The sequence below is a fragment of the Humulus lupulus genome, chromosome 4 (genome assembly GCF_963169125.1).
Source record: "Humulus lupulus chromosome 4, drHumLupu1.1, whole genome shotgun sequence".
Lineage (NCBI taxonomy): Eukaryota > Viridiplantae > Streptophyta > Magnoliopsida > Rosales > Cannabaceae > Humulus > Humulus lupulus.
Genome location: NC_084796.1, coordinates 42898247 through 42970335, shown reverse-complemented (window position 1 = coordinate 42970335; position 72089 = coordinate 42898247). Strand labels below are relative to the sequence as shown.

Below are 72089 nucleotides of genomic sequence, written 5' to 3'. Positions count from 1 at the left end.
TCCCCATAAGCGCAGGGCAAGGATGCGTACAGGGTAACCAAATGGATGCACGAGAATACTATAATGCCTCAGTGGTCAAGGCAAAGAAAGGACCATGCGTAAACAACATGGTAGTAACCTGCTGCGAAGAGAAGGAAGGAACTGATGATGTTGTCAACATGGAAGTTGACGTTGAAAGAAACACTCTACTGGAGTCAATGGCTCCTTTTGAAAAAGATTTGTTATTTTAGCAAGTTTCCAAAAGCAAGGGAAACGACATCGTTCCTCGCTTTGGGGATGACGTCATGGGGGTAGGACCAGTCGAAGATCTTAACGAAGTCCTACTAGATGAGGAGGACCCAACTAGAGTAACTAAAGTTGGGAAGGAGCTAAAGGTTGAAATTAAGGCATGATTGGTAGAATTTTTGAAGAACAACCAGGGCCTCTTTTGCTGGTCACATAAGGACATGGTTGGAATTTCTCCATCCGGGATAAGCCATGTCCTCAATGTGGACAAGAACTACCCATCAGTGCAATAAAAGAGGAGACTGCTTGACAAAGAGCAATCTCAAGACCTGAAGGAAGAGATTGAGCGGCTCAAGAAAAATGGTTTTATAAGGAGGCCTACAACCCAGATTGGGTGTCAAACCCCGTGCTGGTTCCAAAGCCAAACGGGTACCCAAAATAGACCAACTGGTCGATTCAACTGCAGGACATGAAATACTCTCATTCATGGATGCATATTCTTGGTATAATCAAATAAGTATGCACCCTCCTGACGAGGAACATACCAGCTTCCAGACAGACAATGGATTGTACTCTTATAAGGTGATGCCATTCAGCTTGAAGAACGCAGGAGCCACCTACCAGTGTTTAGTGAATGGCATGTTCCGAGACTTGATCAGCAAAAATATGGAGGTATACGTCGATGACATGTTGGTCAAGTCCAAAGAAGCTGGAGGGCATGTTCGAGACTTGGAGGAATGCTTTGCAATACTTTGAAAGTATAGCATGAAGTTAAACCCTCTTGAGTGCACGTTTGGAGTTGGTACTGGTAAGTTAAACCCTCGGATACATATTCAATTCACGTGGAATCGAGGCTAACCCCGAGAAGATCAAAGCATTGATCAACATGAAGTCACCTACCACAATCAAAGAAGTGCAAAGCTTCACCGGGAGAGTAGATGCCCTCAGTAGGTTCATATCAAAGTTTATGGATAAGTGTGTCCCTTTCTTTAACTTATTGAGGGGCAGCAAGAAGATCCAATGAACCGAGGAATGAGAAGAAGCTTTCCAGGCCTTGAAGGAGCATCTCGCTCAACCTCTCGTCCTAGGGAAGCCAATATATGGTGAAGTACTATTCATCTATTTGGCAATCACCGAGCATGCAATTAGCATTGCTTTGGCAAAAGAAGAGAACAGGGTACAACACCTTGTGTACTATATCAGTAAAAGGCTAGTAGGTGCGGAGTCTAGGTATCTCCCTCTTGAAAAGCTAGCCTACTATTTAGTAATCGCCTCTCGAAAGTTCCATCCATATTTCCAAGCTCACTCGATCCGAGTCCTGACTGATCAACCGTTGAGACAAGTTCTTCGGAAACCGGAGGACTTGGGACGATTACTCAAATGGGCATTGGAACTAGGACAGTTTGATATCACTTATCATTCAAGGACGGCAATAAAAGAACAAGCATTGTATGGAAGCTATATGTAGATGGAGCATCCAATGAACACAACTCAGTCATAGGAATCATACTGATCACTCTGGAGAATCACCAAATCCATTGTACTCTCAAATTTGGATTCAACGCTTCAAACAACGAGGCTGAGTACGAGGAATTATTAGCAGGTTTACACTAGTCTCAAGATGTACATGCACAGTCCCTGGAGATATTTAGCGATTCCTAACTAGTGGTGTACCAAGTACTGGGGGAGTACCATGCCAAGGGACTTAGGATGGTGCAGTACCTCAACAAGGTGAAGGACTTGTTGGCACAGTTCAAGAAATACTCAATTATACAAGTCTTGAGAGACCAGAATGCCAATGCCAATGCCTTAGCCAAGCTTGCCAGTGGCAAAGATGCAGACACCCTAAATGTCATTCCCGTCAAAAACTTGGTGGAAAGAAGCATAACCTACCAGGAGGCACTACCAATTGAGTTAGGAGATACATGGATGACCCCTATTATTAACTATCTAAACCAAGGAGTAGTACCCAGCGATGAGAACAAAGCAAGGAAGTTTGTGAGACAAGTTGCATGATATATGATAGTTGAAGGGGTATTGTACCTACGAGGGTACTCCCTACCACTGCTAAGGTGTGTTACACTCGACCAGTTAAAGTTGTTAATGATCGAGGTACACGAAGGATTTTGTAACGCCCTGGATAACCAAGACCGTTACACTGTGTGTTTAAAATAGTGCAAGACTTGCTAATCAAGTCATTCAGACAAAGTGTAGACTCTATACCATTATCAGAGTAGGAATAAAAAGATTTTGGTCACAAACAGGCTATTTTCATTAAAAATGACGGTTTAATACTTGGAGACTCAAAATAGGGTTTAGATGTCTTAGTTACAATAAATTCTCGAAATTACAAATAGTTCAAGCCACTATAATGGCAAAATGTACATTTTAGGTTTCCGTTCCTGTACAATTTCTCGACCGTGGCGGCCGAGCAGCTGACGATGTACACCTCGCCCCCAGAGATCTCCAACTCATGGTCGATTCAGCCTACCCTTGCCTTTACATGCACCACGTAGCACCCGTGAGCCAAGGCCCAGCAAGAAAGCATAATAACATAGCAAGATCAGCAACACTTATCAAATATTTCACAAAGCTCAACCAAGAATTCAATATTTCATAACATTCATCCAAATAGTGATAACAGTTGTCATCCAGACAGTCAACCAACTATATCCATAACACAATATTCACATGTATAATCAGTAAGTTATCATATCCATCAAATAACATTCAGGGTTGGCGCCCTTAGTCGCACCCTCTATTTAACACATTGTCTTCGGCTCATTAGGGCCGCCCCCAGTGTAATACTCACTGACTCTGGCCAGCTTAACCGAGCTCAGTGACAAATAAGCTGCCTCAGCTCCCAGTGGCCGAGCCGCGCCCCAGTGCGCAAATATTGATTCCGACACCCTTAGGCCGGTAATCGCATGTCCCATGGCATAATAACACCATCTCACGACATGATATACAAATGTTGGGAGCTCTTAGTCCCATCGTGTCCACATGGTTAATCACATTCACATAACAATGCATACAAATATAGGGAACACCTAGTCCCAACCCAACCACATACTCGGGTGCAGCTTTCTTACCTTTGGCTTTCAAACGAGCTAGTTATAAGCGATGCTCCTTGAGCGCGATCCAATCCCCGAGCCCTAGCTTACCACCTAGTCACAACCAAGATAAAGGATACCATTAACAATCTTAAATGAGCTTCTAAACCAAGTTCTAGTCCTCGGAACATTGAACTTCACCAAATATGGTAAAAGACTCAACCCCGAGCACCCTAGGTTAAATTCCCATGCCTAAATTCTCAAAATCCCAAAATCCCTTAAGTGCCGCGGCATGGGCCATCCATGCCGCGGCATGGCCCCTGACAGAACCCTCCATGGGCACAAAAACAGGTAAGGGCCGCGGCATTGCTTGGACCATGCCGCGGCCCGCCCTCCTTCCTCAGCATGTCACAACCTCGAAGGGCCGCGGCTCACCAAGAACCATGCCGCGGCCCGACCCTTCGAACCAAGAAAAAACCACCATTTTCAATCTCTAAACCTCACCTTAAACCATCCCAAAGCCCCCAACTCAAAACCAATTAATAATAACAACATTAGAATGATTTAGACAACACAACCCAACCAAAAATCCAGCCTAAGACTTACCAAAATCCCAATTCCAACTTCTGAATTTTCAAACCCACAAACTCAAAACCAGCCATGGAATTTCCAGAATTCGACCATTAAACTTTAAATTGAAACTTACCTTAGCTTCAGTACCACCTCTCCTCAAGTTTCCCTGACCTAGCTTCAAAGTTCCAGCCTCAAATTCCACCCTAAATGCCAAAACCACAAATATTCAAAACTCAGCCATTTTTCTTAAAGTTCCCAACCATAGAGCAAAAATCAATGCTTACCTTGGCTCTACTCCAGTCCTTGATTAGTTCCTGAGCTAATCCTCTGGCTTATCCCCTACAATTCCCAGAAATTGGTTGGTTTCCTTTTACAAAATCAGAGTTTTTCCTTCCCTAAGAGGGAGAGGAAAGAGAGAGAAGGAAGAGAAGACTGAAAGGTCGGTTTACATTTCTTTCTAGTATTTTCTAAGTCTTTCCAAGTATATCCTTAAGTTGTTAGACTAATCCCAAAGCTTGGGGTACCGGAAACGTCCCCGAGGCAAAATAGTAAAATTCCCCAGTACTCCCGCCTAAACATTCTAACCTTAAATATATCTCCATATATTTATTTTCATCACCCGATAATCCAAATCACCACACGATACTTAAAGTACCCCTGACTTGCCCAAAGTCCAGCATTAAGCCCCGTTGTGACTTTCCTGCTATCTAGCTCCCTAGGATCGCCCCAAGTCACCAGCTGCATATTTATCCACATAATAATGTGGTCCTCACATATTTCACATACATATATATATATATATATCTACCTATCCACATAATAATGTGGTCTCAACAATTTATCACACACAATTACGTTTATGCCCTAACGGGCCAAAATTACAATTAAGCCCTTACCAGTCGAACAGGGCCCGCATGCTCACCCAATACTCATAAACATGCATTCTCACACTATTGATTCACATAACCTCCAATTATGCCCTCCCGGCACACTAATCAAGGTCCTTAAGCCTTATTAGTAATTTTGGGTCGTTACAGATTTTGTGGAGATCAAACTAGGGGGCAGAGCCTATCAAAGAAAATCATAAGACAAGGATACTTCTGGCCGATGATGAATGAAGACTCGATTGAGTATGGTAGAAGATGCCACAAGTGCCAGATGTTCTCCAAGATACCCCGGGCGGCACCTAACGAATTAACACAAATGCAAAGCCCTTGGCCCTTCTCTATATGGGGGATCGACCTGATTGGAAAGCTACCTACGAGAAGGGGAGGAGTTCAATTTGTTGTTGTAGTCATGGACTACTTCACCAAATGGACTGAAGCAGAATCGCTCGCCACCATAACCTCAAAGAAAGTCTTAGACTTTGTGGTGACGAATATCATATGTTGATTTGGCCTACCAAGTAAGATAGTCTTAGACAATGGGACTCAATTCGACTGTGATATGTTCACTTACTTTTACACGAGGCATGGAATCATAAAGACCTTTTCCTTGGTAGCACACCCCCAAGCCAATTTCCAAGAAGAACCAGTGAACAAGACTATAAAGACACTCTGAAGAAACGCCTTGAACAAGCCAAAGGAGCCTAGCCACAATTACTTCCAGAGGTCCTATGGTCACATCGAACAACGGCATGAATGGGGACATGGCATACACCATTCTCTTTGGCATTTGGGTATGAATCTATGTTTCTAGTTGAACTCACTCCCCCATCACATAGATGGGAGACATACGATTAAGGGAGGAACCATCAACTAATGGAAGAGTCGCTTGATTTAATTGAAGAAAGACGAGAAAAGGCAAGTCTCAGAGTAGCAGCACATCAACAAAAAGTGGCCAGATACTTCAACTCCAAAGTGAAAGATCAAAAATTCCAAGTTGGGGACTTAGTACTAAGGAGGGTGTTCCTAAACACTAAGGACACTACAACAGGGGTACTAGGACCTAACTGGGAAGGGCCATACCTTGTGGAGGAGGTAATCCCACCAGGGACGTACAAGATAGCTCGACTGAATGGAGAACTAATAAAAAACTACTGGAATGGCGAACACCTCCGTCGATACTATCAATGAAGTTGTTCAGCAGCAACACAAGTTTTAATTTGCAAATGTATTATTTTTTAATTATCTATGTAACAACCATTGTGCTTCAATAAATGAATTTAATTTATTAAGTTTCTCTTAGTTCTTTAAATTTCTATCAATGAAGGACTTGTCCTTTAGACCTGTCATCCCCATCGGATCATGTTCGATCTTGGTTTTTGAGGAGCCTATCGACCCATACAATCCAAAAGAGAGACAGGTCCTAGGACCTTGTCGCCAAATTAATGGATCATGTTCGATCTTGGGTCTTAAGGAAACTATCGATCCATAAGATCCAAATGAGAGACTGGTCCAAGGACCTTACCACCAAACTATCTGATCATGTTCAATCTTGGTTCTTAAGGAACCTATCAAGCCACACGATCAACAAGAGAGACATTTCCTAGGACCTTGTCGCCAAATTTATGGATCATGTTCGTTCTTAGTTCTTGAAGAGCCTATCGACCATAAGATCCAAATGAGAGACTGGTCTGAGGACCTTGTTGCCAAATTAATGGATCATGTTCAATCTTGGTTCATGAGGAGCCTATCGACCCATAAGATCCAAATAAGAGACTCTTCTAAGGACCTTGTCACCAAACTATTTGATCATGTTCGATCCTGGTTCTTAAGGAACGTATCAACCCACATGATCAACAAGAAAGACGGGTCCTAGGACCTTATCGCCATATTATGGATCATGTTCGAGCTTAGTTCTTGAGGAACCTATCGACCCATACGATCAACAAAAGAGACTGGTCCGAGGACCAGTCGCCATTATTTGATCACGTTCGATCCTGGTTCTTGAGGAACCTATCTACCCATACTATCAACTTAGACACTTCTGTCTACAATCATTATAACAAGTACACCAGAGATTACATAGATCGTGATTAACACTTGCTACACAATCAGCATCTATGTATAGGTATCATTACTACTGAGTATGAAACCATCACCCGACTACCAATGAGGGACAAGCATTTGCTGCTTGCATCATTGGGTGAAAAGGATAGCAATATGTGTCTAAATGCTCAAAGCAAGGCATGGTCAAGTAGCAAGTGACCAAGGCTTTTAAACCCATGATCACTTGGGGGGCATATAGTACATACCGATCGGGGTATACACAAGCAATGAGGGTGTGGCCTTAAGTACTAAGCAAGCTCAAGTTTTTCTAGGACATTTTTTCAACATATGTTCCAAAAATGCAAAAATCAAAAACAAAAAAGGCATTGGTAGGGAGACTCCTAGCCAAGTCCCTTATAGGGTGGTTGGCCAGATCATCAACCCTATAAGGTAGTCGACCTATCACCCATAAGGTGGTCGACCTATTTTGTTCATGGTACTTGGTGAAGTGTCATACTACTCACATTACCATGGTTGTTAGCATGAAAAACGTACAGGAGTAGTGTTAGTATGTCACGTAAAATACATGTGTTCAGAGTATATTGATACCTGAACCAATGAGGGTTGTGAGTTGATATAATTAGTAAGCATTGGAAATAAAAAATTTCAATCAATACACTGGGTACTCAAAACAAAAAACCATAAAGGCATAAAATGTCATATGAAAAATTGTCAAGTACAAGGTGTCCCACCAATGGCATGGAAGGAAAGACAGAGTAAAAGACCAAAAGAAGACTAACTTGGGTGAGGAGTACCATTTGAAAGACCACCCTGAGCCTCGGAAACCTCACGAGCCAGACATTTCCTAAGCTCCTTCGCTCGCATCTTCTCAGGAAGAAAATCCAAGTTCAGATCTTTGTTGGACTTCCAAATCAAGTAGAAGCAAGAGAAAGCTGTCTCTGAATACTCCTCTCGAGCCTTGTCCCGAGTAGCTTTGACCTCTTGCTCCTTCTCCATAAGAGAATCCTTTCGCAATTGGTCAATGTCAGTAATCAGCTTCTCTTTCTCAGCTTCATTCTGTTGGAGCTGATCGGCAAGTTTCCCCTCCATCTGGGTTATCCTGAGAGTCAACTCGATCACGTCCTGTTGTTTGAGCTCCACGGTACTACGGAGGGTGTTGATCTCTTCATCCTTCAAAGTAATGTCAGCATCCCTAGAGCCAAGAACGCGCCTAAGGTCCAACACCTCTTGGCGGACAGCTTCAAGCTCAGAACAAAGGTTGGAGAGTGTAGAGGTATACTCCACAGACCTATCACAGACATGAGAGACCAGCATCAGTGCCTGCAAGAAAAACATACAAGTGTTAGATAAACGTCAGAACACCAGCTAACTAGACAAGAAGAGAACTATAAAGGACTCACACTCTGAATGTCTAGGAATGACTTCATTAGAATGGTGCTCAAGTCCTCATTCTTAATCCCATTAAAAGTTGTTGTTGTTTGCTCTAGATGAAATGCTTGGTCCATGCAAGCACCTAAGTTCTGTATAGCAGACTGATGTGGCTCAGATAAGGGAGCAGGCGCAAAACGGGAAGCCCCTACATCAGTGAAAATGGGAGGAAATGGTGTAGATAAAGATGGGCCTACCTTTGCGATAGGACTAGATTCCAAAAGAATTGGACTAGACGCCAAAGGATTCGAAGGACAAACCTCAGGAGGAACCTCCATTACCGACTAAACCTCAACCCTGGCCTTTTTTGCCACTCGAATAGAAGGACTGGCCTCGGTGGGAGTCGACCTCTACTGGGTATGAACAAAACCAAACCTGTCTGAGCCTACAAAAGAAGATCGAATGTTGGAGGGGTACCTCCTCGCATGAATGGGTCCCAGGGAGTCTATGGCAATCATGGGCTCGGGACCATCATCATTCGGAACATCAGTTATAGTAGGAGGAAACAACCCCACTTTTCTAAGGTTCTCTGGAGTAACAGGAGTCTTGACATTCTTCTCCTCAGGGGTCATGGCAATCAATGCCTTGGCCCTATTTGTTATTGCCTGGGTCGGGAGCAGTGTATAAAAACGCCCAACATGCTTAAACTTGGAGTAGTTAGCCTCTGCGTCCTTAGTGAAGAAATAGTTGTCGACATATCTAAATGCCTTACTATTTCCATAAATATCTTCCAAGAAGGTGTTGGTACCCTCGCTCATATAATGGTGGAAGTGGAAATACCCCAAGTTGCGGCGAGAAGGGTTCGTCTTCAGGTCAAACAAGTAGTGGATCTCATCAGGCACTGGAGCATCCCATTTTCAGCGATGATAGATAATGTACCATGCAGATAGGACCAAGATCGCATTTGAAGCCAGTTGAGAAGGACTAATACCAAAATAGTCTACAACACTACGGAAGTATGGATGAAGAGGAAGTAGGGCACCAGACTTAATGGCAGAACGTGTCCAAGCACTCATACCCAAAGGGGGGTCCTCATCTCTGTCATCTGGACCAGGGATAGTAATAGACACTCCGGAGAGGTCAAAAGTCTTCCTTAAGTTCTTTACCTTCTCTTCAGTCATGTCAGAGGCCGCCCCCTTGAACCAAACAACCTCATAATCAACAGGGCGAGGCTTCTCAACCGGTTTCCATATGATTTCACTGGCGAAGGTGGCCCCAAAATCTGATGAATTGAACTCCTTTTGTCGTCTCTTCTTCTGCTGCGCAGCTGGCGAGACTGTCTTGCTCTTGGAAGAGGGGCGAACCACCTTAGGTCGAAACCTATGAATAGAACGCTCCTGAGGATGAGTAGCATGGCGATGAGAGCCCTCAGTATGTTCTTGCTGAGAAGAAAATGGATGAGGAGCCCGACTAGTATCTCGATGCAAAGGACGTTGCAATGAGTCTCGCTGGCCTGACCAATCCCGCTGAGAAGAATGATTTTGTTGAGATGTGTCTTGAGAGTCGTGGGGCGTACTGTGTTGAGAGGAGTTCTGAGAAGAGCTAGGCGATGAGCCCTAAGTGATATGCCTGACAATATGAGGGTCATCTTCAGAAGGTTGCCGAGTTTTCTGTTTTACTTTTGTCATTGGGCAATACCTTTTCAAGAAATCTTCCTCACCAGACAAATATAAAGCGAAGCGAGGGAGAATCCTTTTCACCCTCTCCAAGAACTCCTGGGGAGTATGCTCACTTACTGACTTATCTAATGAAGAGGTGCTGAAAATATGCAACAGAAGAAAAATAAAGAGTAAAGTTAGTAAGTGAGCATAATGAAGCCAATAGCTGAGGGCATATCAATGAACTAAGGAGCAAAAATGAAGAAATAATGAGAAAAATTCTTTATAGGGGGTCGGCCCAATGAGCCTAAACTTGGGCCAACCGCCTTGAATCCATCAAATTACAAAGCATGAAAGATGGGGCATAAGTGGTCAGCCTACACCTTAGGTCGACCACCCCAATGATGCAAACCTCAGAAAAATGCCAGAGGACTGTTCAAGTCTCCAGAAAAAATATTTTTACAGTACAAGTAAGACCCCCAAAAAGATTAGTTGAGAGGAGAAAAAAATTATTTTTAGGGTCTTAGGTGGCCGGCTTACACTTTGGTCGACCACCCTGGATCCCTGAAAAATCGCCTGAGGGTATGGTGGTCAGCCCATGAGGTACACACTACTTGGGCCATGATGAGCCCTAGGGGTGGTCGGCCCTAACCCTAATCCTAGACCTGGAAATCGCATAAGGAAAAGGGAAGGAAATCCCTGGAGGTACTCGACCCATGATTGGAAACTCTAGGTGGTGGGCCCTTACCCTAATCCTAGACTTGGAAATCGCACATGGTAAGAAACCCTGGAGGTGCTCGGCCCATAATGAAGCCCTAGGAGTGCTCAATCCATGAGGGAATATGCATCCATGGAAATCGCCTATGGTAGGTTTGGAATCCTAGAAATTGCCAGGCTAATGAGGTGGTCAGCCTAGGGTTACATCCCTGGAAATCGCCCATCCTAGGGTTTCACAAACCTAAACTTGCATGTGCTAGGTTTTGTAACCCTGGAAATCGTCCAGGCTAAGAAATTTTACATAGAAATCTTAACTTGATTCAAGTAAGTCAATTATTTTGGATCAAAATAAAACAAACACAAGAAGATTCAAACAAAATTCCTCAAAGATTCAAAGTGTTTCTTCTAAATCTAAGCACATTTAAATTAAATGGTGTAAGCATTAGAAGAAAGTACCTACCAAAGATCTGAGTTTGATGAGGAACTTGAGAAATCAGGCTTGGAACTCATTTAGGAGAGGCGCATAGAGCAAGAATGAGAAGAGAAGCCCTACTTATAACCTCTCAGGCAGACAAGGTATTTTTAGGAATTCAAATTTCCTTGAAAAATTACTACTACAAAAAAGGACAATTGTGTCAGTCAACGCAGTTGACACATTTGACAGACGTTGTGACCAAGAATTAGCATTTGTGGCAGTTGGGCATTGCCACAAATGAGGGGGCAATTACATCATAATGTAAACTGACGGTGTTGAACGGGACACTTTGAGTCAGTGGGCCACTGACGCTTTTAACAGGCCCGTTTGCGTCAGTGGCCCACTGACGGTAACGACCCGTTAAGTAAATAATCCCCTTCGTCCGCAACAGAGCCCCCATTATACCTAAAATTTCAAAAATGAAAAACTGAAGAAACCAACGGCGCCCCGTTCGGTTTTAGCTTATTTTGGTACATTTTTATCAATTTTTTTTTCAATTTTAATGTAAAAATAATGATGTATATATTTTTATAAAACTTATACATAGTTTTTTTTTTTTTTTGTATAGATTTTGTATTTTTGAAGATTATTGTTTGCAAGCCCATAAACTTTCTTAGTTTTTTGGGGTTTTCTACTTCAAGAACCCACATTGCTCAATTACCACAAGTAAGTGCAATTTTATTAATTTTTATGATTTAAATTTAATTTTTTTAATTATTTTTTTATAAATTGACTATATTTTGGGATTTTTTAATTTTTGGATAGTTTTATATTAATGATTATGTAATTGTTTTAGGTTTAAACTTTACATTTTAATATTTTATTTTTTTATAATTTTTTTTATTATAATTTCTTTATTTTTTATTAACTTTTTCAATTTTTTTTAAAAAATTAATTTAATTTCAAATTTACTTATGTAAATGAGTATATATATATTAATGTATATATTTTGTATAAGTTTCACTTTATTAATTGTTTAGTTTGAATATTATTAGTAAATTTTTGTTTATATTTTGTTACCTTTTTAAATTTATTTTTAAATTTTGGGTTTAATTGGTTAAATATGTATATATTAAAATTGTATGTTTTCTTTAAGTTATATTTTATTATTGATTTAGTTAGGATATTTATAGTCGATTTTTCTTTATGTGATTTGTTAACTTTTTAAAAAATATATATTTTATTTCGAGTTCAAGTATTTAAATGAGTACATATAACAAATTATTTATTTTATTTAAGTACTTTATTGTTTATTTAGTTACAATATAGCTTTAATATATTTTTCTTTATATTTTGTTAACTTTTTTATTATTTTTTGTTTATTGTTATATTTGAGTAGGTATTTTGTTGACAACTTTGTGGGTGAGATCAAGCTTTGAAGGATTTTATATTAGAGGTAATATTTTAAACCTTAATGTATAATTATGATATTGAATTTAGTGGAATGTATGAATTATAAAATAGTAGAGATAGGTTCTGGGACTCTGTGCTGCAGTGATATAAGGCTGTAATTATGCATGTTTGATTGATTAATTGGTTTGTTGTCTTTATGTGATGAATATAAGTTTATTTAAATTTTGGGAAATATGATAGAAATAGGGGAAATGTTGCCCAATTTTTTTTAAGAATTAGTAATATGAGAATAATGCATGTTTGATTGATTTGTTGAATATTTTAGTCTATATCATGTGTTGTATACATGCATGTTTTAAATTTGGGAAATGTGATAGAAATAGCTGCCCAATTTTTTTTGGACATGTTGTTTCATTTGTTTACTTGTCAATTAGGTAATCCACGAACCTAATTGTTGATGTTTGTTGCTTTGTTTTTTTTTTTTTTTTTGTGAAGTTTGACAATGGATAGAGATTGGATGTCAGCAGATAGGTTATCATTGAAATATAGGAATGGAGTTGAGTTTTTCTTGCAATTTTGTGCAAGAAATACTCAATCTCCTAATAGTATTCCTTATCCTTGTGTTAAGTGTGGTAACGTTGTCAGGATGCCAATTTTTAAAATAAAAGATCACTTATTTTGGAATGGAATAGACAAAAGTTATAAAGTATAGTTTTTGCACGAAGAAAGAATGAAAGTCACTGATGAGGGACCATATAAGAATAATAAGTATTTTGATGTGGATTACGAAGTTGATGATTTTGCAGAAATGATTGATGATGCACAATATGAATCGCATGTGGATCCAATTAAATTTCAGTCAATCTTAGAAGACGCTGAGAAACCTATTTTCCCTAATTGTAAAAGGTTCACTAAATTATCAGCACTGCTTAGGTTGTATAACTTAAAAGCCAAACATGGGTGGAGTGATAAGGGAATGACAGAGTTGTTAACATTTTTAGGAGAATTATTTCCTGAAGGTAATGAAATGTCGTCTTCATTTTATGAAGCAAAGAAGACATTGTATTCGTTAGGCATGCAATATGAAAAAATACATGCTTGTCCTAACGATTGCATCTTATATCGAAAGAGGTTTGTTGATGCAATTGCATGTCCGACATGTGGCGAGTCTAGATGGCAAAAGAAAAAAAAATTAGTTGCAGTTGAAAAAGGTGTCCCTGCAAAGGTTTTATGGTATCCACCACTGATACCTCGTTTGGTTCAATTCTACCGAAATGATGATCATGCTAAACATTTAATTTGGCATGCCAAAGATAGAGTAAAGGATGGTAAGCTAAGACATCCAGCTAACTCGCCAGCTTGGAAAACAGTAGATGTTAAATGGCCTGAATTTGGCAATGAACCGAGGAATATTCGTTTGGGTCATTCTGCTGACGGAATTAATCCACACACTTCCCTTAGTAGTAAATATAGTTGTTGGCCTATAATGCTAGTCATCTATAATCTACCCCCATGGTTGTGTATGAAGAGGAATTTTACCATGTTGACATTGTTGATATATGGTCCTAAACAACCTAAAAATGATATTGATGTATACCTAGCTCCTTTAATTGATGATTTGAGCACATTGTGGTATGAGGGGTTAATGCTTACAATGTTTATAAGAAAGAAAATTTTAATCTTAAAGCAGTGTTGTTGTTGACTATTAATGACTTTCCAGCCTTAGGTAATCTTTCTGGATTTAGTGTGAAAGGGTACAAGGCATGTCCCATTTGTGAAGAAGGGACTCATTCTGGATATTTTAAACATTCTAGAAAGATTTGTTATATGGGACACCGAAAGTTCTTATCCGAAGAACATAAATTTCGAAGTTGGACAGATGCCTTCAATGGTAAATCTGAATTTGGGAAGGCTCCACTACCTTTACTTGGAGGACAATTGTTAACAAAGTTGAACAAAGTCCAATGTAAGTTCGATAAGTCTAGAAATTATACAAATAAGAGAAAAAATGTTAGACATTAAAAAACAAAGGAGGTTGTAGATGGTGCGACAGGTTGTTGGAAGAAGAAATCTATTTTTTTGAGCTTGAATACTGGGAGCATTTGGTTTTGCAGCATAACTTGGATGTGATGCACATTGAGAAAAATGTGTCGGATAGCTTAATTAGTACATTGCTGAATATTCCTAGTCGGAGTAAGGATGGAATTAAGGCCCAGATGGATTTAAAAGTAATGGATATACGCAGTAAGCTACAACCAGCGGTTGGTGAGAGATAAACCTATTTACCACCTGCGTGTTATACCCTGTCTAAAGAAGAAAAACAGATTCTAAAATTGAGTTTGAAATAAGTAAAGGCGATAGAGGTGGTGTTGTTTTTGAAGTCAATAAATCTGATAGAGATGAAGCACATCGCCTAGTCTTACAAAATATTGATGATGTTCAACCATACATCGAGTAAGTTCCTATACATATACATGGTCAATCTTATTTTTCTTTTTCATTATATTAACAATGAATGTAGTTTGTTGATATAAATAATTTTTCTTGAAGAGAACATTTCAATTGGATCAAGACCACTTATCCTAATAAGTCTCGGAATAAAAAATGGGTACAAGATGAACATTATCAAAATTTCAGTACTTGGTTCGAGAATGAGGTAAAATACTTGTGTTGTTCTTGTTTGAGTGTTATTGTATTTTAGCTTATTAGAAATTAATATGCATTGTTTTATTTTATTGTATTCTAGGTTCTGAATAACACCATAAACAAAGTGTCTGAAACACTAAAATGGATAGCACGAGGTCCTTCAATGAGTGTAATTAAGTATCAATGTTATTATATTCACAGTCCTCAATTCAACCGCATTGAACGTGATAATATTAGAAAGACAAAAAATAGTGGTGTTACTATTATCGCCCAGACATTTCAAATATCTAGTTCCAAAGATTAAAATCTCATACAATATTGTAAAACGCCCTTAAACTAGTACTTAATAAAACATTCACACTTTCAATGGTTTATAATAGAAAGCCACTTATTATAAATGTTTCAGTGGGGTCTCGCTTAAAACATGCAAGTTGGGCCCAAAAGTTTTAAAAGAAAATATCAGTTTTTTTATGCAAAGTTCAAATAAAAACAACCAATAATTCAAGTCCCACTGATAAGTTTAAAAAGTCTCATAAAACATAACATTATTATAATGGGGTCTTTAAGTGATCGTTTTTCGTCCATAGGATGCCCCGCACCATACACACCAGGACAACAGAACTTCCCACATTACCACGCGTGCCACATAGAAACCCTATTTGCTACCTGGAAGGGAAAGTAAGGGGGTGAGCTAAAAGCCCAGTAAGGAAGTACAAGCAACAAGCAAGTAAGATACAACAATTTACAAACACTATCATTCATCTTTATACATCATAGCATCATCATAAAATTGGCATCAATATCATAAACATAAACATATTGCCACCGTCATATCATAAGCATCATAAATCATAACCAAAATCATAAACAAAACATCATAACATAACCATAAACATCACCAGACATCATCACACATTCATAAACAATTCCTTGTGAACATGGCCCGCTAACTTGTCCATGCCACCCTTTGAGGTAAACAAGAGTCTGTGGTCCTTGAATAACCTCAGCGCGTTCGCCCATGGAGTTACGTCTTCATATCCTTAGTAACTCAGGTTACGTCTTCTTATCCTTAGCAACCCATTTTGATGTGTCGCATACATCACGCTAACATCCATTCATATCATACAATGTTCATACAAGCCAACATATCATCACATCATGGCATTCATAATTCATAACATTTCATTCACACAACACTCTTGCCATTCATAATATAACAATCATAAATTCTATCTATCTTCCTTACCTCAGGTCCAAGCTAAGTAAACCACAACTTCTCAACGAGCCTATACCATAATCAAAACGACATTCTTTAGCTTCACATAATTACTAATTTGCCATTTCATAACAACATACAAATATACTTAATTACACATAAGGTCATAAAAAGAATAATGCTTATTCTACCTACTTTGCATGCATGATCTTTCTATAAAAACTACATGGTTGAAAAATAGACATGATTTTGGACGTAAAAGTGAATTTGCATGTAACATGCATACGTGGGAGCGTTGCGTAATTGTGGCGTTTAAAACGATAATTCTACTCGTCTTACTTCTATCGTTTTAAAATTAATAAACTTGTAACATGCTTTGTTTACCATTTTTTTATCTTCTTAAAATTACTAGGTTGATTAAATCTCTCAAGACATTATTTTTTATTTCATAAAATAATTTTATTTAGCTTAAAAAAATATGTGATAAATCCATTTATTATTTTCAAATTACAAAGAAATAACAAAGGCATTGGAAATTATTTTAAAAAGAAAAATACCTATGATTACCATGTTTCCTTAGAAAAACCAATTTAATTTTAATTAATTGTACTATATAAATGATGTGAGAAAAATATATATTTTAAGTGTGGAAAAATATATTTTTACTTGAATTATTTTAAGGCTTAATTTTATGCAACATAAATTCATAAGTGACAATTAAATAATTATTTTAAACCTTTTAAACTAAACTTTCAGCCACCATTTAATTTTTTATAAAAATCACAAATAAATTAAATTCAATATTTTTCTTAATCAAAATAAAGAAAAATCATAACTATTAAAATATATACTCATACCATATTAAAAATACAATTTTTAATATTACCATATTTAAGATTTCTAATTTATCTTAAATACTAATCAAATTCCTCTTATTAAAACACATTTCACATTTTTACAAAAAAAATTCCAGCAATCAAATTTATCATCAAAATCACCATTTATTTTTTTTAAAAACTCATATTTTCATCAAAATATATATATAAAAGAAAAATCTGTAGGTATTTATTTACACACAATATCATTTCAAAGCATGATTAAATTTCTTAAAACATCAAAACAATTGCAAACTTTATTTGAGCACTCAAAACATTAATCTCATCATGAACAACATCAATTTTGCACAAAATCAGCAAGCACATCAAATCATAAAATTCATTCTTTTCATTATATTCACAAAATTCATGCTTATTTATGCACAATATTTCAACACAAACCCTAGCATGCTTCTAACCTCTTTATCCATTTTAATCACACCATGAGTATACAATAATTCATCATTCACCTTAGAACTTATTTACAAGTCATGAATAGATAACCACCATTGATCTTGTGTTAAATATATCCTCAATACATTATTACCATGCAATTATTCCAAAGATCACAACCATCATAACTTCATACAAGATCTTGCCACAGCCTATCATGTTTCTAAAATTTTCATTGACATAAAACATAATAAAAATAACCATCATGCTTTTGAATATCACCTTTATGCCGAAACATATTTAATAAAAAAAAAATAACCCATTCTTTTCATGTATTTAAATATTCATCATCACTACACATATTTTTATTACACAACCATAAAAATCAACCCAAACAACATAAATCCATGCCCATGCCTAGGTCTATTTTCCCATGCATAAAAATATAAGAAAACATTCCATCAACACAACACATTATCCTATTTAAAAACACACCACTTTCAGCCATAATCTCTCCAAAACATCAATCATCAAATACCAATAACCCACAAGATTGAGGGAAAAATTTCAATACCTCTCTTGATTGTAAAATCAAGAACACACTAGGACCACCTCCTTGCTCAAACCCTAGAGGTTTTCTTTTGAAAAATCAAGATGGAGAAGAAGTGGAACAACAAGTCAATAACAACTCAATCAACATACTAAAAATTTAAAAGAAAGAAAAGCATAAGCAAAATCAAGACCATACCCTAAGATTGATCCTTTCTCCTTCTCCTTCCTCTTCTTCTTCCTTTCTTTCTTCTTCTCCTTCTCTCTCTATCACGCCACACTCTGTCTCTCCATTCTCTCTCTAGGTCATGGCAGCCAAGAGCAAAAATGCTCTTCCAATATTCTCATTCCCTCTTAACCTAATCCTCTCATAATGACCAAATAAAAGAAAAAGGTAAGTTTCCTTTCTCCTTTTTATTTTCTCTTAATTTTCTTATTATTTTCTTTTATGATAGTTGATATAGAAGATAAATGGTGATCACATCCCTATCCTAAAATAGCTAGCTTCTTCAAATTTTTATTTTATTGCCTTAGAAAATAATTGGAAAATCAATCCCTTTCTCACTACTCACTACACGTCCACCATTGCATACCCATTCTTTTATTTTTTTTTTTTTCAATTAAAATCTAACAAAAGGAAATACAAGGTGTGTAGAAAATCTACACATGTGTACCATGCTACCATGCACTAGCATACACTAAATCACTAGGGTGCATCATTATATATCATGCACCTTAGTGCATTCAACCAAATCTCACATAATCACATTTTTAAAATAAAAATAAATATATATCATTTAACAAGTAATTTCACAAAAATATTCTACAAACTATTCTAACAATTAAATAAAATATCAAACAATCAAATAAAACAAACAATAACTAAATAAAATAAACAACATTTAAATGAAACAATTCATCGCACTTAACACTTAAATAAAATAAATCACAAAATTTTAATAAACTAAAAAAAAAATTGGTGCACTACAAATGTGATATGACATTTTATGGGGTGATCAAAGAAATTTTGGAACTAGATTATGTGACTATTCAAATTCCTCTATTCTTGTGTGACTGGGTGAAAAGTGATAATGGGGTCAAAACAGATGAATTAGGATTCACACAGGTGGACTTAAACTGAATAGGACATAAATTTGACTGCTTTATAATGGCGTCACAAGCCAAGCAAGTATTTTATGTGAGTGATCTAGTTGATGCTCGATGGTCAGTTGTCCTAACAAGTCAACTGAAAGATTATCTGATCAAAGAGTCTTGGAGCGATGATATTATACTTCAACAAGAAACATTTACAATTGCTTCACCGATTATTGATGTCACCATTGATAATGATGCTGACTATATACGCGAGAATGGTGCAGGGTTGTGGGTAGATAATTGAAGGTATATATATTAATTTTGTGATTTTAATTTTATGTATTTTTTGAAGTTTATACTAGATAATATTTTTGTTTACTTAATTGCAGATTTAAGTACCTATTGCACAGAGATACATAGCGTTCAACTGCCTCTTGGAAATTATCGTGTGAGAGTTGAGGTAGCCATTCAAGAGAATACTAGTTTACCATATCTGCTTACAATGGATGGTTATACATTGGTTGGACAAGCAAACGGGTACGATGTTGGATGGCCACAACATTGGGTCCTTACTAATCAACAAACAAAAGAACCACTTGCGCCCTCTACTCAACAGCCAAGACAATCAAAGAAAAGAAAAGAGGCATTGACACAGGCGCCTACAGAAGTGCCTATGACAAGAATGGTTAAGTGTTTGGTGAAGTTTACTGATAAATGGAAAGCTGAACGCGTGGTAGAAATTCCAATTGTAGAAAGGGTATTTGGATTCCAAACTATCGCTATGTTAGGGAAAGATGATATCCTCCACTTTTGCAACTATAAGATGATCGGACAGACTGAACTAGCATTATATATGAGGTACAATGGTGTTTATAAACTTTTAGTTTATTCAGTGTAACTTGAAATTTAATAGTTTATTGACTTTTTTAATTATATGTAGCGTTCTCGATGATTTAGTGCAAACGAAGGGGTTGAACCACATGTACACTTTCATGCATCCCGCTTTCGTTTCCACTAATGCAGGAACCAATGAAATACGTGCTAAAAATCTCTTTGATCAGTTTCTACAGATAGAGCTAGAGACACAATTTCCAATTTGTCCTTGGAACAACAAGTCAGTCAATTTAATTTTATATTCATACATTTTGCTTATTGATAAATATCTGACACAAGTTTTTTTATTGTAGCTATCATTGGATGTTAGTATTAATTCAGTCACACAGTCATTCGGTAGCTTTTTTGGATCCTGTAAGCTCACATTTTCGCATGGAAATCAAGGAGATAATTATCATGTAAGTGATACATATTACTTAATTAATTTATAATTTCATTTTAAACTCATAACTGGGTAAATATTAATATTTTGTACAAGGCATTGGATCAATATGATACTCACCGAAGACAAAAAGAGTCAATCAATCTAATAGTTTGTGTTCCTAAGGTAAGTAAATTATATTACTTATCGTATTAAAGTTTTTGACATATTTTTATTATAATCACTTGCTAAATATAATACTTAAATTTGGATAACTATGTTTTAATAGTGTCGAAACCAAACTGTGCCAACCGAGTGTGGCTTTTACATTATGAAGTTTGCTAGAGAGTTGATTTCATAGCCTAGACCAAAGACCTACTTGAAAAATGAGGTATTGTTTTGCCTTTTAATTTTAATTTAAACTATTGTTCATGATTTTGTTTGGATGATTTCTAACTTATTGTTTTAAATATTTTCTAATTAGTTTACGAATACGACACCATATTTGGCTCACGAAATCAACGAGATACGGGATGAGTGGATTGAATCAATTATGGAGTATCTCAGTTAGCAAATGAGCAAGTTGGTAAGGAAATTTTAGTTTAAGTTAGTTTAATACTTAGAAATTTAGAACACAAGAGTATCAATATACATAGATTAACTTTGAAATTTGAATTACTTTTGTAGATTTGATCATAAATGTTAACTTTAGATACATGTTTAAAAAAATTATACTGTTGTTTTTCTATTTATACTGCTGTTTTTCTGTTTCTACTGCTGTTTTTCTGTTTCTATTGCTGTTTTTTTTTTTATCAAAATAGGCCAGGGAAATTGGCATAAACATTTGCAATTTCCTGATTAATACTTTATGTGACAGTTCCCAACTGATGCAAAAATACTCATTTTTAACATTTGTGGCAGTGCCCCACTGACGTAAACCAGGCAGGCATTTGTGTCAGTGGGGCACTGTCACAAACCTGGCATTTGTGGCAATGCCCCACTGATGCAAATGCCAGGCATTTGCGTTAGTGGGGCACTGTCACAAATGTCAGGTTTGTGACAGTGCCCCACTAACGCAAATGCCAGCCTAGTTTGTGTCATGGGATTTCGCATCACATATAAAACTGACACAAAAACTCAATTGTGGCAGTTAGAAACTGACGCAAATGGCCTTTTTTGTTGTTGTGAATATCTAGTATGGTTAAAATTTTAAATTCCTTGAAAAATATCTACATTTTTAGGAATTTAAAATTTATTGAAAAATAGCTATATTTTTAGGAAATCAAATTCCTTGAAAAAATATCTTATATTTTTAGGAATTAAAATTCCTTGAAAAATATTTTGTATTTTTAGGAATTAATATCCTTGAAAAATATATTATATTTTTAGGACGTCAAAAATCCTTGAAAAATATGTTATATTTTTAGGATCCCAAATTTCCTTGAAAAATATATTAGATTTTTAGGAAATTAATTTTCCTTGAAAAACCTTAATTTTTTAGGAATTGCTAATTATCCCTGAAAAAATAATGCTGAGCAAATTATCGATAGTTAACAAAGTACTATGTAATGTCCTAAGGGACATGACTATTTAAGTACTACTAAGGTATGTTTCTCGAGCCAGGATCAAGTTCACCGTAATGTTGAAAATATTACAATAAACTAGGGGGCAAATGTTATCCCTCAAAAATATGAGAATGACATGGCGAATGAGAATGCGACATGTGACATCACAAATCAGGGAAAAATGACGAAGTATTGAGAAAAGACCGACGGGAAAAAAAGATAGGTCCAGGACCTATAGGGAAATCGACCAAGCCTAAACCCCTAGGGGTGGTCGGCCTGACCCCTACCCCTAAGGGTGGTCGGCCTAAGCAGGCCCAAGAGCCCTAGGGGTGGTCAGCATGACCCCTACCCCAGGGGTTTTCGACCCCGGTGTGTCCAAGAGCCCCTACGAGTGGTCGGCCTGACCCCTACCCCAGGGGTGCTCGGCCCAGTGTGTCCAAGAGCCCCTAGGAGTGGTTGGCCTGACCCCTATCCCAGGGGTGGTCGGCCCCAGTATGCCCAAGGACTCCTAGGGGTGGTCGGCCTGAGCCCAACCCCTAGGGTGGTCGGCCTGACATGCTCAAGAACCACTTAGGTGGTCGACCCACCCTATTCTTCATAGGGGGGTCGGCCTAAAGCCCCAAGTACACTTCACTGAGAAATACTTGCACTCATTCAAACTAAGATCAAACAGGTCCAACACCTAGAAAGATCACAGGTCCAGCACCCAGAGGGTCATCAGGCCTAGCACCCAAGCTCTGAAGGGTTATCGGGCCTAGCACCTAAGTCTCATTAACCAATCAAGACTTAGCATTTTCTCGAGGGTCTCAATCGTGCATTGTCAACCACAATCTAGAGAACACAATAGGAAGAACCAGAATCTCATAATTATGGGGAGGTGGACACATATCTTTACTCACAATGATCGTGTACCAAACCACAATCTCTAGTACTAATGATCATTTAACAGCCCCTGGGTACTATAAATAAAGGACCCAGGGCTTCATAAAGGGGACTTTTTTCCCTTGGATCACTTTTTCTGGAATTTTTGAGAACTGGAGAATATTTGGGGAGAAATTCAGGCAAATTAGAAACGAGTGAATGCTTTTGTTCCTCGGTGTAATTGTCGAGTGATTCAATACTAAAAGCTAAGTGGATTAGGTTATTACTGTTCATCAGAACATGGCTAAACCACTATAAAATTTCTGGTGTTTGTTTAAGATATTTGTACTCTGTCATTTATTATATTTATTTCGTTCAAGAGGTGTCGTATATTGTACATACGACCGTTGGCCAATTTCACAGGTCAACATTATGTACATTCAATTCTATAGAGATTGAATGAACAATCCTTAGGCTCTGTCTCAAGCAACTTATATTGATAAGAACCTTAAATACTTTAGTTTACAAAATCCAAGAAAGAATTTTTGCCTTCCCAGTAAGGAGGATGTATTATCTAAATAATAAATGTCCATTTATTCTTTTACTAGAAAAGAGGACATGAGACAGTTATTCCTACAACTTAGTGATAGACTGTTTAATGTATCAAATGTTATATTTTCGAATTGACATTTGTTAATCGATGGGAATAGTCAGCAGTTCTCAATCCATTATGGAATGAGTCATTGAATAATTATAAGGACTTAGTTTTGAGTATCTTAAATATAATAGAGAATATATGTTTATGCATTTAGGCAGAGACCTAAAATCACAATGGATGATGTGATATTAAATCTTCAAAGATTGATATCAGGATCAGATTCCATAACTGTGGAGGAAACACATAAATCTAGAAATGTGTTAGACATTTCAAATTTATATGTTTCACCACAAAAAGCCGATATATAACAGCTACGAGTAGTTAAATAGGCTAGTTGATTTAGTTAAGTTATTTGTCATTCTGGAAATGGTTTTAAACTAAAATAAATAACTAGTATCTCATTGCGAAAGCAATGGAGATACAACTATTCTAGAAGAACTGGAAATCATGAGAGGGTAAATCACATGAAATGAAGTATCATTGAATACAAGAAAATTTTACATAATTGATGTAATAATCTTGATGATAACTTCAAAAAAGTTTCTTACAAAATGGTTACAAAGACTTTGTTAAACAAAATTGGTCAAGAGAATATGATTGACATATTGTCAGAGATACCTCAATTTTCTTTAGGGCAAGTGGGAGATTTTTGGGAATAGTGCCCTTAAAGCCTTTGTAGTTGACAAATGTTTTAAATGAAATAAATAATTGAATTCAATTATTATATATATAGACTATGTCTGATATTATATGATAATATTAGGTGAATATTAGAAAATTCCAAAGTTTATATATGTGGTCTTAATCTCATATAGTTGCGAGAGGATCGAGATTAAGATAATAAACTTGAAACAGTTCACAGTAAAATAAAGTTATGGAATCTTTAGATTAATTACTGCTAGTATGGTCCACTAGTATTATGAATACATGTAACCTAGATCCGGGTTACTAGTGTATTAGGACACTTTAGTTGAGGTCCTTTATATATAGTGATATATAGAACTGAACCAGATGTGATTTGATAATACTTGTTTAAACATCGTTTCATAGTATTAATCAAACACGTCAAATGATGATCATATACAGATGATCTTAATCCTGAGGTTACTATGAACTCCTATATATGTCATGTGATCCTTTGATTCATGTGTTAAGGTTTGGTAGAATGATCAGGTTAAGAACAATTATTTTGGGGACTCAATGATGTATATGGCTAGGGTCGTAGTTTAACAGATTTGTAATCTATACCTTCTTATAGATTGAATAATGGTTCCCTATTGGGTTGGCTTTTGGAACAGAAAAGGTTATGAGCGCTCACATCGCAAAGTTGTTGTGACACAACCTTCGCTAGTAAAGTCAATGGTACTCTAGGAACAAGATATAACTAAATGGGTAAAACGATAATTTTATTCCCTTTTAATTATGAACCATTAATAGAGGATTAACGCTGTATGTAATGATTATATCAATAGACACTTTAATTTTTAATAAAGTACTCAGTAAATACATGTCTATAATTATCAAGAGTTCAATCTCATATTTTCAAGTGAGTAATCATGAGATTAATAAATATAATTATTAATCAAATAACTCTAATCAATAATGTAATATTTATTGGAGCTTGATATTATAGTTTTATAGGTCCCCAGGGTGGCTCTATCAATAACATATCAAGGTAAGAGTTGATACAAGTGTATAACTATAATTTGGGAATTTGAGAAGAATTTTATTCTTCGGATCAAGTATGCAATTATATGATAATTGAGGTTGAATAATTAATTTAGAATTAATTATTAATTTTCAAAAATATAATTATTAATTTAAATATGTAAATTTTGAAATTCATATATTTATAAATAAATAAAATTTTGAAATTAATTACTTTATTTGAGTGGGAGAAAATAAAATTGGTAAGTCAAAAATAGTATTTGATTTATTTAATTTTAAAAGATGAAGATAATGATAATCATCAATTTGAATCTTGAATTTTGAATTTAAAATTTATATTTTGAAATATGGTTGTCAACTTTTCCTTAAAAAGATTAACACCTTATTTTGTGGGAGATACATTTTAATTAAATAATTAAACAAAAGAAAAATGCAAAATCCCTGAAAAATGAAATAGAAGTACACGCCTGGCACAGTCCAAGGACTGTGCCATGCATGTACCACATATACAGATATTGTATCTGTATAGCTTTTATATTATTTATTTAATTATTTAATAATTTGAAAATAGTTTTTCAAATTTGTTAAGTTACATATTTACCTAAATCAAATCATATCATCATTATGATATTTTATAATATTGCTATTATTATAAGGAATAATAAGGTAATAGAAATATCTCTATATATATGATATAGAAGAAGAAGAGAAGAAAAAGGAGGATTGAACAATACAACACAATACAAAATTCAAAATAGTTCTCAGAGTTTTTGTCAGACAAAACTCTTTCTTCTTCTTCTTTATTCTAGCCATTTTCAGACCATAGTCCAAGTTCTCATGTGTTGAGAAATACTTGTGATTCCTAAAATTGCAAACCCATGTTCTCTATGTGCCCACACACATCTTGAGGTGTAGAGAACACTCCGGGAGATTGTGGTTAGAGTGCTCAAAGCTTTGGATAGGAAGATCAATAATAATACGAAAAAGACTCAAGGACACTTGATAGGCTTCAAGAGGTAAAAGTTTATGTTCTTGATTTTTTTATATTTATATGTTATATATAAATATATTGTATATTTATATATATATTTGTTGCATGATTAATAATATAGAATGATAATGTTTCTGGATTATTTTTTTGGTCATATAAATTGTTTATATGATTAATGAAATTTTTTTATTGTCGTTGTTCCTCACATTAAACAACAATGGACCCACCACGCAAATTTTTCGCTACGTGCTCTGAATGTTTTCCAACACATGGATGCATGGGATTCTTGGATAGTGTGGTTAACATAGTAGAAACGGGAACCCAGAGACCATAAGACACAAGGATAGTACGTGATTACTTGGATGTATTTCCGCAGGATTTACCAAGATTGCCACCACAATGAGAAATTGAGTTCATGATTGAGCTAGCACCAGAAACAACGCCAATCTCAAAAGCACCATATAGAATGGTGCCTGCTGAATTTATGGAGTTAAAGGTTCAGCTGCAGGAATTACTTGACCTAGGTTTCATTTGGCCAAGTTACTCACCCTGGGGAGCACCGGTTTTGTTCGTAAAGAAGAAAGACGGATCGATGCGGATGTGGATTGATTATAGGGAACTTAATAAGGTCATTGTCAAGAACAAATACCCTTTGCCAAGGATAGATGATCTCTTTGATCAACTCTAAGGAAAGGTGGTGTTCTCAAAGATAGACTTGAGGTCGGGATACCACCAGTTACGGGTAAAGGAAGAGGATATTCTGGAGAAATAATTTCGTACTAGGTACGGCCATTATGAATTTTTGGTGATGTCTTTTGGACTCACCAATGCCCATGTGACATTTATGGATCTAATGAGGACTGCTTGGATAAGTTCGTGATAGTATTTATAGATGATATTCTAATCTATTTGCGAACTGAAGAGGAAGATGAAGAACACCTACGACTGACACTGCAAAGGTTAAGGGAACACCAGCTATTCACGAAATTCAAGAAGTGTGAATTTTGGCTAACTCAAGTGGCATTCTTTGGACACATTGTTAGTAAGGATATTATTAAGGTGGACCTAGTAAAGATCAAAGTCGTAAGGGATTGGCCACAACCAAAGAATGCTTCGGAGGTGAGAAGTTTTCTCCGGTTCGCAGGGTATTACCAGAAGTTCGTTGAACGATTTTTAAAGATTGCTACGCCATTGACAAAACTGACCAGAAAGGGCATCAAGTTTGTATGGACTAAGGATTATGAGCAGAGCTTTTAGGAATTGAAGAATAGACTTATTACAACACCTGTATTAATTCTACCTGCAGATAATGAGAAAATTGTGGTATTTTGTGATGCGTTGAAGGAGGGACTAGGGTGCATATTGATGCAAGTGGAGAAGGTGATAACATATGCATCCAGGCAGCTGAAAGAGTATGAACAATGCTACCTGATGCATGACTTGGAATTGGCAGAGGTAGTGTTTGCACTAAAGATATGGTGACACTATCATTATGGGGAGATGTGTGAAATTTATACGGATCATAAAAGCTTGATATACTTCTTTACTTAAAAATGAGTTAAATATGAGGAAACGACGGTTGTTAGAATTGGTCAAGGACTATGACTATGAAATATTGTATCATCCAGGGAAGGCGAATGTGGTAGTTGATGCCCTAAGTCATAGAAGCCAAGAGTAGTAATGGCTATAAGAAAAATGTCTTCCAAGTTGATGGAAGAAGTAGAACAAGAAGGTATAGAGTTGATCGTAGGGGGGTTAGCAAACTTGACTCTACATTTGACTTTGTTAGACAGAATAAAAGAAGGACAGAATAAGGACTCACAAATAGAAAAGTATAAACAAGGATTCCAAGATGGAAATAGCAGAGATTTTACTTTTAGTAATTGTGGAATAGGTGGTATAAGGAGCGAATATGTGTGTTAGCTGATTTATAGATTAAGAAGGAGATTCTTCATTAGGTGAACACTACTCATATTCTTTACACTCAGGACTATGAAAATGTGTCAAGACTTGAAGATGTTATATTGTTGACCTCGAATGAAGAAGGACGTAATGGAGTATGTCACAAGGTGCCTCATATTCCAGCAAGTGAAAGCGGAGCACCAAAGACTGTCTGGTTTGTTGCAACCGTTAAACATTTCATAATTAAAGTGGGAAGTGATTGCTATGGACTTCGTGGTGGGGAGGCCTAAGACCACAAAGTAAGATGATTCAATCTAGGTGATCATTGATATATTCATGAAATCGGCACACTTTATACCTGTCAAAACAATGTTCACAGGAGAGCAGTATGCAGAGCTTTATGTTCAAGAAATTGTGAGACTTCATGGAGTACCGAAGTCAATCATTTTGGATAGAGACCCAAAATTCACGTGTAAGTTATGGGAAGGATTACAGAAAGCGATGGGTACCAAGTTGAAATTCAGTACAACATTCCACCCCCAGACAGATGGGCAGACAGAAAGAACAATACAAATTCTAGAAGACATGCTTAGAGCGTGTGTGTTGGATTTCGATGGATCATGGAGCAAGTACCTTCCATTTATAGAGTTGTCATATAATAGTAGTTATCAGTCGACTATTAGAGTAGCACCATATGAGATGCTATACGGAAGGAAATGTAGATCGCTGATTCATTGGGATGAGATGGACGAAAGTAAGTATTTAGGCCCGGAGGCAGTATGAGAAACGAACGAAGCCATTGCCAAGATAAGAGTGTGCATGATCGCCTCACATGATCGACAAAAGAGCTATGCTAATCCTAAGCATAAGCACATTGAGTTCCAAGTGGGGAATCATGTATTCCTCTGTGTTTCGCCTATGAAAAGAATTAAAAGATTTGGCAAGAAAGGAAAGATGAGTCCTCGATTTGTTGAACCATTCGAGATTTTAGAGAGAATATGGGAAGTGGATTATAGGTTATCCATGCCCCCAGCTTTGTCACGAGTGCACAACGTTTTACATGTGTCCATGTTACGCAAGTATGTTTCAAACCCGTCCCACATTCTTAGTTATGAGCATTGGATATGTAACCAGACCTATCATATGAAGAAAAGTCAATAAAGATTCTAGATAAGAAGGAAAAAGCATTATGGAATAAGACGATCGTGTTAGTCAGGTCCTTTGGAAAAATGGCTCTACCAAAGATGCAACATGGGAGTTGGAAACTGATATGATAAAGGCAATACCCAGAGTTTTTCAAGTAAATTTCGAGGACGAAATTTCTTTTTAGGAGGGGATAGTTGTAATATTCGCTTCTACTTGTAAGGGTATTGTGGTAAATTGTATGATATTATGTGTTTAATTATATGAACTATGGTATGCATGAGTTATGATGTATATTTATTTTATGTGTTCTGTCAGGCAATCCACACACATTAGTTTCTTCAAGTATTAGGGGACAAATTGCGATAGAAGTTGAATTATAGGGGTCAAAGTAGAATTATGGGTTTTGTGATAGAAAGTGTAATTATAAGGAGTTAAAATTATTAGTTTTGATTGGAAATTACTACAAAGGGTTTAAGTACTTATTAAGGAAAAGTTAGAGGTTAAGGACAGTAATGTAATTTGGTTTTATATGATTGAAATCATATTAAATAATTAAATAATAAGTAAAATACGTTTAGATGTCGTACAATTTTTCAAACTTCTTGTTTTAGGCGATAAATGAAAGGGGAAGCATACCAAGAACAATCTCTCATTCTTGATCTGAATCTTAAAGCCTAAGCTGGTGGAGAAGATCATTAATTTGGATTTTGAAGGGCTAGGAGATCTCATAAGAAGCAAGGATCTAAGCTTTGTGGCTAGGATTTTGATTGTAAGTGTTCAAACTTTACTATTTAAGTATTTTGTCAGATCTAGGTTTTTAAAGTATTAAGACTGTTTTTATTGTTTCTGGGATTATGAATGTTTACTATAGGTTTAGGATTGATAATATCTGAGTTTCACGGGTTAGAAACATGTTAGGATAGCTAAGTTGATGATTTGGGATCGAAGTTTTATGATTTCGTTTGATTCTTAGGCTTAGAAATTGCATCTGCGATCCCTAAAATCTGAGACCTAGTGCGACCGCACCCAGCCCTGGCATGACCGCGCTGCATAGCTGGATTGCCCTCACGCTCTGTGAGCGCGACCGCGCCCAGGCACTGGCGTGACCACACCAATTGCCCAGAAACACATAAGATAGAGATTTTAATGCACCCTTTAGATATAAGATTGTACATTTTTGGAGCATTATGTAGAAGAGTTTTAAGACTTTCTGAAGGGTATTGTTGCACTCAGCTTTAAAAGAATATGAGTGTATTTTAATATGGTTTGGTTTGGTTGGAGATTTTAAACTTTGATGTTATGTGCCATGTTTAGGCTCGCTAAGGATAATTGAAGAGACGTGTTAAGGTGTGTGGATCGCTGCTGCTTTTAAGGTAAGAAGAGTGGACATCGGCACACATGGTGTACGCTTGACGTACTCTATTGTAGCAATTGTTTTATATGATATGTTTATGATAATGTATGAATATGCCAATGTATGATTAAGTTTAATAGTGTACATGTAATTGTGCTTTATGTGTTTTATGTGTATATGTGATAATTGTGTGCCGTGCTTACGTTTTAAAAATGCATGTCTATGTTACGAAACTGCATGCTTATGATATGTTGAAATTGCATGCTTACGCTATATGACACTTGTCCAACTCAACTTGGGTTACGTTCTTTCATGATTTATGTTATATTTATTTTTAGTGTTATTGATTTGAACTCCTAGATTAAGGTTATGGGGTTGTGTCCTACACAGCTATTCTTGTTGGGCTTTAGCTCATGGGTACTCTATGCTGCAGGTAAAGGCAAAAATGTGGTTACTATGCAATAAGTTGAAGAGTTTTGGCGGAGGGCGTACATGTCAAGGATTTAATGACTATAAGGGATCGTGCCTACATTGGGAATTTATTAAGTATTTTTTTTAATAAAGTATAGTTTTATTGACGGGATTTGAAGTTTGTTTATTTTACTTTATTTATGATAGCTACAAAACTATAGAGTTTCATTCTTTTTAAATGTTTGGTTTGTATTTACAATGGATTTTCTATAAATAAAATAGTATTTTTATTTCAAAACTCAATTAAGGTAATAGTCAATTAAACCTTCAAGAAATTGGGGCATTACACACACCGTTCATCAAGAGGGTTGATAAAGGATTGGATATCTGAGAGAAATCCTTGATGAACCGTCTATAAAAACCTTGATGGCCAAGGAAACTCTGAAATTCCTTTACTGAGATTGGTCGTGGTAGATTCTCTATTGTTGAAATCTTGGCTCGGTCTACCTCAATTCCTCTGCTACAAATCTTGTGCCCAAGAACGATACCCTCATTCACCATAAAGTGACAATTCTCCTAGCTCAGCACCAAATTTGATTCCTCGCACCTTTTTAATACCATCTCTAGATTTATCAAACAACTATCAAAGGAAGACCCAAACTCCGAAAAGTCATCCATGAAGATCTCTATACTCTTTTCAACCATGTTTGAGAAAATGGTCATCATACATCTCTGAAATGTTGTTGGAGCATTACACAACCCAAATGGCATCCTTATGAAGGCAAATGTCGCATAAGGGCATGTAAATGTTGTCTTTTCTTGGTCTTCTGGTGCAATAGTTATCTGATGGTATCCAGAGTAACCATCTAGAAAACAGTAGTAGGTGTAAACTACCAATATATCCAACATCTAATCAATGAATGGCAATGGGAAATGGTCCTTGCGAGTAACCATATTTAATTTTGTGGTAGTCAATGCAAATCATCTAACTAGTCACCGTATGTTTTTGGATAAGTTCGTTATTCTCATTTTTAACTACCATTATACCCCATTCTTCGAAACTACCTGAACTGGGCTTACCCATGCGCTGTAAGAAATAGGGTAAATTACCCTTGCATCCAACTACTTCATGATCTCCTTTTTGACCACTTCCTTCATTGTCAGATTCAACCTTCTTTAAGCATCTATGCAGGCTTACAGTCCTCCTCCATAAGAATACGATGAATAATAGTTGAAGGATGTATTCCCCTTATATCCGCTAAAGTCTATCCTATCACCGTTTTGTGAGCCTGCAGTACCCTTAACAACTTTTTCACTTCCATAACAGATAACGATACCGACACAATCACTAGTAGAGTTTCATTGTCCCCAATATACGCATACTTAAGATGGTCAGGCAGTGACTTTAGTTCTAAAACTGGGGGCTTCTCAATTGAAGGTAATGATTTTTATGGTCTTTTTCCAAGTTCCTCAACTCTTTTCTTATTCAGTGGCCCAAATGAATTTATCCAGTGCATGTAAGCGATAGCCTCATTATTATCGTCTTCACTGACATCACACTTAGTTAAGCTTAACTTGAGAGGAACTTCAACCATTTCCTTAGTGACTTCCACACTATCCACTATATCAACTGAAAAACAACTGTCACCGGCTTTAGGGTAGTTCATGGCCTTAAATACATTGAAAACCACCCCATTTCCTTGAACTCTCAATCTAAGCTCTTCTTTCTGAATGGAAATTAGGGCTTGACCTGTAGCTAAGAAATGCCTTCCTAAGATGATCGACACATTTTCACCCTCGTCAATCTCTAACACTATGAAATCGACAGGAAATATGAATTTGTCTGTAATGACCCAACTATTTCTAAGACCTTGGACAATTAAAACTACTAGACATAGCTACTACTATTTTGATACAAACATAAGAAATAACATAACTTTATTGAAAACCCAAAATAATGTATCAAATACAAGATAATATAAAAATATAAAATAAAAATGTAATATGGTATGGGATCCCATTGTTTATAAAACATAAAACATAAACTTTAATTCCATTGTTTAAATACTATTTGCGGAATTACAAAAGAAACATAATTCAAAAGATTAAATGACGTCATCCTCGATCGACACGCAGTCCATTCATTCCATTCATCCTCAACACACAAGCCAAGCTGCCAAGAATCCTTCCGCCTTCCATAATCATTTTCCTGCATCACACTAAAAATAAAGGAGTGAGCCTAATGCCCAGCAAGGAAAATCTACTAACACATAAATCATAAGCATAAAACTGTATCATAAACATATACTAGAAAACATATGACTATAAAAAAAAAACATATATCATATAAGACTACAACGACCATCATACTTCTTGGGGCTTGTTAGCTAAGCAAGTCATATGCCCATAAATTTGCGGGGCTTGCTAGCTAAGCAAGTCATATGCCCATAAATTCTTAGGGCTTGCTAGCTAAACAAGTCATATGCCCAAGGACTATAAAACATATTCTTGGGGCTTGTTATATAAACAAGTCATATGCCCAAGGACTATAAAACATATAACATAACATATATCATAGCATAGCATAAAACATATCATACCATATAAACACATATATCTAGCCTATTTTTCTTACCAAAAGCCGGAATATTTGGGAACAAGAACGGGATTAGAACACTCCTATAAACCAACAGTAAAAATGATGAGAATCTAAAGAAAAAGAGATAAAAAGAACACTAAACCATCCAAGAAGAAACTTACCAAGAAGAACCTTAAGTTTCAAGAACTTAAATACCTAATCAAGAATCATAAACAAGAGTTAGGATCTGAATAAATAATAACTATACAACCATAAAGAATTGAACTTAGGAATAAGAATACCTTTAATGATCTTATGGACTGATCTAAATCTCAATACCGAAATCACACTTTATCTCACTTCCCAAGTGTTTACAAAATCTTAGAATGATAAAGCTTTTATCCAAAAACCCAAGTGTATCTCTCTATATTAATACTAGCACCTTGGAAGCTCTGATCAATTGCTTGAAGAATGAAGAAAATGGCTGAGTACTAGGTCCTATTTATAGAGTTCAAGGAGTGAAACTAGCCCCTTTTAATTTGAATAAATAAATAGATATAAAATAAAAAAGATTTGAATTTTTGTTCAACAGACGCTCAGAACTCGGTCAAAATCATTCAAAGGCAAGTCCAAGTAGTTAAGGGTATTTTTAAATTAAAAATAATCAACATTCAAATAATCAAGCTTCGAACAATATATCGCCTCCCCCTATATTCCCGAGCCCCGTTCGTGCAAAGTCGACGTGTTTTCCGTATCTTTCGTAGGTGATATATCGACCCCTATGTTGCGATATATCGGCATATGTTGATATATTAAACACGTATTTGCACTTTTTTAGCATATTTTGAAGTGGATAAACAGCTTTGACTGAGTCATAATACGACCCTAACAGCTGCTGGAAGGTTCTAGAGCTTCTAGTTCTTTCTTTTATTAAAACTATCCATCAAAAATACTTAATTCCTTAATAATCATAATTATGACAAGTGTCACACTCTTATTAGCTCTATCTAAACAATAGGTTATAATAAATATATTTCTATATCCAACAATATTAATCAAACCTTATGTTATAATTAATATTCTTAAACTATAGGTTAAACTTATAAAATCCATAACTGTTGCTATGAGTTTCCAACTAAGTCCTGACTTGAACCAAACTCCACGGTAACTAACATACTACAAACTAATACTAACTACTACTACTGCTATCTAGCTAGCTAAGTAAATATTCTGGGACTCTACATTGTCTAATTTCACCAACGCGTCTTCAATGATTCCCCTTGGATGATTGACAAAGCGGTCTGCCAACTAAAGTGTAACTATAGTGGGTCTTGCCTCACATAACCCAAGTCTCTTGAAAACTAAGAATGTAATCAAGTTAATGCTTGCTGGTAGATCACATAATGCCTGCTTACAGTCAATGTTTCCAATATTATACGATATGGTAAAACTCACTAGATCTCTAAGGGCTTGATTGGTTTAGAATCCAAATACAACTTTATGAATCTGAAATTAAAAAATCAGTGGGACCCATATAAAAACTTGTTTGGTTGAATGATTTCAGATACTGTTTTCAAATTTAAATTCTAAATCTAAGCTAAAATTAGAAAATGCAAATTTCACATTTTCATTTATTTCAATCCAAAAACCTGTCTATTGTGTTCTGTTGCTTTTCTTGTGTTCTGCCTTCTCTTCTTCTTCATCAATGGTGGCTTTTAGTTGCAGAATGATCGCAGCACCAAATGTGGGGAGAGAAATGTCTTTCAATTCCTCACTCTTACTCCTTGTTTGTCTTAATCCTCAATGGGTACCTTTTATATTTATTTTTGGGTGCTTCTTTGAGTAACTGCACCATATACATGTAATTTTATTGGGCTTTATTTCAGATAAAGATGTGATATTTACAATGTTAAAAAGTGTGTAGATTTACTACCGAAAAATAGAAAGAGCTTGGGATTGTGTAAAGCAAGAGGGTTGGTATCTATTGTTGTTTTCTAACTGGAAAATGCAAATTTACTTATGGTTGAGTTTTAAATTTTTTTTTCTATTTTGAGTTTATGATTTAATTTATATACAAATTTTTATGGGCATATTTGTATAATCAATAAAGTTGTTTGTGATCTTCTGTTGTGATAAGGTGTACCTTATAAAGTGTGGAAGATTTTTTGTTTGACATAATTTGTATGCATACAAAGTGTTTGATATAATTACTCAATGACTTTTAAAGTGTTATTAATTTAGGAAACAAGTTCAACCCATTTGAAAAATATAATTTAAGTATGGTATAATACATCTTTTTTTATAATGAAATAAATGCGGATAACACTATTGAAGTTCTTTGAACTTATAAAATTAATCTTGAAATGAATGTTAAGAAGAGCTAATGCAAGCTGATATGGTAACTAGTAGTTTTCACCAAAAACATTGACAGTGTCAACTACTTTCGGGTGAAGTGTAGAATGTAGTTACACTTTTGAAGAAACCAACATCGTTTGTAGATGTAATTGTCAATTGAATTAGTTATATGTATAAATTAGTTATATATATCTTTTTGGTTTTGTATATAATGAAAATACTATATATATAACTTTGTTTTAAAAAAATTGAGTAATGCATTTTATATATTAATAGTGTCACATTAAATTTTAACCATATAAACAATAACTGTTTTTTTATAATAATCCTAATCAATTAAAATAATGTAACTTTAATTTAAAATTAAAAAAATAGATGTGAGTGAACTATTATTTAATATTTAATCAATGAGCTAATTTTAAATTTTATTTAACTAAATTTATTGGTAAATTAAAATTTAATATCATGTAACATTTGTTAAAAAAATATTAAATTAAAATAGTTTTTAGATTCAACTCTATTTTGGTTGGATTATATTTTCATATTTAATCCCAATCACATATTCCGTTTTTTAAAACTCAAAAACAATTTACTGACATTGAACCAATCACATTTTCAGAAACATGTTTTCAATCACTAATTCAGATTTTCATTTCAGAATCTCACTTTTCAAAAATACAGTTTTCTAATCGCGAACCAATCAGACCCTAAACTTCTATGGAAGTTTCCTTTGCAGGATGGCAGTGCACTCCTCTGTCAACGCAACTGTCTCATAGTCACACATCTTACATTTCTTTGATAGTATTCCCTTCATGAACTTAACATAGGTAGGCATCTGTTCTAAGGCTTCTGCAAAAGGGATATTGATATAAAATTTCTTAAATACTTCGAGAAACTTTACAAACTGCTTATCTAGGTTGTTCTTACGTAGCCTCTGTGGAAAAGGGACTTTGATGTGATGCTCTATACTCACTGGAGGTGCCATTATTTTGTTTTGTTTGTCTTCACTGCCCCACTCTTCACTAGTCTTCATTCCCACTGTATTCAGATCCCGTTGATACTCAGTATTCTCAACTAACTGTTCTTGTCTTGGCCCCACATAATGTGCATCGCTTCTCAAAGTAATGGCTTGACATTGTTCTTTAGGGTTCACTACATCCAAACTAGGAAACTCCCCTTGAGCTCTATTTTCCATTAAACTTTCCAACTAACCAATCTAAGTCTCCAAATTCTTCATCGATGCTCTAGTTTCTATCATAAACTAATTCAATGCATCAGGTTGCGCTTCAGGTGGCTTCATCAAAGATTGTTGTTGTGATGGTCTAGCCTGTGGTTGATAGAATCTAGGAGGAGGTTTTTGGAAAGACTGTTGTGGCTGTGATTGTGGGAATTGTTGTTGGTATTGGGGGAATAGCTAATCTGCGACTTGGTTATTCTTCCATGAGAAGTTAGGGTTGTTCCTCCACCCTTGGTTGTATGTCATCGAAAATGGGTTATTGGCTGGACTTTGGAAATTCCTAATGGCTTGAACTTGTTCCATCGGCGTATTATTCATAACCATGGCAAGAAACTGATATAATGGATGGATGCTCCCACATGCCTCACATAGACTCTATAATTGCATGGCTTAGGCTCAAAAGGTTGCTCTACTGTAACTGTTTTTTTAGTGATGCCACTTGAGCTGTGAGCATTGAGATGCCATCTAATTTGATCATACCAGCCAAATTATTTGTATTTTCCCTCTTTTTACTCCATTGGTAGTTGTTCATGGTCATCTCCTCAAGTAACTCATAGGCTTCATTAGCACTCTTGCTCATGAAAGCGCCCCTCCTGCTACATCTATAATGGTGCGAGTAGTAACTCCCAACACATTGTAAAAATTATGAACCAACATCCACTTCTCAATTCTATGATGGGGACACTTCATTAGCAGCTCCTTAAATCTCTCTCATGCATCATATAAAGACTCCCCATCGTTCTGGTGGACATTATTTATTTCACCTCTCAACTTTGTAGCTTTAGCCAGAGGGAAAAACTTGGCAAGGAAATTTCGGGCTAGTTCCTCCCATGTAGTGATTGAGTTGGTTCGCTAAGTCCCGTAGTAAAAATGGGAAAAGTCTCGGCCGGATTGCATCATCACTCTCCCCATTCACCTTGATTATTGAACACAGCTCTAAGAAATTAGCTATGTGCAAGTTTGGATCTGTAGTAGGTATTCCACCAAATTGGACAATGAATTGCACCATTTTTAGAATTTTCAGCTTGATTTTGTAGTTGTTAGCTGCAACAGTGGGGTGTCGGATGCAAGAGTGCACTCCTGTGACCATGGGAAGTACATAGTCTCTTTGTGTCTTTGGTCCTTAATTAACAGGGACCTCTACAACATTTGGGATCTCAACTGTAGTTGGTGCCCTTGGAACATCATTAGTAGCATTGTTTACTCCATTCCCTTGATTCTCAGCCATGGTAATCTCCAACCTCTTCTTCTTTTGGTTCTGTCAGCTAGGGGTGTTCGCGGTGTGGGTGGTTCAGTTTTTGTCTAATTTTTTGGACCACACCACATATGCAGTTGAGAAATTTTCCAAATGGTAACCCGCACCTCATAGACCTTAAACTGCATAAACCGCACCGCAAAAATGCAGTGTGGTGCGGTGCTGTGTGGACGGTATATACCTATCGCCAAATAATTTAATAATTAAACATTATAATTGATAAAGATTCATAATATATCTCATAACTAAAGAGTGTTTAACAAAATAATTAAATGTACAACAAACTAATAAACTTTTAGTAAAACAATAAAAATACAACAAACTAATAACAAAGAAAAATGTAATATAGAAGTAAATTTGTAATTAAGGAGGAACTTCTTTAGATTGAAGTATAATATGTGTTAACATCCTATGAAACATTATATTTTCTTCTAGGTATTGTGTATATTATACTATATAAATATTTATGCATCAACTTTAATTATAATAAAATTGAAAAAAGATATATAAAAAGGTTAATATATCTAATGATGCGGTGCGGTGCGGTTTGAACCTTATTTATAAAATTTAAAATCGCAAACTGCAAACCACACCGCACTGCGAGGTTTGGCAAATATGCAAACCGCAACCGCATCATGAAGGGTTCCAAACTCTAAATTGTGGCGCGATGTTGGCAGTTTGTACAGTGTGGGAGATTTTATGAACACCCCTACTGTCAGCAAGTTCCTTCTATGTGAGGATTCACTGATAATATTTCCTGATGTTTAACAGGTCGCATAAACCAATGTTTCCTGAAATCACAAGATTAAGACACCAACCGAATTAGAAAAAAAAACCAAGTTAGAATAAAATTAATTATTTTGATATTAATAACACAGTCCCTGACACCAACGCCAACATTTTTTTATGGATTTTTAAATACGCAAGTGCACACAATCGAACAAGTAGTATAATTAAGTAGAATGTCGAACCCATAAGGACTGTTTACTAATTACAGAGAATCAATCTTTATTTCTAATTGATTTAGCAAAGACAAAATTACAAAAATAACTAAACAAATTAAATTAATTAAATATAAAGAGCATAAAAGAACTCAACAATAAAATTCTAATTCAATGGACTAAATATAGGGTTATTGATTTCATCAATTATCCACCTATGCTTCTCTTGTACAAATTCCAAAATTCCTATCTCTATAGTGACAACGGATTACAATTGCAAATGATATTCTTATTAGGAGATATAAATTTCTCAAATAACCAAACTTCCTACATCTCTATGGTAAATTAAAAAAATTGCAGGCATTAAACACGCAATCCCTAAGCTACACAAATCATACGGGTACTCTCGTCCAATAAAAATCTATAATTATTTGACTAAAGCATATTTAACCTTCACTTTTCAAATTTTAGGTTACAATCGTATAAATCAGGCAGTTGGTGGCCAATCAATCACGAGCATTAAACACAAATCAAATAATTTACGATATTGACAGGATATTCATAAAAACTGCATTAAATAATCATAAGGCTTCAAGGATAATCCATTAACACCCTAAAAAGAAAATTATTTCATGCTGAACATAAATGAATCATAAAACTAGTTATAAACATCACTACAACATAAAGTAATGGAAGAAGAGAAGAAAAACAGTGAGAAATAATTAGTCTTCAATCCTTAGCCTTCGCTGAGCATTTTCTTGAGTCTCTATGGTTATTCTTATCAAAATTTGTCATAATGATGCTTATTTAGTTTCCCTATGAGTTAGATCTGAATTACCACTTTTGCCCTTGCTAAAAAGGCCCCATGTTGTACATTGGTCGACTAAAGCGTTGCAACCCACTATTGAAGTGTCGTCGCCCGCCTACATATGCCCCATGTTGTATAAGAAGAATCCATCTCGCCTCTGCCTCGCCAAGCATTGCATCCCTAAAGTTATTGCATTGTGGCTCAAAATGCCCAAACAATAGCATCGCGGCTTAAAGTTCAGCGTCACAACTCTCTTCAAACCCATATTTTCGCCTTCTCTGTCTACAGTAGCGTCGCGACTCAAACTCCTTTTACTCCAAAAATTAACGTTTCAAGCCTGAAAACCTTGTCGAAGGTCAAAATCAATCCAATAGAGATCTCCTAAATTCAGTTTCTCTACTTTCAGCATTTTATGCCTAGAATCCCAAGATATCTCCATAATTTGGTCCATTTCACTATTTTGCATATGATCTTGAAACACTAGCAAACACAAGCGTCATTCTACACAAACACAACTAAAAGACTTATACATTCCACAAAATGACTCTCCAAAACACTATAAAATATATCCTTATACCCAAAAAAAACTCTACCCTGAGCCTCCCATGAGAGATTTCTTGAAGCTACTACAATGTTGGAATGAGTCTTGGGATTAACAAGCCTTGGTCTTCAAACAATCCAAGCTTTCTTGATGATGATCTTAATGAAAACTAGTAATCTTTGTGAGTTAGAGAGATAGAGAGGGTTTTAGAGAAAGAGGGTGTAGAGTGATCAATTCATCAAAATCTCAAATGAACCCCTTAAATAGTGTAGGAACCATCATTAGTGTTAACCAATGAGATTATATAATTTTAAAATAAGTTTTGGAGCGAAAAACACATAACTGTACGGGGTCGTACGGACGGCCCACGCTATGCGTCCCTGGCGTCACCTGGTAGGCGATGCATCGCCTGTCTGAGTTGTCTTAAGCCAAGCGATGCAATGTCTGTTGCCTTCAATTTTGACCCTGTACATCGGCCCAAAATACCTCTAAATGCCTCCAAACTTTTGGGTACTCTTATATACTCTAAAGAAACTTTTTTTACCCTAAGAGATCATTTTTAAGTGTCTACAACAAAAGTTAACCCGTTTATGTTGAGTTTAGTGAAATCATTATGATTCTTCACCTCTTTGTGCATAACTAATTTCAATATGTATTTAACCAATCATAACATCCTCTGGGGCCTGTGATGTTAAAGATACTATTTAATTACCTTAAAAGTTTGTTGACTGCATTTTTTGCTATCAACTAAATCTGAGAGTATAAAGAAAATAATATAAAAGAACACATGGATTTTACATGGTTCAGGCTATAAAATCGCCCTAGTCATTATTCTATGGTATTTAGTGAGCTTAAAGATTGTTTTAGCAAGCTTCAATGGTGGTTCTCAAGAAACATATATATTGCATTGAGTTATAGAGTTTCTCTCTCTAAAAATCTGAACCATTTACATGGACATAACCCATCCCTATTTATAGAGCCTGGGGTCATTAATATTAATCATCTATCATTAATACAAAATTCCCCCATTTTAGGGTGTTATTGTTGAATTAACACAAAAGGGTTGCACTAAATAGAGACTACGACCTAGGCGAATTGCACGGGGCCCATTGCAGAAAGTCGCGTACTAACTTTATGGGAAACATATATGTGAATGTCCAGGTGCGGCGTATGTTTGCCCATGTTAGGCAGCGTTGTGGGAAATGTCAATTATCGAGTGTACAAACTCGACACCACTAATCGAGGCCCACCAAAAGTTATCAGATGATCTTGGTGGCCCGTGCCCATAGTGACTAACACCTGGTAGCCACTCTGGGTCTGAGGACTAGAGTTCTAAACCTGGAAGATGGGCGAGTAAGGAGAACTTCTCGGTATGTGGTCTCATGCACTATCATCCCTGCCTCGAGAACAGACCTCAGGATGTGGTCTCGCTTGGAGACACCCACGTCTTGGCTGGACTAGGTTACCTGGAAGAGTTCACACTTTGAGAACCTCATGAATTGCCTTGTTACCAATCATTCTTAATTGCCACGTGTCTGATGGTGAAAACACGGACAATATTTTTCACCCAAGTCTTCACTCATCTTCAGACAGTGCAGACTTAGACTGAGGAGTAATTCAAAAAGGCCTTCGGGGGGAGATGCTTGGGCTTCCTCTGACTTCACTCTAAAAAGTCATGCCACATTTTGACTCCCTATTAATGGACCTATCAATCTATGAAATTAATGAGGATTTCATTCCGCTACCCAAAACGTCCAATCTGTACCCTAGGCGTCCTTTCGTTACATACCCAAGGTATTCTTTTCCAATGGTAATGATCGTGATCCATGCCTTTTCGATCCAGATCGTTGGATTGTTCTCAAGTGCCTACGTCGTAGGTAATCCGACTGTCAGGGTGGGGTTTTTTCAACCCCAAGTTCTATGAGTATAAAAACTTGATAACAGCCTCTTAGCAAGCACTTATACCATTCGAAATTCAAAATCTATAGAACTCTCTCTTCTCTCTCAAGCATCCTAGTTCTTCAACCATTCTTGAGCTTCTTCTTCGATTCAGGATGGTTGGCAAGACTTGTCTTATTTCTGGGCTAACAGTAATCGATTCTTCAATGTTTGAACTCGTTTCAACACTTATCGACACTATATCTCGAGTAACTATTTACTGGTTTTGTGTTTTCGTTGAGCTTAATTCGGGAGTTTTGATGCACGCTTAGGAAATGGCTTTTTTGTGGTACTTGCGGGGCTGCTTTGACCTTCTATAGGTTTTTATAGGCACATTTTGGTGTTAGGAATGGTCAAAATGGCCTACTGCACACCTTTGGAAAAAAATTCCTTTCTGGACATTCGACCGGAATCTAGAAAATTTCCAAATTCCAACTGTGTTCATAATTTCTGGTGGTATTTTCCGGTGTCGAATCTTTGGCCTCGAGGACACCCTTTGTCCTTAGAATTTCTTCTCTCTTATCCTCGAGCATTTGTCTTAGAGATTCTCATTTTGACCCATCTTTCTTTGGGGCAAGCTGCTAACTGCTTGGTTTTTTGTTTCAGATGTTTGAGGAACTCAACAATCTACACACACAAGGGTTCTATGCCTTTGATGCTGAAATTCTATAGATGGATCGAGAAGCTGAGAAACACACCGATAAAGGGAAACGAGTGGCTAGTAGCAGTCAAGCCCTCGCGGTCCAAGAGGATCCCACCCCGGGGGAAACAAGACCCCTTCGAGTTGGCATCTCGAAGGAAGAAGCCAATGCAGGTCTAATGGCAACGAACAAACCCTACACTGTCGTGGGGTTCAAGGCGGAGGAAATCCCCAGCAAGCTCTGAGACCGAGGTGCCTTGGAAAAGATTCTCACCCACTACGGTGTGGACACCCGTGAGATGTTGGTGCACTTGTCTCGGGAGGATGAGAGGGTGCATGAGAGGCTCCATGGGCTTGGGCCATGGAGTGCCTTTCATCTCCAAGCTACTGGAACCCTGCCATTACACCAATACAATGTCGACTTCCTCAAGATCGTCGGCATAGCCCCCTTCTAGTTGTCCCCGAATGGATATTGGGTGCTGGGCGGGTTGTATGTTCTGTATAGGAGACAGAACTGGCCTTCCCCTTCCCCAGCTGAGATACTATATGTTTACAGCTTTCGGCAGTGTCCGAAGAAGGGGGACCAAGATGGCTACTACACCTTGATGAAGCACACAATCATAGGGAGAAGTTACAAGGCTCTGAGCGGCAATGAGAACCACGCTCGAGACTACAAGGATTACTTCTTCTGGGAAAATGGCTTCCCAATGAGGACCAATCCCACTCTACTCCTGGACTTTGCTAGAGTTGGTAAGTGCTTTTGTCCTCGATTCATTTTGTCTAATAGAGTTTCGCCCATAACTAATCCTTAGTCCTGAAACATCTCATTTAAGGTCCTTCTTGATGTACACCCTTCATGGATTCTTTTGACGGAAGGTTTAAGGCGATGAACGCTCTCCCCGATGAGGAGATGGACCTCACCTTCCTCGCCACTATTTCCCACCTCCAACAGTATGGGCTACTACGGGAGGGGAAGATTATAAACTTGGTGGTCCTACCAGATTTTGGGACTCGAAGCACTCGCGTCATTAGGCGAGGCTCCACCCAGAATACATGTCAGCCAAGGTGTAGTTTGAATATATGCAATGCCTTCGTGAAGAGCATGCTGAGAGCATCTGTAATATCTACCTTTGCATTTTATGGGTATTGTGGTAATTTTGGCATGTGAGGGAAATTTGGTCATTTATGTTAATGCATATGAATTTTTTATTTTATTTATTTTTTGATCAAGAAGAAAAAACTTCATTAATCAACCAGAAAAATACACCCTCAACTCACTAAAACCGCTCCAAGAGAAGCAACAGGCTGCTCCTCCAGAACCAAATACACAGGCTCTAATTACATTTTAATCTATGTATAAAGTCTCTCTCTTGTCTAGACATTTTTCTATTTTTAACAATGAATAACCTGTATGTCACTATACTCTTTACATCAATAGCAATCAAAGAATCAGATTTGGAATAGCCTTCAAAAACACACCTATTTCTATTCAGCCAAAGACAATAGCATGTTGCTGCAATAAATGCTATGCCAATAAGTCTCACAATGCCAGAAGCTTTCAGGGAAATCCAATTTAACCAACCATCAAATTCCATAGGCCAACCTCTGAAACCCAGCCACTTAAACACTAGCTCCACAACTCTTCGAGAAAGGCAACAGTTAAAAAATAAGTGATGATGAGTTTCAGGCTGGTCTCCACAAACAGGGCAAAGTATAGAGTCTAAGACAATGTGAAATTTACTCATGTTGTCTTTCGTTAACAGTTGAGAATTCACTACTTGCCAAAGCATAAAACGATGCTTAGGAAAGTTGAGACTACTCCAAATGGCCCTGTGATAGCTAACTTGAGTAGGAGGAAGAGTACTGTTATATAAAACAACAATACAGAACTTACCTGAGCTTCCTGCCTTCAAAATCTCAGAAATGGAAAACTTTTGTCTCAATCTACAAAGTTTGCGCCAATACCAGCTTGTGTCCATTTTTAACTCATAAGACCAAATGGATACCCCTTTGAGATAAACATTGTTCACCCACTTAACCCACAGTAAATATCTCTTCTCATTGATAGCCCAAATGTATTTAGCTAAGATAGCTTGATTCCATTTGGTCCCTTCTCTAAACCCGAGACCACCATAAGGTTTAGGAAGGCAAACTTTCTCCCAAGAGGCCACATGAATTCTGCTTCTGTTCCCGTTCATTCCCCATAGGAAACCTGTACAAAGTTTCTCGACCTCTTTAGAAACACTTTGAGGAAGGATGAAAGTACTCATCCAATAATTTTGAAGACCAAGTAATATTGAATGTATTAGTTGAACTTTGCCAACAAAAGACAAGTGCCTACTTCCCCAAGTGTGAAGCCTCAATTTGATTTTAATAATCCCACAATCTTCAGCTTTCCATTTAGTTGGTCTTAAAGGCACCCCTAAGTACTTTAAAGGGAAGGTACCTTCAGCCAAACCAAGATCCCTAATGATCTCCACCTTCTCCTTGGGATCAACCCCTCCAAAGAATATTTGAGATTTGCTAACATTGATATGGAGCCTAGTAGTATTGCTGAAACCATCCAAGACCTCTTTAAGAACTTTTATGGACTGTTTGGACCCTTTGCTGAGAAGAATCAAGTCATTCGCAAAGCATAAGTTTATTAACTTCAAACTTTTGCAAAGATGATGATATCTGAACTTAGAGTCTTGAGCAGCTAGAAGAAGACTTCTCATTAGATAATCCATAATCAGAACAAATATCAAAGGAGATAAGGGATCACCTTGACGAAGACCCTTAGCACCTTGAAAACCACCTTGAATTCTACCATTCATAAGAAGAGAGTAGGATGTGCTTTTGATACAAATCATCACCAGTTGAACAAATCTACCAGGGATGTTTAAAGCATTAAGCAGATCTTCAACAAAATTCTAATCCACAGTATCATATGCATTACTGATATCAATCTTGATGGTACAGCGAGGAGAAGTGTTCTTCCTCCTATAGTTCTTCAAGATGTCTTGGAGAATCATCACATTGTGAGAAATTGATCTCCCTTGGACAAAAGCACCTTGATTTTGATGAACCAGAAAAGGTAGGACTGTTGCAAGTCTAGAGCACAGCAGTTTAGAGATGCACTTGTATATCGTTGAACAACAAGAAATAGGCCTGTAATATATAGCTTTAGCTGGATTCTCTTGTTTAGGAATAAGAGAAATCATTGTATTATGAAGTTAAGGAGGCATGAGTCCTGTCTCAAAGAAATTAGAAACTGCAGCACAGATTTCTCCCCCTATAACAGACTACATTCTCTTAAAAAAACCATATCGAAATCCATCGGGTTCTGGAGACATTGTATCAGGAATACTAAAAATTGCTCTTTTTATTTCCTTATAAGAGAATGGTTTCATCAAACCATGTTGCTGATCTAAAGATAGCTTAGATCCCTGCTCAATACAACTCATGTTTAACCTGGTATTGACTGAACTATTGCTACCCATATAGCTGCGGAAATGATTGAGAAAATGCTCCACAACTTCAGAAAAATTATCATTAATCATACCTTGGTCTATAATGAATGTTGTTATTCTGTTTTCCATTTTTCTCTTCTTCAGACAAGCATGAAAATAAGAGGTATTGGAATCTCCTTTTTGCAGCCAAGTAATTTTGTTCCTCTGTCTGAGAAACTTATGGTACATTTTCTCTTGAGTATCAAAATTTGCAGCTGCTATAGCTTCTTGATCCTGGTAAATCATGTCTCTCGGATGAGATTGAGACTAATATTGAGCCTCACTGTAACAAGCTTTAGTTTCCTGATAACTTTTCCCAATATCACCAATCACTTCATGATTAAATTTCTTGAGGCAATGCTTTACTCTCATAAGTTTTAAGTAGACCCCTTTTAATCCTCTAGTAGCCATCGGTCTCTTCCAATTTTGCTCCACTATGGTCTTGAAATCGTGATGACCAGCCCAGAAATTGTAATACCGAAATGGTTTGATCCCAATTGCCTCTGTAGCTGTAGCTGAAACAACACATGAACAATGATATGAGATTACTTCCCAACTAAAACGAGCTGCAGTGTTAGGAAAGAAATCATGCCACTCCTCATTGACAAATACATGATCTATCTTGGAATAGATTCGATTGGTGCCAACTTAGTTGTTAGTCCAAGTGAAAATCGAACCATAACTTTTGAGAGCTACAACATTAGTCTGAGCTGACCATTGATTAGAGTCAACCATTTCATTTTGCATAATGGGATTCCCTCCATTTCTGTCATCAACATTAAAGACTGCGTTAAAATCCCCAAGAATTAACCATGGTGAAACAGGAAATTTAAACTGCACTAGATTTTTCCATAGAGTCTTCCTATCTTCAATGGTATTAAAACCATAAACAAATGTGAGACAAAAAACATTAGCATGACCAGCCATTTTAACCACACAGTGAACATGTTGAGACGATTCAGCAATTACTATAACTCGAACAAAACCCTTCCTCCATATAATCAACAACCTTCCCTCAATAGTAGGGCTATTAAAGAAATCCCAGTTAGCAAATTTTTTATCCATCAACTCCTGAACTTTATTCCCTTTCAACTTAGTTTCTAACAGACCCCCTACTCCAATTTTATTCACATTGCAAAACTCCAACACAGAATCTTGCTTATCCTTGTTATTCAATCCCCTAACATTCCAACTTCCTATGTTGCAACTATCCATGATTAAGTAGAAGAAAAACCAGGACCCTTTGTCTCTCTACACTCTACCTCCTCTTCCACATATCCCTCCTCTTCCTGCAAAATACTGAACGTATTCACAGACCTATGTCCAACATCTTGGTCATGATCTGTAGTAGAACCTGGAACAGGTTCCTTCATTCTTGAACCAGCAGCTCTTCTAGGAGTTTTCCAATCAGCATTAATTAGCGAGTGATCATCTTTTTTTACCTGAACCAGATGGTTTCATCTTAGAGGAAACAGGAAATGAAATGGGAGGATTCTGAGTGAGTTTCTCTGGTTTAGTCATAGGCGCCTTCCTCTCTGTATTCCTCACTTTCTTCTCATCTTCCCCTTTCCTACAGTCTGCCATAATGTGGCCATAATCCAAACACGTTTTACATTTCACAGGAAACCATTCGTAATCAATCCCCTGCTCCACCAACTGACCATTTTCATTAAGAAATTGAATCAGTCTTGGTGGTGCATCCGTGATGTCCATCTTAACCAAAACCCGAGCAAATTGAACCCTGGTGCCATCCCTAGTATGCTGGTCCACCATAATAGGCTTCCCAACAGTACTAACCAATGCACTTAGGCATTTGTTCCCCCAGTATTGAAGACCTAAATCGTGAAGACGAATCCATAACGGAACAGAACGGATTAGCTTCACCGCATCTAGATCTGATTACCAGGGTCTAACTATAACTGGTTTTCTATCAAATTGAAGAACACCAGTCTCCAAAACCAGATCTCTAGTTGCCTCATCATTGAATTTCACCATTGTTAATCCCATGGTCATACAAGCTATCTGTGCAATCCCAAGATGACCCCAAATTCGCTTAATATACCCCTCAAACATCGCCATTGGAGGGTTCGCACCGAGTACCATACATATTACAGCAGAACTCCAGTTCGCCGTTTGGATCTTCACCTCCTCAGGGTCGACTTGAGCAATCTTGATGCCATTTTTGATTAGAGGTTCCTTGTATGTAAGATGGGGGTCACGAGCAAACATGTTTTTCTTCGCAAAGGAGTTCCAATGCTTTCATGCTGAATCCTGGAATTTCTCCTGACCAGCATCAGCATCCATCTCTTCTTCCACTACCCGAGCCCAATTCATACTCAGTCGTCGATCTTGAGTCGGAGAAGGAGGAATCTCATATTCACCATCAATAATAGCTTCTGTTATCATATCTTCCTACACAATTTCCCCATCAGTTACAGTTTCTACTATCAAATTTAATCCAGTAGTAGACAATACACCACCAGCTTCTTCCTTCTCACCATTCTGACCACTGTTTGATCCATGCTCAGACAATTGGTGTGCAGGCTTTCGGACCACACGCTTCTTCTTCGCCATGGAAGAGAGAAAACCAGGAACGATAGCACTTTATGATAATATGTGATTTATTTCATAATTATGATATGTGTATATGACACCAGCAAAACATGGTTCCTTCAAGTATCAAGGGGTTAAGTGCCAAAGATATTGGAAATTAGGGGTAAAAGTTTAATTATGAATCTTGTGGTAGAGATTGTAATTTTCTTAAGTAAAAACTATTAGTTTAAGGGGAAAGTACAAAAAAAAAAGACTTGATCCCAATTATGATAGCGTTAGAATTAGGGGGAAATTTGTCTTTTTGTTTTAGGGTTAGTATTTGCAGACTAAAATAAAATTAGGATTAAATTTATCGTATTATTATCAGTCAATGTATCGATCAAAGCAAGGATTCTCTCTGAGGTTGAGGTCTAGAAGGTTGGAGAACTAAGAATTAACTTGAAGGTAAGATCTTATTACTCTTTACAATCGAGGTCATGTTTATGATTGTTCATGGAATTTAAGGGTAGATGATATGAATTAGTTCTTAGAATTTCATGTTAGGGTATTTTATGAATATGTTTTAATGTTATAAACATGGTATGGAAGAATTAATGATGAAATAAGGACTGGTTTTGGGATATATGTTCATAACTTAGAAAGAATGAGTTTTATTGCATAAGGATTGTTAGAGTTATTGAGTTAATGGATTCTCATGAATTTTCGGTATTTTTTTATCTCTAGTAGTTGTATGATGATATAGAAGAATTCAAGATGAGAAAAATGCAAAACGAATCGTTCAAATCATATTTAAATTGAGAGTTATGGATGTTTGGAGAACATTCGCGATTTGGGATCTCCATCGGGCGCAACCGCGCCCAAGGGGTAGTGCGACCGCGCTACATGCCCATAAAACATGTTTTTTCCTCATTTTGATGGTTTTGGTTGGGGCTTTGATGGAATAGTCTAAGAGTTTTCTATTTGGGAATTTTAGGAATTTCTTAAGGACACTTTAAGGCTGTTAAAAGTCCTAGAAAGTCTAAAAGAGATTTTATAAGTCCAATATGATGTATGGTCTCTAAGTTCAAGATTGTATCTTGTTTGGCTTAGGACTTGCTAAAGGATACTTGAATGGAATAAGGAATGTGTTTTGGAGCGTTGTTGGACCTTAGGTAAGAAGAGTGGTCACTGTAACATAGAGTGTGTATTGAAGGCACAAATGTTATTTATATGTGATTTAATTATGTATATGTATGGTGAAAGTTATGATTTTGTCATGTATGTGTATGACTTTATGAATATTGCATGTTCATGTACATTGTTGCATGCTTTCATTGATATGGGTGTGAATATACTTAAGTGTAGTTGCTATACCCTATGTTTATGTTATGACATTATTTGGTGTTTCGTAAGATGTTGGGTAGGGTAGTTATCGATACAGGTAGGTGTCCGAGGCCGCGGAGGTTTAGGGTGGGACGACACTCGCTACTATAAGCTGTCAACACTTGCTTACGTAGTTTGTTTGATGTATGATTTCGTTACATGCTTATGTTATGAAAATGCATGTGTATTTTTATGATAAAATGCATGCTTACGTTTCTCGTGCTTAGTTGCACACTTTACTATATTAGCACCAGCTTACGGTTGGAATGACGTCGGTAATACATGTTATGATTGCATTGTAATATGCTATGATTATGTGATGTTGTGATAGGATATAGTATGCTATGATTATGTAATAATTATGATATGTTGTGGTATGCTATTTTATGTTAAGTTATGCTATGAGAATGATATAATATGAATTATTTTTAAACTCTATTTATGTTAAGGTATAGATTATGAGTAATATATGACTTATGTTGTGATAACTTAATAGTATATGAATTAGGTTGTCATAGTTTGAACTAGATTATATTTTATGTTTATGTTTTCTGTTTGGGCTTTGAGGTTGTGACCTACATAGCTCTTCTTGTTGGGCATTAGCTCATGGGTACTCTGTGTTGCAGGTAAGGGAAAAAGCATAGTAGATGAGGCGATGAGTTGGAGCAAGCTCGGTCTGATGTGTGCATGTCGTGATTGGTTGACCTGGGGGTTTAAAGGATGTTACATACACATTGTTGTTATAAAAGCCTTTAACCTTTGGTTTTATGTTGTTTATTAAACATTTATTTTTACTTACGACGTGCATGTAAAACATGATTTATTTCAAATATCGAGATCTCGAATTGTATGTTTGTAAAATGTGTTAATTCATGATTGTTTCAATAAAAGTTTAATTTTTCTTAAAGAAATTCAGGTGAAGATTTATTTACATAAATATGGAGTATTTAGTAAATTGATGGGTTTTAAGTCGGGTCGTAATAGTGTCCTCTCCATCAAGGTTGTCGCGGAGGCAAAGGAAGATGAAGAGCTCGAGGCAGAGCTCGAGAATGGTTCACGTCATCTTCCATGCCCCAAGGTGTTGTACCCTAATTTTAGCCCGAGTTCATTCACTTAGTTCAAGTACAGCTGGCAGATAAATATATGGAGAAATAACCAAGGGAATGATATCTGCGTATTATCCACGTAGACAACTCCAGTTTCTTGTGGACACGTGTGGTATTTGGTGTCCTGGGTTTAACCCGCGCTACAAACACGAAGGTTATGAAGCGCGAGCTCATAATATTCAAATGACAGTCAAAGTACGAGCTTGGATGAGATATTTAGCTCGTGGTTATTCAAATATATTGCACACCCGCGAATCCCCAGAGACTCGAGTCCTTTTATGCGTTTATTTATGACCAGGCTGTCATATTTAATGTCCCAGATTTTAGGAGACCATTTACTGTATGATCAAATCATATCCCATTATAAATGGGGAAAATGTATTAAATGTAATAAATATGTATATGCGTGATTGACTCACGCGATTACCCAAACCTGTCTATGGAATTCCCTTATAAATATTGGGAATGTAGGACAGGGAGGGGGGCCATTATTCTGTAATACTTAAACTCTGCCAAAATAGAGAGAAAAACAATAATAATATAGACTCGTGGACTAGGTGGACTTTAACCACTGAACCACATAAAAGATTTTTGTTCTTGTGAGTTCATTTCATTTTTTACGGTTTATTACTAAGCATTAATCTACCTTATTATTTCTTAATACACTGCTGACGAAAAACCGTGTCAACAGTTTGGTGCTTTCATTGAGAGGGAAATTAGTGCTTCATCAATAACCCAATCGAATCTCATCATGGTTCTCACTCGCTCAATGCACAACAATGAGATAGAACAGCCTGGTGGGCAAGAGGCCCATCATACCATTGTTTCGAACGAGCATGGCCCTGAAGTCTAGCAACGTCTGGGAAAACAATCGGCGGGTCATGGCGACACTGGGAGTTCAGCGTCATTGCCATTGGATCCAATCCCAGACTACTTAACTGCCGTTGAGATGGAAAATATGCAATTAAGAAGCCATCTCGCTAAGGCAAATAGGAAAATTTAGGAGGTTTTGGCTCGGTTACCCCCTCTCGCAACCGACGTTAATGTTTGAAAGAGGAAAAGTGGGTTTCACAATTCCCATAGGAATAACCGATCCAAACCAAGTCATTCAGTCAGAACTGCCACCCCAAGTTCTGTGCCTACAGGGAGAGACCGCTAGAATGCTCATCCTACTGGCCCTCATAGAGGTCATCAACATATCAGTCGATCGGTTAGAACCGTAACCCCAAGTCTGGAGCCTCCTTCACAAGAACCTAGGAATGCCTATGGCAACCCATGAGGAGGGGCTGGGATAGGCTCACAGAGATAGAATGTTCCAGCAAACCTTCCTATGTCACGATCGGATCATCAGGCGCAGAGAGCTAGAAATAACGGGGATGAACAAAGGTGGTCTAATCTAGCTCGCCCTAATGGGACAAGGATTTCCTTGCCAATAAGGCATCCCCTGTCACCTATAAGACATCCGAGGCCATCTCGTCCTACCCAGGACATTCCAGCTGATGGAGACAGCAGGAGAAATCCTCCTCCATCCGCCAATACCTACATCCCATGGACACGTGTTGAAAACCCAGATCCTTGGCCCCAACCGCGAGCTATAAGCTTTGCAAACGGGAGTTACTGGACTGAAAGTTGTCAAAGTGGCAGGTCCGAGGGCGATCTGAGAAATTAGCTGAGTTCGGCACAAAGCCCACAGTATGATTCACAACCTGATTTGCATGATCGTTTGAATTCGCATAGAAGAAATCTAGCTCAGAATGAAGATGTTAGTTATACTCGGCAAGAGGAAGGTCATTCCATAGTACGCGATAATGGGAATGCCCCACCAAACCAAGCTCAAGCTTAGAGGGACAATAACCCATCAAACGTGTATGATAGGATAGGAGTTGTTGAATAGCCCCCACATAACCTAGGGACAAGAGACAAAACCCTCGAGAGGCTAGCTCTGATGGAAGAGAAAATGAAGAGGCTTTTATTTGGAAAAGATAAAGACGATTGTGACTCAAAGGATGAGCTTGAGCCTTTCGCTCCAAATATTGCGGCGGCCACATATCTGATAGGATTCAGAATGCCACACTTGTCAAAGTTTGATGGAGATGGAGATCCGTCAGACCACCTCGGGATGTTTAATACCACGATGATGGCCCACAATGTCAGACACGATCTATGGTACATTTTATTCCCTTCAACTCTGATCGGGCCAGCCAGGCAGTGGTTTCAGCAATACAAGAGGAATTATATAAGTTCGTGGAAAAAGTTTTCTTCTGACTTCAAAAAAGCATTTCGGTCTTCCCAGATAGCTTGGGTTAAGGCTTATTCATTTGCCAATGTCGCTGCATGAGCTAGGGATGTCGATGACAGCTCCAAGCTCATGGCAATGAGGACGAGAATCCTTGTTGGGGGCAATCTGTGGCAAGAATTATAGAGAAAATGAGTTAATAGTGTGGACGAGTTCTTGGCATGAGCTCAAAGATGGATTAACCTGGAAGAGGCGCGAGCTTCTGTCGCAAGAACCAGCTAGATCCTTGTCCAGCTCATTGGAGCGGTAAAGGACGTTGCAGCTACGGCTCAAACTGTTACCTAGAATAACCAAGGGGGAGTAACAAAAGGAAGGGAAATGGTGAGGGCGACCAGAGTGGAACAATGAAAAATAAGTATGGGGAGAAATTCAAGCCTATTTAAGCCACCTATACCGACCTCGCGGATACTAGGGAGCGCATCTTCCTGGAAAATTCTACTCGCCTTCCATGGAAGAAGCCAGAACCCTTGAAAAACCAAAGAGCAAAGAGAGATCCTTCAAAGTTTTGCCGATTTCATAATTATATTGGTCATAACACTGATGACTATCGACAGCTGAAGGAAGAGATCGAAACTCTCATTAGGGCGGGTCCTTTGGCCCAGTACGCCCGAAATCGAGTGGGCCCTAATTAGCCCACTGGACCAAACCCTTCGTCAGCCCCCAAACCTCCAATAATTCAAACCGAAGCTCAAGTGAATCAGGATGTTCCTCCTCCGATAATAGGGGGATATAGCCACCATTTCAGGAGGACCACATCTGGCAAGCACGAGCAGAGAGGCCCAGAAGAGGTACATTAGCGAACTGAAATCCCATAATGGAGTGGATTTCATCCCAGAATAGTTGTTATCGAAACAACAACGATTTGAAAAACAACCAATCATTTTTACAGAAGATGATGCTAGCCACGTCCAATTCCCACATAACGATCCTTTGGTCATAATCGTTCATCTCGCCAACTGGAGGGTCCAGGGGACATTAGTAGATAACAGGAGTTATGTGAATCTACTTTTTAGGTCCACCTTGGAAAAAATGGGGTTGTCTGTAGCAGAATTGAAGGCAACCTCAATGACTATGTACGAGTTTTTTGGTGAAGGGTCAGCAACCTTCGAGACGATAAAATTAGTGGTAACATTGGGAGAAGGTTCACGAACTATCTCCAAGCTACTTGATTTCATGGTAATCGACTGTCCGGCTACATACAATACAATTTTGGGCCGACTTACGTTGATGGCATTTGAAGTTGCAACCTCTATCTGCCACCTAGCAATAAAATTCCCCTCAGCTGCAGGAATATGTACCGTCAGATATGATCAGCTCGCTGCCAGAGAATGCTATAGCATTTCTATGAAGGGAAAATCACAACCCGGGCAGCAAGCTATGGTCAAATATGACGGAAGCGAGAAGTCCTGGGAAGTATAAGTTACTTGATGGACGGAAGAACCTCCGAAAAAAGAGGATAGTAATGACACCCAGCACAATGACACTGACCCACGGATAGACGAAGATAGGTTAGAACTCCAAGCTATAGAGGAGGTAAACATTGACCCCAATGAAGCTTCAAGAGTTATAAAGATTGGGAAGAATCTAAATGATAAAAGGAAGAAGGAGCTGATCAATTTCTTACAAGAGAATCTGGACGTTTTCGCCTGGTCACATGAAGACATGGTGGGAATAAGCCCGAGTGTAATCATGCACACTCTAAATTTGGACAAGAACGTGCCTACAAAATCCCCAAAATGGAGATGCTTGGGAACAGTCCGAGCTGAAGCTCTTGAGGAAGAAGTATCTCAACTATTAAAGTGCGGGTTTATTCGTGAAGCAAAATACCCGATCTGGGTCGCCAATCTCATGCTGGTCCCAAAGCCAAAATTTTCAGGACCTGCATCGACTTCTCTGACCTGAACAAAGCTTGTCCCAAGGATTTTTTTCCACTACCAAGGATTGTTCAGTTAGTAGATGCCATGGCAGGTCACGAGCTCATGTCCTTCATGGATGCGTATTTTGGGTATAACCAGATTGCGATGAATCCTTCGGACTAGGAACATACTAGCTTCATTACCCTAAATAACGTATATTGTTATAAAGTCATGCCCTTTGGGCTGAAGAATGCCGGAGCTACATATCAACGCTTAGTGAAAAAAATGCTTGCTAATCAAATCGGAAGAAATATGGAAGTGTATGTCAATGATTTGCTTGTCAAATCCAAGACTGCCTATAACCATGTATCCGATCTGAAAGAATGCTTTGAAATCTTAAGGAGGTATGACATGAGGCTGAATCCTCAGAAGTGTACGTTCAAAGTGGCGTCAGGAAAATTTCTTGGTTTCATAGTCAACACGAGGGGAATAGAGGTAAATCTAGAGAAAATCAGGTCGTTGGTAGAAATGCCCTCACCCAGGTCATGTAAAGAAGTTCAAAGCCTGACTGGATAGGTGGCAGCTTTCAATTGTTTTATTTCAAAATCTTTAGACAAGTGCCTGCAATTTTACAACTTGCTCAAGAGAAACAAGAAATTTGAATGGACTAAAGAGTGCGAACAGGCATTACTCGACCTAAGAATGCACCTGGCTGAGCCCTCGATGTTATCTAAGCCTATGTCTGGGGAACCTCTGTTCCTTTATTTGGCTGTGACAGAAAATGCAGTCAGTGCCGTGTTAGTCCGAGAAGAAGACCATGCTAAAAAACCAGTATATTACATAAGCAAGAGACTTCTCGAAGCTGAGTCATGATACCAACTAATAGAGAAGCTGGCATTCTGTCTTATATTAGCTTCCAACTCCAGCCATATTTTCAGTCCCATTCAATCAACGTCATGACCGACCAACCTTTAAGGCAGGTGTTGCAAAAACCTGAAACGTCAGGACGTCTGTTAAAATGGGCTATCGAACTTAGCCAGTTTGAGATAATGTACGTGCCACGGACCTCAATCAAAAGTCAGGTCCTTGCTGATTTTGTGGCTGAATGCACCAGATTTCAAGAGGAGTTCTTGAGGGAATCGGCGCAGGAATTATGGAAAATCTTCGTGGATGGATCATCGAACAAGTACAGATCGGGAGCAGGGATCATCTTAATCTCCCCAGTAGGGCATTGATTCCATACAACTCTGAGATTTGGATTCGAAGAATCCAACAACGAAGCTGAATATGAGGCTTTACTAGCCAGGCTGAGAGTGGCAAGGGAGCTCAAGGTAAAAGCCATCCAATGCTATAGTGATTCTCAGCTCATGATTAATCAGGTGTTGGGAGAATATCAAGCTTGAGGTAACAAGATGGCGGCGTACCTAGCTAAGGTTAAGGGAGAGCTGTTTGAATTTGAGTACAGTACTGTTGAACAGATACCTTGCGAGCATAATTCTAATGTTGATGCTTTGGCAAGGCTTGCCACCACCAAAGAAGCAGAGACATTGAATGTAGTTCCAGTGGAATTCATAGAGAATCTGATTGTAACAGAATTGGTAGAAGTCGAAATGATCGACACAAGACCGACCTAGATGACTCCTATAATGGAATACCTCACAACTAGAAGGCTACATGAGGATAGAAAGGATGCAAGAAAAATTCTATATCAAGCTCTGAGGTATGTGATAGTGGATGGGACATTGTACCGACGTGGTCATTCATTGCCTCTCCTATGATGTGTTCTGCCCGAGGAAGCTAAAACCATTTTGCAAGAAGTGCATGAAGGATTTTGTGGAGATCATGCTGGGGGGCAAAACCTTAGACTGAAAATACTAAGGCATGGATATTTTTGGCCCACTCTAACAAAAGATTCAATCTCGTATGTACAGAAGTGCGACAAATGCCAACGTTTCTCCATAATTGTCCGAGTTGCTCGAGTTGAGCTAACGATGATCTCATCCCCGTGGCCATTCACGGTATGGGGAATCGACCTAATAGGGTCCCTACCTATGGGAAAGGGAGGAGTTCGTTACGCGATGGTGGCGATCGACTATTTCACAAAGTGGGTAGAATCCGAACCTCTGGAAATAATCACTTCAAAGAGAATCCTAGACTTCATGGTTAATAGTGTTATATGTCAATTTGGGCTTCCTACAAAGATCGTGTCAGACAATGGGACACAATTCGACAGTGATCTCTTCCCTGACTTCTATGAAAAATACAGCATTATTAAGACACTACAACATTTTTGACCAAATATTATGGTAATATATCATGGAGTTTAAAAAGTGTTATTAATGCTTTGTGTAAATGAAAAAAAAACACATACAAAAATTTGGAGCCAAATGAAATAACAGGCAGTAATGGAAAAAAACAGGCGCCAAATGAAATACATGAGTCCTTTTTTTTTCTTTTCTCTAAAGTAACCTATCGCATTTCCTCTCTCAACTCTCTTCTCTTAGCCTCAACCTCTCTCTTCTTAGCTCTCTATCTCCCTTATCTCTCTCCAAGTCTTCTCTTGCAGGTGGCTAGCGCAGGAAGCTCGACAGAGATGGTGACGGGGATCGACCTTACGTGGGCTGACGATGTCCTTCTCTCTTTGCTTTTGTTGTTGCATGTCTGAATGGATTTACTAGCTTTCACCATTTATCTTTCTTTTTTGCCTTAAATTGCAGCTACAAATCTTTCTTCTGATGGTAATTTTGGACCTTATTTGCTCTTATGTATTCCATTTTTAAGTTTTGTTCTTTTTTTTTATTGTGAGATACCCAAACTCTTGATTTTGAGATTTAATATGTGAGTTATATTAGTGATTTGGGGATACTGTAACCCTTAATTGATAGCTCAGTATATGGACACACTCAAATGTACATATATAAAGATCCTACTTCCATTTCCAAAAGGTGAAGATATTATACAAATGCATCAAACCGAATAATCAACACTCCAGGTTTCGTGTCTTACTTTTCTATTTTTTCCATTCCAATAACAAGAACTCGTTGAAATTTATGTATTAATTAAAGGCATTTTTTTAAAATTTGCTTTTGGTCGGTTTTTGTAGAATTACAAAATACTAATTGTGTTGTTGAAGTTTGGGTTATGAAAGTCCAATGTTGAAATTGCATTTGATGCTAAATGATTTGAGACAGTTGGCAGGGGCTTCGAACTGTGGGAATCTCTTTCTTTTTCTATTATTTAATCTCAGTGCACATAATTACACTTGTTCTGTTAATTTAATTTCTTATCTTTTGTGGATTTAGCTTCTATTAATATATATACACATCTTCGTGCCTATCGATTTAGTTGAGGAAAAAAACTTTTACCCATGTGTAAAATCACACCAATGAGGATTGTCTAATTTATGATCAATTTGAAGAAATAAGAATTTATATTTAATGACACATTTGGTTTATATATTGTTATTAGCTTGCTGTTGTCTCATCTGTTTAGGAGTATTTAAGGGCATGAATTATGTGTATAGACACTGTCATTGATAGACTTAACTGGTTGTGAGTATAGGCACCTAAGGGATGGCTTGTACTAGTTGGTTAAAAGCTAATTTAATCACAATTGTGCCATGCTAGTTGTAAGTTACCAATTCTTTTATTTTGTTTATGTTCTTATATATGTTTGTGTGAATAGAGCGGTTTGATCTGAGTGATTTTTAGTCTTATATTGTGTTTGATTCTTAGTATCTAGCTTTTGATTATTCTGAGTTTGATTTTGACTTTGGTTTTGTTTTCTTTGTATATGGATTCTAATTTTGACTTGTGATTTTTTTTTATCAATGGGTTTTATTCTGATTTTGAAGATTCTTTTTATTGGCTTTATGCTGTTTGTTGTCACTTTCTTTAGTTGAGATTTTTTGTTTTGTTTTGCAGCATGTATAAAAGACTTTTTCTTGTAGTGTCACTCTTCTTTCTTTCTCTATGCTCTTTAACTAGCAGCAAATAAATTGAAATGCGGCTTGTTCTCTATGCTTGGAGTTAAACTTTATATGTAAAAAGGAATCACTTTATATATTTACAGAAACCATGTAGAAATATTTCTCTGCAATAAAAATAAAAAATAATAAAGAAATAAGTATTAATTGTATTTTATTTTGCTATTTAATATGTTTGTTATTGAACCAACAATATACTTATCCCTACTTTTAATGGACTTGTGAAACCCATGTTTGTACATTGTCTTATGCATATACATAATTCCTTTTGTTTTAATCTTATTGTGTTGTGAAATCATTTTCCCTTGCTTATACTCTTTATGTCTGGCATAATTTTTCTTTTATCATTTCATCTCATTAGGTACAATGTATCAATTAAGTGTGCCACTATTACTCTTGTTGGGCACTCCTAACCAAAGTAGAATTATGAATATAGATTACTTGGTTTTAAAAAAAATTGGAATCCTTGTCTAATGGTACTTAGGCATTGTGATATGAATGAGAAAGGATGTGTGAAGTAGGGATGGTAGAGGCAACGAGGCTTGGGACGATGATGAATCGTGCAGCGACAGAGGTATCTTAGTACCTTCATTTTTCTCGTCTTTCTCTTGCTCACCCTCTCATCTTTGTCTCTGTCCTCTACAGGTGGCGGTGCTGATGGGCTCTCGATGAGGGAGCTTGGGATGTTGGCAAATGGATCTCTGTACCCTCCCTTCTGTTTTGTTACTGAAAGTCCATTTTTCCATATCTATTTTGTTTTTGTATTTCTCTCTTCCCTTCTCTATGTTGGTCTTTTTCCCATTTTTTTCTTTCTTTTTAATAAAATGGCCGAATAAGATATATGTATTTCTGATTGTTTGTTTTGGATTTAGTCAGAGTTAGAAGTTTTACAATAGGTTTTCTTTCATTTGTAAATCTTGTGTTCTTGATTTTCTTAGTTGTTCGAAGCTTTTTTTTTTTGGTTTTGTTGCTTGTTAATTAGGAATATATATATTTTGATTTTTTTTTAAATTGATTTGATAATCTAATATGGGAAATCAGTAAGGAAAGATGCTTTCATGATTCTTGATGGTTGTTTTGTACCAGGTCAGCTCAAAATTTATTATTTAGATAAATGATAGATGATATGATATATCATTGTCTTCATTTGGAATTAAAAGCTTGTGTTTTTTTTAGAATAGTATATTTCTCAAATAAGCTAACTTGTTATTTGTAAATATGTATATGCTTTTAATTTAGACTTGAAATTGTATATTTCTGTTCTTTGTTTCTTTGAGTATGTCTTCATTTTCTTAGTGCCAAGCTAATTATTTTCAATAACTCAGATTTTATGGCTGTTAATGGTTATCATAGCAGGAAAAAACTGTATTTCTCACCCATTTGTGAATTAATTCAAGTGAAATAGATGGTTAGATAAATGAAATGGAAGCTGCTCGTTGCTCACTTTGGTAGAAATTTTTCAAACTTGGCATTTTCTTTGTATACCTCTCTCTATAAAATTGTCTACTATATTCATATCTATGTTAATGAAGCGACTAGTAAATTGTTGAAACAATAAAGTGCTGCTAGTGTAGATATTTCAGCTTAGTAGCTTACATAAGTACCCATGATTTCTCTCATCACTTGTTCTTTTTCTGCAACTCATGAGATTTAACCTTAAAATTAGAATGGGTAAATCATTTGCTTTGATCCTTAGTTATGTATTAGTGTTAGTATTTTGTTTGTTTGCTTCTTTAACTTTTTGTTTTTTTTTTATTTATTCAGACTTTTCTTTCAAAGCTCCATTTTCCCTTTCCTCTGTTTTTTCATTTCCTTCTATTTTTTTCTTTCGATTGATTTTTATTTTTTTCTCCATTGATTTAGATACATTCTCTATGCCTCAATCTCTTTTTGCTATGTAATCTCCTTTGTTTACGAGTAATTTTCTTGATTTGATTTATCAATTTTGAAAAAACTAATTATTGTTTTAACAAGGTTCAGGGAGTATTGAAAGATCCAAAATGTTCATGTGGATCTTGAGGTATGTGCATCACTTGAAATAGATTTTTATCAATTCCGATTCTTAAGTATTGATATTGAAAAATTCAATGTGACTTGGCTTTTAGGTTTTAGTGCTTTTTCTTGAATGGGTTTTCAATTTTGATTTTTACCAAAATTATGAGCTTAATATGTGCACATTTGGATACATAGATATGGAGATTTATTTATTAATAATAGGACAAATCCATAATTCATGTGCTTTGATATGAAGTTGAAATTCTGCTCTTATATCCAACTCTAGTTTTTGTTGGTGGTTATAGTTAATTAGTGTTGGAAGATTAGGCTAAAATATGTTTGCACTTCAATCTATTTGGTTATCAAAGACAAGGATATATATACTTCAATTATATATGTTTTTCTTTATGTTTGGTTATACAAAATCATCTTCCCTTGTCTTTGGTAGATGGCAAATCAATGGCATCTTTATCATCTGCTGCTAGTTTCCATTAGTGGTACTACATATTGTTTTTTTTCTTTTTGAAAATGAATATTGACGGATATTGTTGTATGGATATTTTGTTATTGTGTGAATGAATAATACATGTACAGGTAATATATAAAGGAAAAATGCTAACCATACACTTATGCTACTCCCATTGGCTATACAAAAAAATCAATATAGAGACTAATCTAAAAACTAGTTTGTGCTGATTATTTTTTGCAAATGATTAGTTTCATTTGAAAATCTTGAAGAGCATGTGTTTCAATCAAATTAAAAATTAAACACTAGAATCTACTTTTATAGAGACATCTTTTTTACAAGTTAACTAACTAGTTAACACCTTTATTTTATTACTATAGTTGAGAAGATGTTGACATATGTGACTTGCCTCCTTTTAACTAAGTCTGTTATAATCAGTTATGAGATTCTTGTTTTTGCAGCTGGGTAAATTGCTTCCATGGCCACTCCTTCAAGAATTTCACCTTCACTGCTATCATGGAGCAATGCATCTTCTTACAGCTGGGTTTGCCTCTCATCTATAACTCATCACATCTTAAAATAAATTTAGTAATATTTTTTATGTTTATGATTGTAATATCTGGCCAAACTGTAAATTATGTTTGTATTTATTGATATTGATATTGATTTTGATTTTCATATCTGAGCTATTGTGTTTTCCTTGTTTTATGTTTCCCCTGGTTTTGTTTGTCATGAAGTTGTCCCTTTGCCTTTGTGGTTTCTAGTTTTTACTGGGGATTTTGTTATCTCTGTAGCTTTATAATGGTTTGTATAAATTATATATATATATAAATGACTTCTTTATAGGAATTTTGTTGTAGCAAGTAAAATTTAATGGTTTGAAGGTATTATTGTTCTTCGTTGTTGTGTTTTGCTTCTACTTTTCACTTTTATTTTTTTGCTTATGCTTTGGCATTATGCTGCCAGAACATGGGTGTATAAATTTTCTTTCATTATATTATATTCGGACCATCATATGAAAATTTTGATCTATTGAGTTGTTGCTTTTAAACATAAAATCATAGTTTTGCTTGCTGATTTTAGGAATTTGAGTCTTCAATAAAATCCTAAGGTATACTTTCACTCATTGTTTTGCTTGCTGATTTTAGGAATTTGAGTCTTCAATAAAAGCCTAAGGTATACTTTCACTCAGATTTGCCTAAGGTATAAAATACACATACATATTTAGAAATTATCACATATTGTGGCAGGATTAGTAGAAGATAATGAGAGTGATTGAGTTTGTATTACTACCTAACATTGTATTAAGCATTAGTGTTTTCATTTTCTTAGTATGACTGAATATTTTCTTTGACTAAATGAGTTTTATTTTATAAATTTCCTCTTGTCTTGCATTTTTTTAGTACTTTTATTTGTATTCTTTTAGTTTATTATTAAGTATGAGTTTGAGTATTAATCATTTAATTTCTTATGTAGTTAAGCAAACTGGTGTCACAGACTCACAACTAAAACAAGATCATAATGAATCATTGATTGGATGGCAAAACTATCTTCAAATATTTGATTATGTTTACTTTACTTTTTAAGTAAACATGTGGAGGACTAGTAGTTCGTTATGTCTTGAGTATACTTCAAAACTTCAGCTAAGAAGTTTATGAAGTGGTGATAACTATGGTTTGAATTGAATATTGTAAAGGATTTAAATTGGTTAATGTTATAATTCTCATGTTTTATCATGTTAAATTAATATTAGATTTTTTTTATCAATTATGATATATATTTAATCAAAATACAATAAAAGTTTTTTAATTGCAAAAGAAAAAAAATCATAAATAACGTTTTACAAGACAATTACAAATCTATTATATGTGTAGACTACAAAATTAAAATAATGTGGAGCCTTTATAATATTTATGCTTGTTTTGCATATATATTATAAGTGTGACAAAATGTTATACTTTATAAAATATAATTCACTAAAAATGCTATAAAATAATCAATTATAACATTTGGACAGTGTTATCCAAAAATTTTAAGAATAAACTACAAGTTTGTAATAAATTACTCTAAAAGTATGTTATTATCTAATGTTATAGCAACTAATATGTGTTATTGAATAGTTTAAGATAGCATTAAACATATCATCTGAAAACTGTTATTGAAAAGTCTACACTTTTAATAACATGGGTTATGTTAGCGTTTCGAAAAGTGTTATAAATACTTCCGGTTAGCAGTTTTCAAGTGTTATAAAATCTATGTTTTCTTGTAGTGAGAGTTTCTTCTCAGTAGCGTATCCGCAGGCCAATGGATAGGTCGAGGCTGTGAACAAACCCTAAAGGCGAGCCTGAAGAAGAGGTTGGATGAGGCCAAAGGATTATGGCTCGAACAACTCCCGCAAGTACTTTGGGCATACCAGACTTCTCACAGAACCTCCATGGGACATACTTCTTTTTCCTTAACTTTTGGAAGCGAGGTCGTCCTTCCAGTCAAACCCATGGTAGCCACTCACAGGCAAAGGACATTCAACCAAGAATAGAATTAGGGAGTACTTAACGTATCCCTCGATCTGATTGAAGAAAAATAAGGAGAGTCACAGTTACAGCTCACCCACTATCAACAAAAAATCACTTGCTATTTTAATTCTAAAGTTAGGACGCGTAGATTTGGACTGGGTGGCCTGGTTCTCCGAAGGGTATTTCTAGCAAATAAAGATCCCAAGGATGGTACTTTAGGCCCGAATTGGGAGGGACCGTATCAGGTCATTGAGGTTTTGTGAGAATGAGCTTTCAAGATAGCTCGGCTGGATGGGGAAGTAGTCCCACAGACCCGGAACGCCCTACATTTGAAAAAATATTATCAGTAGCTACACCATCAATGTAAGGCTTATTTATAAAATCCATTTTATTAAATAATAGGTGGATTATTAAATAATCTTTAAGATAGTATGAGTTCGTGTTCTAGTTTTGATAAAGCAACCAAGAAAGTTTCTACATTCTGGTTACTTAGGGGGCATATAACCTGAGATTGGAAAAATTGATTATTTGACAACTTTTTAAGAGCTCGGGTTTTCAATAAACCTAGCACAAACTAAGTTGAAATCATTTAAAATCCTAGATATAACTAGGTCCAAAACTTAGAGGCTTGGAAAAATTGATTATTCGACAAGTTTTTAAGAGCTCGAGTTTTCAATAAACCTAGTGCAAACTAAGTTGAAATAATTTAAAATCCTGGGCGTAACCAGATCCGAAATTTAGAAGTTGGTAAAATTGTTTAAAATCAAAGGGCTTGTTAAAGCTCGAGTTATCAATAAACCTAACATGAACTAAGTTTAAATCATTTAAAACCCTAGACGCAACCAGATCTGAAACATGGAAAGTTGGGAAAATTGTTTAATATCAATGGCTTGTTAAAGCTCGTGTTATCAATAAACCTAGCATGAACCAAGTTTAAATAAATTAAAAACCTCAAATATAACCAGGTTCAAGGCCTGACTCTTAATAGGTATGATACAAATCAACACACAAAACTTGGATATAACCGAGCTCAAAATATCTATCTCGATCTAAAAATTGATTCCTAAAATCTCAAATGTACAAATAAGGATTCATAAACATGAGAGATAGTAAAGGAAAGATAAATGGATCAAAAAGTTAGATGTATATTGAGCTGAGCCTGAAGGCAATTATTTAATAAAAAAATATATTAAGCAATTACAAACAAATACAAAAAAAAAGGGATATCACTGAGCTCCACCAGCTCGCTCTGAAGATGTGACCTCCTCACCATCCCCCTCAGCTACTATAGAAGCCTCCCTAATCTCTTATGGTTCTTGCAAAATTCGAGCCTTGAATTTTGCAAGGTACAGATCCCACAGCCCGGGTTCCATGAAAGAGAAGTTCCCATCCGAGTTGAAGGCCCAGCACTGGTGTAACATCTCTTCCATGGATGACAATGAGGCTGCCTTTTCTTCTTTTGACTGCGGTCTCGGTCTAGAGCATTTTTGCTTTGGCTTCATCAACCTCGGCCTGAAGTTGTGCAATTTGAGCCTGGAGGGCAAACAATGCAGTCTTTGCAGCCTGCTCGCTTTCCTGGGACGAGGCGAGAGTAGCCTTGGCATCATCCTCACTATTTTGAGCAGCTGCCAAGGTAGCTTTGGCAGCCTGCTCACCTTCTTGAGCAGCTATCAAGACGATGTTGGCAACATTTAGTTCGACCCGGAGCTCATCATATCTAGCCCTAGCCAGGGCTATGCTGCGATACTGGGTCAGGGCAGATTGCAAAATAATAAAACAAGTCAAAGATATACCCTTGGGCATAATAAAAAGACATATGTCACCAAGGAAGGATAACTTACAGTAAGGTTCATTCCCATAGCTGATTCCATGACATTCTTCGAGCTTCACTCCTCGATGGTCCTCAGTTCCCTCGAGATGGCCCTATAGGCGTGCCCCACCATATGGCTCGCTGTTTCGTAAATGATACCCCAAAAATCTTTAGGGATCTTTTCCATATCCTGGGGATCTACTGGTATTCGAACGGTCGGGGCTGGGATGGTGGGGGCTGGAGGCTCAGCTTGTATTACTTGGGCCTGAGGAGGTGCGAATCAGGGAGGAGGAGGAGGAGGGGGAACCCTCCTAGCGGTAATAGAAGTCACTGGAGCTACTTCGTGAGCCGAGCTCGTGCCTTTCCCCTTAGCAGGGGATTTCAAGGTGTAACCCGTGGCAGGGGGGTTCTTCTTTGTAATCCTGGGCCTCTTCACCACGGGGCCTGAGTCGGTATTCCTCGCATGGAAAGCAGTTCGGAGGTCAGGAGCTCCAGGTTGTTCCATCTGTTCTCTTGAAAAGAACAAAAAGGAGTTTGTTCACAAATAAAGTTGTCAGAAACATATACAAGGATTGAGAAAACAAAGATCCTACCCTCCGGGCTAGGGGAGGAGTCTATTATCACCATCACGAGTGTTTTGACTAGAATAGGCATGACCTCTGACCTTGGAATTAATGGAGGAGAGGGAGAGTCTACGGTTAATATTTCTGGGATCCTAAGGGGTTCAGGCTCAGGCCTTTCCTCAGGGCTGGATTCATCTACGTACTATGTAAATCCATGGGCAAATGCACCCTAAAGCAGAGAAGACTAGGTCCTACGGTTGGTTCCATACTCCTCAAAAATGGTGGATCTAAAGTTTAAAGTGTTGTCAACAACAACTGTGCCCTTAGGGTAACTATGGTCATGGCGTACCACTAGGTGGTCTATGCATTGGAGCAAGGTTATATTATGATCTGGGTTATGAGGATGACGATGGACGAGATAATTTGGGTTAAATCGAACTAACCTAAAATCGACAACATCCCTATCTAATTCCTTATAGGGGTATGGGTTACCTTGGCCGGAGGGGCCAGCTACTGCCCTTGACGTTACTCGTTCTAAATCAGGTTCCCGGACAGCCTCGGGAGCTCACAAGAGGTACCTTCTCCTCTTCTTCCTCCTCGCCCTCAGTGGTTGGCAAGGCCTCCTCTTGAGAGGAGGGAAGCTCATGGATCACAAGAAGGGTAGCCGGAGACCTCAAGTCCAACATTTGACCTTCGATGATCAACTTTCACGCCAGCATCGTGATGTCATTCACGACCTGGCGGTAGTCCTTCTCACTGGGTGGAAGCCCAGACAACTTCTCGTATTGACCCCCGAGGGTCACGGACTTTCCCGTCCTCGCAAATATGGATGCACGAGAAACAAATTCAGTTAAGATGTGTACAAAAGAAATATCTTGAAAGAAATAAAATGTCATGAGCTGAAGTCACAAAAGTAAAGAACTTACGAGGTCGGTTGAAGAATTGGTGTTCACAATTCCAGAATCCATTCGATATAAAGAACAAGTCTTTGTAGTCGTTGGGATTTCTGGGAAGCTCGATGACGGGGGCAGAGTTGGGAAACCTTGCGAGATAATAGAACCTGTCACCTCGCCCTTTCTTCTCCAGGCTAGCTTTGAGGTAGAAAAAGTATAGTATATATGACGGGGTGGGGATCTCTCACTCATGCTTCAAAAATAAATATTTCAGCCCCGCCAAAAGTCTATAAGAATTTGGGGGGAGCTGAAATTGAGCCAACTACATGTAATTTAAAAAGTCCATGAAGTATTGGTCCAGGGGAAGAAAGGCCCCAGCCTTCAGATGCTCATCACTCCAAGCCGCGAAGTCGTCTTGGAGAAGGGAGTACCTCTGTTCCCCTTCAAATGCAGATTGGGCAAGGAGAGTTTCTGTTCCGACCTCTATGTTGTGGCTCAGCATGATTTTGTTCACCCTCCCTTGGGTCGTGATCTTTGATACGATACGTTCAGCCTCGAAGTAGGCATTTGAGTCAACCACCAGCTACTTCTCCACCACCGGACCGAAGTGCGGGATGGGAGACTCTGGGGCGATCTGCTTCCACTTGTTCTTCTGCTGAGCGGATGAGGTTCATTCATTCTTCTTTGAGGCGGTTTTCTTTTGAGGAGCCATCAAATTGCCTATGAGCAGAACGACCTAGTTAGTAGCCATCAAATTTCCATCAAATTAACTACAAGCTGCGAGTCATTGAAAATTTTGAGGCTCTCGGCTTTGTGCTCTAGTGCTACTCGAAGATCAGCAATGAGCGCCTCATACTCTGCTTTGTTGTTTGAGGCGTCAAACCCAAACCTCAGGGCGCTGTGAACCCTGTCCCCCTTGGGGAATACCAAAATGAGGCCTGCCCCAACACCATTCTCATTCAATGATCCATCGACATATAGGTTCCACGTGGACCCAACCTCTGGGGCGTCCCCAGGTTTCTCGTGGTTTCCTGTGCACTCGATGATGAAATCCGCCAATGCCTGTCCCATTATTGCAGTCCTCATATGATAGATGATGTCAAACTGACTAAGTTCGACATACCACTTAAGGAGTCTTCCAGATGACTTTGGCTTTTGGATGATCTGTCGAAAAGGATGTGTAACGTCCCGATTTCCCTAATAAGGCTCATGCCTTGATTAGGGGGCCAAGAGGGTAATAATTGATTTAGTTGTATTACTATTTGATGATATGCATGATTATATGAATTATGTGAGTTATATTATAATATGACTGTATTTGCATGCTTGTGGGCCCGTTTCTTATTAGAATGGATTTTTTGTGATTTTCGCCTGTTGATGGCATACTTGAATATATATATATATATGTGTGTGTTTTATATGGTTGAGACCACATTATTATGTGGATATACTTGGGTTGTTCGACACGAGGCGATCCTAGGGAGTAAGTTAGCAGTTTAGTCATAATGGGGTTAAATACTCGACTTGGGGTGAGCCTAGGGGTATTTTGGTAATTTAGTACATTATTGAGATTGATCGAGCAATGAGAAATTATTTGGTAATTATTCAAGGATATTGGAATTAATGGTAAATAATGAGGCATTAGTTAAGATTGGCGAGGAAGGTGGCAATGATAGTTTTGCCCTTGAGGGCATTTGAGAGTAAGCTAAAGGGCAAGGGGCATTTTAGTCATTTCTTGCCTAAGGGAGAGATATACTCAGCCAATTCAGAACCTAGTAGAACCAAGAAACACTCTCTCCTCTACGTTCTCTCTCCCTCTTCCTATGTTGGCTTGGATTTTTGAGGAAAATTAGTGGAGTTTAAAACATGGAAGCTTGAAGGCTTGAGGCTAGAATTGGATAAACTGCAGCTAGGAAGTCCTAATTCACAATTGAGGTAAGGCTGTAAACCCCATTTTGATTAATTTTGATTTGGCTCTAAGAGTGTTCTTGAGCTTTGAGGCTCAAGGTGATGATTTTGAGTATTGTGGGGGGTTTGATTGAATTTAAGGTTGGGTTCTGATGTTGATAATGTATTGATGATGATTTGGGACTCAATTATGACTTTGGGTTTGCTTTGGGGTGGATTTTGGTGGAAATTGGCTTGGAGAAAAGCTTGGAAAATTGGGTTCGTGGGGTCGCGCTGCGTCCCTGTTTTTGGGGCGCCGCAACCCGTGTGAACCCGAAGCCCAGGTGGCTCTCTGAATCAGGTAGGTGCGCAGCGACGCCTGTCCCTGAGATTAAGGCAGAGGGGCTCTCTGACTTGAGCCACGTTGCGACCCGCTAGGGGGCGTCGTGATGCTAATTGGGAGAATTGGCCAAAATAGGTTTTGGGTGGCGGGAACTTAAACCTAAGGGCTCAGGAAGGATTCTACTACCGTATTTAGTATAATTAGAGGTCCCGGAGGCTGGGACTCAGTCCGAAAGCCTTTATTCACTCGATATTGACAAATATCATTTATTATGGTTGTGACTAGGGTACCGCTAGGGCTCGGGACAATATGTGCTGGAGGGTCATCGTTAAATAACTCGTGCTTGAACCAGAGGTAAGAAAACTACACCCAATACGTGATATATGTGATTAGGGCTTGGCCTGGTTGTTAAATATATACATATATGATTTGGGCTCGGGTCCCTGTGAATGAGCATGATTATGATTATTCCTGTGATTGCTTGATTAAGCATGCTTGAACACTCTGTATGTGGATAATTGTTATTCTTTTTTTCATTATCTAATTGAAAAGCATTAACTTATAAGTCAAGGACGACACTAGTGTGCTGAGCGCTGGTAGAAAACATTGACTTATAAGTCAAGGACGGCAATAGCGCGCTGAGCACTGGTAGATATGGTTAGGCCTGATCAAGAGTGTATTATACGCTTGACCAACCCTATGGTCATTGGAAAACTAAAGCTTCAGGTGCACTAGGCCAGCTCTAAGGCTAGTTATATAGAGGACAGGGCAGTGGGCCCCATGAAAGAATTAATAGTCCCATATCCTAGGGCAACGGGCCCCAGTATGTCGTATTAGTAATTTATTTAGGGCGGCGGCCCCGGGGTGACTCTATGGTCACATAATTAGGGCGACGGGCCCTAGTATGACTTATTAGTCACTTATCTGAATAGAATGCATGCATGAGTAGGGTTATCACTGCTAGGCATGCTTATTATGATTTTGTGAAATGTTATTAACATCTTATGAGTGCTTTTAAGTTTTCTTGTTGACCCTTGGCTCACAGGTGCTATGTGGTGCAAGTAAGGGGAAAGGGAAGCTGGACCAACCATGAGTTGGAGAGCTTCGGTGGCAATGTGTACATATGCAGCTGCTCGACCACTACGGTCGGGGGTTCTAAGAGGAACTAGGGTCAAACCCTATTTTTCCACTTAGGTCAGCTGTTTTGTAATTTTTAAGTTGTAATTATCCTTTTGGAACTGTAAACGGCCTTGTAAATTTTTATTTTGGGATCCCATGTTCGCACTTAACATTTTAATGAAATGACCATTCCTTTCATCCAAAAATTTTAACCCTAAGTCATTAATCATGTTTAGTTGCATGTTTATGGCCAAATGACTCGATTAGCGAGTCTAACACTATTTAAAATACATAGTGTAATGGTCTTGGCTATCCATGGTGTTATAGGATGGTTTGTGAGGACCTTTATGGGATGCGCAAGGCTTAGCTTCCGAGAAGCTACCATTAGCCAAAAGGTTAGCTTCTCCATGAGTGGGTACCTAGACTCTGCTCCGACGAGTCTCTTACTTACATATTATACGGGATGTTGGACGCAGCCTTCCTTGTGTACTAAGGCGGCACTAATGGCTCTCTGAGATAGCCATGTAAAGCAGGAGGGCCTCTCCGTCTACGGGCTTCGACAAGATAGGTGGGTTTTCCATGTATGCCTTCAGCTGCTGA

General features: G+C 37.3%; 2 protein-coding genes and 1 non-coding gene across 3 annotated transcripts; 1 reads left to right on the top strand and 2 right to left on the bottom strand.

Moving 5' to 3' along the window:
• Nucleotides 1–37795: 37795 nt before the first annotated feature.
• LOC133833697 (small nucleolar RNA R71) lies at nt 37796–37902 on the top strand. The gene has a single exon (XR_009893064.1). It is a non-coding gene; the product is annotated as a small nucleolar RNA R71 (small nucleolar RNA).
• A 6683-nt stretch (nt 37903–44585) lies between these two features.
• Nucleotides 44586–46103, bottom strand: LOC133832124 (uncharacterized). The gene has a single exon (XM_062262508.1). It carries the CDS (start codon nt 46101–46103, stop codon nt 44586–44588), a length of 1518 nt encoding a protein of 505 aa, XP_062118492.1.
• Nucleotides 46104–46535: 432 nt separating this feature from the next.
• On the bottom strand, nt 46536–46988 carry LOC133832123 (uncharacterized). The gene has a single exon (XM_062262507.1). The coding sequence runs from the start codon at nt 46986–46988 to the stop codon at nt 46536–46538; it is 453 nt and encodes a 150-aa protein (XP_062118491.1).
• Nucleotides 46989–72089: the final 25101 nt, after the last annotated feature.

What these genes read in the sequence shown, in the direction of transcription:
- LOC133832124 (XM_062262508.1), bottom strand. Translation starts at nt 46,103, where the DNA reads ATGATTTGTATCAAAAGCACATCCTACTCTCTTCTTATGAATGGTAGA.
- LOC133832123 (XM_062262507.1), bottom strand. Translation starts at nt 46,988, where the DNA reads ATGATTTACCAGGATCAAGAAGCTATAGCAGCTGCAAATTTTGATACT.